Here is a 71802-nt window from a genome sequence, read left to right as displayed (position 1 = left end):
ATTTCTAACTCTGCCTACAAACACTCTACTGTCAGTAAGGGAACTCTAAGGGAGCCAACAAAGCCCCTAGTGAGTGTTGCCTCCTTCAAACAATCAAGATGCCATCACCAAGCAAATATTTAAACCTACTGCAAAACTTCTGAAGACATCTTACAAACAATATAGTTTATATAGATTCATACTATTTGCTCTGGAATAGTGATTTCCAATGGAGGGAACAAAGGACCACATGACCCAAGCAATTATTTAAAATTTCACATAACTATCCCTATTCACCTGAGGATTCAGGCAAGCCCGTCTTATAGGTCTAGGTGTAACAGAATGGCAGCACCTCTTCAGTAGGGTGAAAAACAGCGAGGTAGACTTTTAGTGAAAGGGAGTGATGTAATAGGACCCACCGCCCACTTACCTCCCACCACAGGACAATCATCTCAGATCGAGAACAAACACTCTGGGAAACAGAGGTTGTTTATGTTTTTATGGTTTTCTGGTGGAAATAATGCCCTGAGTCACGTGAAGTTGTGGCTGCAAAATTGAACAGGAGACCAGACATTTTCACATTCAGGACACAAATAATCAGCCCCCGAGTGGTCACAATAACTGTTCTCCCCTTTGCCTGTTCACCCCAAAAGCTGCAGGACTCTCCTGCTTGCAGTGACACCCACCATTTCTCACAAATTCCTGCCAAGTTCACGTCAGCAGCTGGTGGTGTCAAAGTCAACATTTGTACTGCTCTGAAGTCTCTCCATTACTTTATATCCTTCTATTTTCTCTGTTGTCTTCCTAGCTACCCTTGCATTCAGAAGCTGGTTAACGCACTAACATTGACTCTGTAATCAGTCCAGGATATAGGAAGCAGAGATTCAACTGTAACCAGTCCCAGAATACTTGTCATGCCACTCTAGTGTCCCAACAAAATACTCTGGCATCCCTCATCTCACCCAAAGAACCACCGCATTACTTAGAGGTTGTAAAAGTAGAGGGTTTCTCTACTGGGAAACACTGGCTTGTGGTAGAGTCTTGATTTCAGTTTTTGCAACTAGTTACAGGCAAAAAGACATGGTCCGCAAATTTTCTTCAAGCGTTTGGAATTTAAACTTTTATTAGATACAGAGCCGGCGGACTAACCGTAATCTATGAACATATGGTCATATTATAAAATAATGTCCATGTCTGCCTTACAGCCATGTAAGAACTTGAATTACACCTGCATCCTGTAGGCCTTTAGAATTGGATGTGAAGCATCCTGTGTTAAAAACCTCCTATCCAGTCCCAGAACACCTTAAAGACAACATCACATTAATGCCACTGAATACATTAGTATAGAACTTGTATGGTTAAGTTACATCTCCAATTTCCCAGAGCTGGAAAGCAGATGCCTAGAAAGGCTGGAAAAGCCCAACTACCAAAACAGCTCAAAAGTTGAAGCAGACTCCTGCACCTCCCAGGGCGGAAGGCGGAGGGTGGAGGGGGCATTGCCAAACACACTGTCCTCCCCCAGGACGTGGCATGTGGGGAAGCAGGCAGAAGTGGGTGGCTGGGACTCAGAGGTGGAGAGGTGATGAAAGCAGGAGTGGAACTGCTCTGGTCCTAGAACAACAGAGCTGTAAAAAGCTCGGCTTCAGTTCAACCCGCTTACTCTCCCACTTCCCCTCCCACCTACGTGACAGACAGAGCACAGTCAGGCACTTTCTGCCCATGACGGTGACTACTAGCAGGAAAGGGACCAGGATAAAAGCATGTCCTACAAAAGATCAGTCTGATTTTAAAGACTGTGTTATAATCAATGAACAGCAGTGTCAGAGTGGGACACTTGTGAGGCGCTCAAATAAGGAGGAAGAGGCTGAGGATCCATTTCCAGCACTTCCATGTCTTTTATCACTCCTATTTCTGACCTTTCCTTTGCCACGTTTTGTAGCACTGCCATCACTGGCAGGTAAAGGGGCAGCAATGAGACTTGGCCGTTTGGCTGATGGGGCTACATTTCCCAGCACTGGAATGAAAAGGCACTGGAAGAGGAGCAGCTGGAAGATGTGAACCGCGGTCCTGGCCTGTGCCAAACACTAAACAGGTGACCCTGGTTTAGGCTGTTAGTCTCTCTGGGCTTCCGGCTGTTTACTTATAAAAGAAGGTTTTGTCATTGCACAAATATATCCAATATGAAATGTAACGTGAAAGTCAAACATAATGACATCTCACCTGCTTGCCTCAGGGAACTGTACAAGCACTGAACACTATGTGAATGTAAACACAGAGTTAAGAAAACTGTTGAGGTAAAGCACTAAACTGAACATGGAGATAAAGTTTTTCTCCATGGATTTTCTTGGCTTTCTTTTTTAATTGCAACACTGAATTAATAGTTATTAGCTATACTCCACACCACCACCCCTGCGAATAACTAAAGTAGTTTAGCACTGCCTGGATGCCTGCTATTGCCCGATGCTAAGCAGGGTGAGGGTATAAAGGAGGCTGAACAATGGAGTCTTCTCCAGTTACCAGCTCAGTGAGGAGACACATTGGAAACCACCCAGGAATGGTACCAAGTCAGTACTCAAAGCCAAGATAACAGGCTACCGATCATAAACAGTGCAGGAATACAAAGAGGAGCTAGAAGTATTTGGAGTAAATAGGGAAGATTCTATGAAGGGGATAGGGATTCAACTAGTTCTCAGGGCAATTCTAAGCTGTTTTAACTGAGGACTGGAGAGGAAAAGACTGGTGACTCCTGGTTTTTAATAAGGCACAGGTTACCCTCGGAGGCTAAGTCACATAATGATTGGAACACATAAGGTAAGGCCAAAGTGATGAAGGTTCAAGCCTACCTGTCTGAGAACTGGTTGTGGTAAGTCTTTGACTTGACTCTAGATGTTGGAAGGTCAAAATGGTAGGTTGACTGAAAAGGGGAGGTGAGAGAATATCCAAGAATTCTACAGAAGGAAAAATTCATGTATCAGGGATGAAAGCTCTTCATCAGAGTATCAGCAATCAGAATAGACACTTGAAACCAAAAACATACAGTTCCAGAAGCTGACAAAATGTGGAGGGTGGTGAGAGAAAGATGAATCAAAGTCCATTCCAAGCCTTTGGCTATTCAAGACCAGAAGAATGATGATCCCACTGAATAAGTGGAGACGCTGCAAGAAAAAAGATTATGAAATCAGCTTTAGACATGTTGAATCTGACATATGAGCTAAGAGTAGGTGTTCTCTAAGAAGCTCAAAATTCAAAACTGAAGCACAGATCTAGAGTACAGGCTTAAGCTGCAGATGGACAAGACTTGATAAATCTCCTAAAAGAAAACATAGGCAAAACATTATCTGACATAAATCTTAGCAACTTTCTCCTAGGGCAATCTACCCAGGCAATGGAAATAAGAGAAAAAAACAAACAAATGGGACGTAATTAAACTTATAATTTCCTTCACAGCAAAGGCAACCATAAGTAAAAGAAAACATAAACCTATGAATGGGAGAAAATATTTGCAAATGATACGACTAACAAAGGCTTAATTTTCAGAATATATAAACAGCTCATACAACTTAACAACAACAACAACAAAAAAAAACTCAATCCAAAAATAGGCAGAAGACCTAAACCAGCATTTCTCGAATGAAGACACAAATGTCCAATAGATACATGAAAAAATGCTCATTATCACTAATAAACTGAGAAATGCAAATCAAAACTACAATGAGGTATCAGCCCACACCGGTCAGAATGGCCATCACTCAGAATTTCATGAATGATAAATGCTAGAGAGGCAGAAGAGTGTAGGGTACCCTCTTACACTGCTGGTGGGAATCCAGTTTGGTGTACTCATTATGGAAAGCATGGAAATCCCTCAAAAAACTAAAAGTAGACTTACCCTATGACCCAGCAATCCCACTTCTGGGTATATAACTGGAAGGAACTCCAATGTGAAAAGATACCTGCACCCCAGTATTCATAGCACCACTGTATACAATAGCTGAGACATGGAGGCAAGCTAAATGTAGCAACAGATGACTGGATAAAGTAGTTGTGGTATATTTATATACTGGAATACTACTCTACCATGAAAAGGACAAAATAAAACCATTTGCAGCAACATGGATGTATCTGGAGATCGTCATTCTAAGTGAAAGCAACCAGAAACAGAAAAATACCAAATGATACCACTCAGATGTGCAATCTAAAAAAAGAGAGAAAAAGACACTGTGAACACATTTACAAAACAGAAACAGACTTGCAGACTTAGTAAACAATCTTAAGGTTACCAGGGAAAGGGGATGGGAAGGGATAAATCTGGGAGATTTACAAATGTTAGCCACTATATATAAAAATATATTTTAAATAAAGTTTCTTCTGTATAGCACAGAAAACTATGTTCATTATCCAGCAATAACCTATAATGAAAAAGCCGATACAGCCACCAACTGAGGAAGCAAGAGAAGAAAGGATTTAGTTATGCTGGGCTAGAGCCCACTTCTAAAATCCTTCTCAGCCACTGAGGCTGCCCCGAGTAACCTGAACCCTCCTCCCAGGGACAGGCTGACATGACATATGTCCTGCAAACCTGAGGCAGCAGAGGCCGTATCCAGGTCTGGCCCTGGGGGAGATGGGAGCAAGTCCACCTGCTCCCCCTCGGGCAGCACCCCTCCCCGCAGACCCTGCCTCCTGACTGCACCGCTCCTGTATCTCAGGAACCCACTGACTTGAAAACAAGTGGTCCACGAACCTGGGGTAGCGGCAGGGAGATGGGCAGCGACCTGGCAAGCTGGTCGATTTGCCCCCATCTCCCCCACGGCCTGTCCAGGGCTCGGCCTCTGCTGCTCCAGGCACGGACCCCAGGTCAGCCTGCTCCCAGGAGGAGGGCGCGGTGTGGTCAAAGGCAGTGGCTGGTTATGGGGTCCGCCCATGTGTGCCAGTGGATTTGCTTCAAACTCCCCAGCACATGGCCTGAGCTTGGCCTCTGCTGCCCCAGGTTCGTGGAACTCAGGTTACAGGTCAGCCTGCTGCTGGAAGGCGGGTGCTGTGCTGTCAGGGAAAGGCGGCGGCTGCGATGGCGGGATTGGGGCTGCCTTGTGAGAGCGCAGGGGTTGCAACCACTTCCCGCTGCTGCTGCAGCCATTCCAGCACACTGATCGCACCGCGCCCACCTCCCAGGAGCAGCCTGACCTGTAACCTGAGTCACAAGATCCTGGGGATTTAGAGGCCGCCCCCAAGGTCAGGCCGCGGGGAAGATGGGAGCAAATCCAGGGGCTCTCATGGGGCAGACCCCATTCCATCCGAGGCCCCGCGACCGCACCGCACCCGCCTTCCAGGAGCAGGCCATTGTCTGAGGGCCAGTCGGAGATGCTCCAGAGCCTTCCGGTGGCCTCCCACCTCCCGGGGATGTGCCTGCTCTCCTAAACCCGGACAAAAGCGGCGGCAAAAACGCGGGGTTCAGGAACTACTAATAGCGGGATTACCACGAATTACAGCGGCGGCTGGGACCCGCCTCAGTGTCCTAACGGGACGCGCGGCCTGGACTTCACCTCCGCACCCCTCCCTGTACGCCTCCCCAGCCGCACAGCCCAGGTGTCACCCACCGGCTCACCGAGCAGCGCGCCCCCACCAGCTCCCCCTTAACTGCCCAGCAGCGGCAGCCGAACCGAGGGCAAGCGGCGGCCCAGACCCCAGGCCGTGTTCCTCTTCCAGGAGCTGGTCCAGGAACAACCGGCTCCCGCCAGCTTCCACGCGTTCTGGGCGGGTTCCGGCGTCCGCGCATCTGTGCGTCTGCGCGTGCGCGCGCCTCCTCCTCCCGCCTGCAGCGCAAACTGCTCGGGTGGGTCTCCTGCTTTACCGGACCAGGCCACTGGGGCCGGGAGGAGCCAGGTGGGGCCCCTCCTGCTCGTCCCGCCGGGTCTCCATCCCCAGAGCCTTCACCCCGCCACCGACTGGGTCCTGGCACTGAAATAGAACCACGACTGCCCTGAGCCAGGCCACACCCCGCCAGCCCCACTTCCCCTGCTCACCTTCCCCTCCCTGTTACTACCCTCCCACCCCTGGCCAGGCCCAGTCTCCCACCAGAACTTGAAGACAGGGCTCCTTCTCCTCACACCGAGGTCCCTGCCCTGACACTCCAACCTGCTAGGTCCTAACCTATGGCCCCTACACCCACAAGCTTACCCCTCATGCCTCACTACAGGAGGCCCAACATCCTGAAATTGTCACCCTCACCTCTCAGCCAGGTCAGTTCCATTCTAAGTGGGCCCCACACCCCACAACCTGTACCCCCTCACCATGGGATCCCCTTCACTCTGAGCGCACCCCTAACCTGAGCTCATTCCCTCACCCCTCACCCTGTGGTTGGGGTGGGGAAATCCGGGCTCCAGGAATGATGACTACTGCCACCAGTGGGGGATCCAGCCTAGTGGGCACCTTCATATTTAATGTCTGAGGCTACAGGGCGAGGCAGGCTGGGCTGAAGGCGGTTCCAATTCCTGCCCTGGCACCCTGATCCCCGCACTCTGTGTCTCATCTGACCCGATGGGTCAAGGTGATCCCAGGCTGCCAGCCACTGGCCTGTGGGCCTTGGGTGGTTGATGGTCCTGATGGTGGTCTGGACCCCTAGGGCGGAGGCACTGGGCAGGCGGACCTTTGTGGTGGGGGAGTTCAGAGGGTGCACTTGAGCCCAGGGGTAGACAGCAGATGGTGGGCTGTGTGCATGGGGCTGTGTGTGTGGCCTGGCCTCAGCCCAGGTGGGTGCAGGGATATTGTTCATTCACACCAGGCCAGAGGGAAGAGGGACGGGAGATTTTAAAGCGTCAAAGTTAGGAAGCTAAGGCTGGAGAGAAAAGTAAGAAGGTGCACTTGCCTGGCCACCATGGAGCCCGCCGGCGACGCTGGTCCCTTGCATCAGGGGAGACTGGCAGTTGACTGGCCAATGAGACATCCCCTGCTGTGGTATAGTTTACAGGCAATTGAAGGGATTTTGACAGGTAATTTTAATCCAATAATTGTCACTTTCTCTGCGGGAGATCAGGTCCAAAGTCATGGTGAATCTGGCAGGGTTCCTGCCTGAACTCCATCCTGGGACAATAGAGGACCCACCCAGGAATCATACTCTTAGCTCTCACCCAAAGGCACTGTAATAAAGAAGAACAAATCTGACTCCATATTGGATCTGTGCCTTTTCCTTTAACCCTCTGCCATGTTTTCTAGGCTTACTCTTGCTAGCTCTGCACCTTTTGTAAAACAATGTTGCCTTTAGCCTGAAATAAAGAGAAGATCCTATTCTCAAAACTCTGACCTTTAAGGATATTAACACTTTTGCACTCCTATAAAGATAACAAGTTGCAGAATAGAAAAAGTTTGTTTTGTTGCAGGTTTTACAGGAACACCATGATCTGACCCACGTGGACAGCTGCAAAGGATTCCAAAGAACAAAGTAATCCTACACGAACAAGTTTGCAACAACCAACCACAGCCTCTCCCCTATTTACTAGAAAAGGAGCCTAAAGTCTGACTTGGGGAAGATGGTTCTCCAAGATATTAGTCTGCCATTATCTTGGTCTGAAGCTGTCTACGTAGACCAGGTCATAGTGCCTCTGTAAAACCTCTAATAAAACAAAAGTTATTTCCTATTCTGCAACTTGTCATCTTTATATAAGTGCAAAAGTGTTAATATCCTTAAAGATCAGAGCCTTGAAAACAGGCTCTCCTGTATATTTCAGGCTAAAGGCAACATTGTTTTACAAAAGGTGCAGAGCTAGTAAGATTAAGCCTAGAAAAGAGGGCACAGGGTTAAAGCCAAAATGACCGATCTTCTATGGAGTCAGATTTTTTTCTTTTTTATTATACTATATTCTATTTTTGTTTTAAGTTTATAAGAATAAAGTTTAGCCTTTCCCATTTTAAATTGTGCAATTTTAAGGAGCATTAAGTGCATTCACAATGCTGTGAGAACAATACCACTGGTTTAGACAATTGCCTTCTCAAACTAAAAGCTTGTATACAAAGCGCACCCCACATCCTACCTCCCCCAGCCCATGAGAAGCAATAATCCCCTTTCTCTCTCTATTTCTTTCCCTATCCTGGAGGTTCCCTATCAATGAAATCATATAAAATGTGGCTTTTTTTTCTCGCTGCCCATAAATCTTAAGTAGGGACGGGTGAATTTTTTGTTTATTTGTTTTCATGTTAATTAGCATTTTTGTATTTTGAGAGGAAAATCCAGATGGATTAAAGATGAGACGTACCAAATGACGCCCTTTTGGTAACTCTGTGCATAATCTCGTGGTAGGCACTGCTGTTCTAAGTGTGAAACCAGAGCCAGAAGGGAGATGCTTAGCTCTTCTTGTGGCAAAATAAAACCAAACTAAAGCAGAAAACAAAGGCCAAGAAAGACAGCTGGAAAGAAAAAACACAACCTGGAAAAAGCTTTCCTCAAGACCTAAGGTCGGAGTAAAGCTTCACATCGCTGTGGTGCAAAAACATCTTGAAGCCCAGTGTTCTGAAAAGAAACAAAACACACACAGGCAGTTCCAACGAGAGGCAGTGCAGGTGGCCAGTGTGTGCTAGAGATGCTCGACCTGTAAGTTGAGGACATAGGCAGATGGACAGACTGCAGAGATAGCATTGGCCACCATCACACTGGCAGGTCTTTAGCCCGGTGACAACCAGCCCTGGTGACAACGTGAGCAGGCAGAGGCCCCAGGAGGTCCCCTGGAGGGAAGAGCAAATGGACGCTCCTCTCCAGCAGAACAAGGTACAGGATACATCAAAGTGCCACAGGAACATCCCTTCCCTAGCAGTGCTGGTCCTTAGATAAGATCCCACCAAAGTGCACAATTTTCAAAGATAATTTTTCTTTAGTAACATGAATTCAAAATAATCAATATGTCATCAAGGGATTTTCAGAAGTGACCTGCCCTGGGCCCGAAAAATACACAAACATAAATACACACATATACACATAAATATATACACACATACATACAGGAAAAGAGACAGACAGACTGAAACACAGAGAAGCAGGGGGACAGAGAAACAGAGAGAGAGACAAAACAGAGAGAGAGGCACTGAGAAACAGAGACAGAGAGAAGGAACACTGGAGCTGTGAAGGAGTGGAACTCACGCACATTTTCACAAGTCAGTCTGCATGTCAGAACCTGGTCTCAAAGTCCATCCACCCTCCAGAGGAGGGTGTGGGGATCACACAAGGGCGTGGGAACAGAAGGCAAAAAATATGAAGCCATTGTGGGGCAGCCCACCACAGAGGCCGAGATGGGACACTGGGCCTGTATGTCAACATGACAGAATGACCTAGGAGGTTGTATGCCAGAGCGGACGATGTCAGAGTTGTATTTAAATTTAGTCGCACGACTGAGAGCTGGGAAGCAAGCAATAAGGAAAGAGACTTTCTCCAGACCTCAGGGCAGACCCAGGCCTGTGTGGCATTTGCTCTGCGCTCCGCCAGCCCTCTGTGGGGTCCTTCATTTGCTGAGTCTGTTCATGAGCTCCCTGTGATGCCAGCCCGTGGGGGTGACAGTTGCAGTAGGTGTTTCTAGGTCTAGAGACAGGATGGCTTCTCTAGGAAACAGGGGCCAGAATGATCCCCAGTGTGCTGATGGGAGATTGGGGAGACCCTGAGAGGCACATGGCTTTTCCATGTTGATAGCACTGCTGAGTGGGGGGAGCCATGTCTGAACCCAGCTGTGTCTTCAGAGCTGCAGCCTTGGCTGCATCCAGGCCTCTCCAGGGCTATGAGGGGGGCTGAGTTGGTGTCACTGTGTGTGGACATGGCATGGAGTGAGAAATGAGAGATTGGCAGCCCAGAAAGGCCCTTGGGGAGCTATGTGTCAGGAGGAAGCTTGGGTAAGTGGACCCCAGGAAGTGACCTCACTTCCCTGGCAATAGAGCCCAACAGAACTTGGAACCAAAGTCACCAGGCACCCACTCTGTAGAGAAGTCCCTACTCAGCTCACTTGATTGGAGACAGAGGCATGTTCTGCTGCATCCCATTATCCCGAGGCCGCAGATCCCGTAAAGCCCGCAGCGAGGGGCTGTACCAACGCTGCCGGCGCTGGGTCATGTCTCACCCAAGATTCCTCTGGACTTTTGGCCAGAGAGACCCAAAGGTAACACAGGGAGGCCCAGAGCAGGCCCGCCTAGGCCGGGCCACCACTCAGATCCCACCCAGGTATCCCCACGGCCCCGTCCTGGCTGGTGGAGGTGGAGCAGTCATGCTGGGGATGGGTTTCTGCCTCAAGCAAGAGCAGTTCAGAGGCCTGGTGGGCCGGTCACATCCACAGCCCAGGGCAAAGCTGGCTGGCTGGGATGTGGAGAGCCAGGGAAGGGTCCTGCTGCCCAAGGTGGAGCCCATGCATTCTGGGTATGTCTTTTCCCTCCCGGGTGTCTGAGCTGAACAAAGTCTCGGTCTGATCTGGCAGCAGAGGGTCAAGTGGACAGAAGCAGGAGTGTTCCTGGCCGGGCAGGGCTCTGAGACTTCCAGGCCGGGTCAGCTGCTGGTCACTGTCATTGCAGAACTTGATACCATATATTGAACAGCAGCTGATGAATAAGAATACCAACGCCCCCTCCCCAAATGAAGGGCTGTTGTGCCACTCTTCTGAGGGCCAGCGCAGTATCCAGGTGGGTCTGAATAATGAGGGGTCCCCACCACCATGGCCCAGGAATCAGTGGGGCAGGCCTCCGACCCAGACAACACCCAGGGCTCCCCCCAGGGACCTGTCCGGGGCAGACGGGTTACTCAGCACACCCGGCTCTGACCTGGAGCACCGTGCCCACCTCGCTGCAAGTAAGGTGGAGGACCAGGAGCCCCCGAAGCAGAGCCCGAAGGTCAGAAAGGCAGGGCTGGTGCATGTGTGCAGGTGGGGGAGGGGAGAGGGCTGGGCCACACAGGGAGGTGTCCCCAGAGGCTACCGTTGGGACCAGAGCAAAAAATGGCCTCAGACCACCTGTCTGGAAGAATTCAGTCACAGAACACATCGTGTGGGCACTTTCTGAGTGGGAGCTGTCTGGAAAGCTCTGGGAAGGTTTCTGTCTTTAAAGAGGCATATGGAAAAGGAGTCAGGTGGATAAATTTTTCCTCTCACAGCATAAGCTCTTCCACAAGACTTAAAACACTCTCCACATCCAATAGTTACAGAGGAGGCATGGGCAGGGGAAGATGTCAGAGACCAAAAAAAGGACGATCTGGATCCAGCAGGAGACCCCGAGCTCCCTCCTGCCACTCCTGCACCTCATCCTGAACTTGCATCTGCACCTGGACTGCTGGGCAACGGAGAACCAGTTCAGACATCACCACCCCCTGGGGCAGAGCCCCCTCTGCACCCACCCACACCTTCTTCTACAAAATGTACTCCAAAATCCCACCGTCAGTCCCCCCCCCAAACTTGCTGTTCCTTCCGCTGGAGATGTTTTTGTTTGGTTTTCTTTAGTTTCCTTTCTTTGTTTCACATCATTTATGGCATCCTTTATTTTTCTTTTTAGAGTTTCATGTAATAAAATATAGACTTTTCCCCTTTTAAATTGTGCAATTCATGAGCATTATGGGCATTGACAATGTTGTGAGACCATCACTAACATCTAGTTTCACACTATTTCTTTCCTCAAAGTGAAACCATGGATCCAGAGAGCGCACTACCCTCCCTCCTCGCCCAGCCCCTGACAACCCCAAGTCCTCTTTCCTTCTGCGTGTCTTTACCTCTGCTGGGTGTTCCCTTTCAATGAAACTTTATGATAGTTGGCTTTTTGTGCCTTCCCACATGTTTTCAGCAGGGGCTGCTGGTTTTTCAGTTTTCACTTGAAACAGCATTTTTATTATTTTAAGGGGATATACAGGGGGATTAAAGATGTGATGTACAAAATGAAGCCCTTTTAGTAACTCTGTGCATAATCTCAGGGTAGACACTGCTGTTCCCCCTGTGACACCACAGCCAGAAGACATAAGGGAGATGCTTAGCTCTTCCTGTGGCAAAAACAAAACGAAACAAATCAAAAAAATTAGCAAAAGCCCAGAAAAACTGCTTGAAAGACAAACCACAACCTGGAAAAAGCATTGCTCATAACTCAAGTTTGGAGAAAGTTTTCCCATCCCTGTAGTCCAAAAATCTTTCAAAACGCAGTGTTCTAAACAGAAACAGAACAGACATGGTCAGTTCCAATGAGAGGCAATGAAGGTGGCCAGTGTGTGTTAGAGATGCTTGACCTTTCAGGTGAGAACACAGGCAGACGGAAACACTGCAGAGACAACACCGGTCACCATAACACTGGCGGGTCTTTAGTCAGGTGACAACCAGCCCTGGTGACAATGTAAGCAGGCAGAGGCTCCAGCAGATCCCCTGGAGGGAAGAGTGAAGGGACGCTCCTCTTCAGGAGAACAGGGTGCAGGACGCATCAAAGGGCCACAGACGCATCTCTTCCCCAGAAGTTCTGATCCTTACAGTTCATCCCACTAAAATCCTTACACACCTATTCAAAGATGCCTTTTCAAGGGTGTTCATCACAGCACTGGTTGCAACAGTCGGAATTAAAGCAACACTAATGTTGATGGTGAGGGGATTGGGTCCACTCGTTCTGGTTCATGTGGATGAATGAATGCTGTGCAGTTGGAAAAGTGGGTGTCTGGTCTCAACCCAATGTCAAGGGAGGCCTCAGGGTGGAAGTATGCAGACCCACTGTCTGCATCCAGGGTCCCATCTGCATGACCACATATGTGTGAAATCAGTATAGATGTAAACTGATCTGATTGTGAATGTGCGAGAGACAGAGATGGAGAAAGACATACTGAGAGACACAGAGACTGAGACATAAGCACCAAATCATTCATGACAGTCACCTCTGTGGGTGGGAATTACAAATCTCTTCTCTTTTAGGCAGTATTTCAATTTTTCATACTGTGTCTTTATTACTCTACTAATCCTAAAAGGATTAAAATCCTATGTTAATGTGACCCATTCATTGCTCATCTATGGAGTAATTAAAGTACATTAATCCTATTTTTAAAAGAATATAAAGCCTTCTCAGGACTCAGTTCCATGTCAGCTCCGTGGCAGTAGAGGTTCTCCAGGAGGTCGTGTCTCTTCTGAATCAGCATCCAATAGAGGTGAGGAAGAAGTACCAGACATGGACACTGAAGATTACAATAGATGAGAGATTCTGTCAAGAGAAATTAAGACCTACATTCACAGAGAATAATCCCATATTCATGGAGCAGAAGGCTTCATTCTACTAAGATGACAGTAGTCCATGAATAGATGTAAGGATTCAAAGTATGCCTACCCAAATCCCAGGTGGTGTTTTCCAGGAATTGACAATCAATATAAAATTCACGTGGAAAAGCCAGGGGCTCAGAATACATGAGTGAATCTTAAAAAAGAAGAACAAAGTTTGAGGAATGGAAAGTCAGATGGAACCCACGGTTAATACAAAAGCACTTTAGCTGAAGATACCTGAGATTCAATAGATGTAGAAGAAAACCTGTCATGGAAACCAATTTTCTCCTCTCCCTTTGCCCTATTAAGTTAGGTTGATAAAAAAAGCCTTCAAATTTCACCATTTAACATGGTAGTTACTTTTCTGGTTGGCTCCTACGTGTGTATAAATAAACCGTTTCTCTCGTTCATCTCCTCTTTACTTCTGTGGGCTCTTTGGGAGGGACCCTGGATGTTGGGGACCTGCTCTTTTCTAACCTTCTTTAGTGATATCTTTTGTCCATGGTGAAGTGATTAAAAAAAAAAGAAAAGCTCATTGCTTTTGGGCCAGATTTGGAACATGTATACCTTTGGAGACCCCCTGGAGGAACAATGGGGTTCAATACTGCTGGGAGAATTTACTGGTTGTCTTGTCCAAATGCCTAACAAGACGCTATTTGCAAGGTTTTTTTTTTTTTTTAAAGATTCTTACCCTAAAACAAATACCCTATCTAAACCTCTTGGATGATCAAATAGAAAGAAAAAAGGAGAATCATGTCTGGCCTAAGAACACTTCCTTAATAAAATGGAAGGACAGAATCAGATTCAGAGCAAAAATTAAAATCCATTTATACCATCAACCCTCCCACTCTTTTGTACACTGTCCTCATGTAATCTGCCAGATGGCGCCCTGGAGAAGGCCCTTTGCCCGGAACTCGTGCTCATTTTCAGAGCTCGGCCAAGCGGGAGGTTGGTCCCCAGGGCCTGAGAGGGGCTACTTGTGAAATCTTCTCTGCTGAGACCCCGTGGACTGAAGGGAACTGTGTGCTCTGAGTGAGAGAGAGCACACCGAGCCTCTGTGTAGGCATCTCTGAGATTATTCCAAAGGCACACAGCTCTAACTGTGGACACGGGAATTTTTGATAGGCATCTTAGTTGGAAATCTCCTCCTGGATAGAAAGAAGCAGATTCAAGATGTTGCAATTGGATGGGCAGGTCGGCCTCTCGAATTTGTCGATGAGGGACACACGCAATTCTCTGCAGAAGTAGGAACACCCATCCCTGCTCTGCTGACTTCATCTACAGAGAAACAGAGACGCGGCTCTAGGGGGAATTAAACACCCACCAACCCTTCTTACCAACGTCAACGTCCCCACTTTATTCTCCTGTCAGGTCTCTGTACAAAAACTGTGGCTCAGCCCCAAATATCACATACCCATCACCCTGAACCACTCTGTGTCTGTGTCCAATTCGAGCATTAAGGCCTGTGACCGTTATTGTCAAATCGTGTCCCCATTTCAGCCCTTCTCCCACCATCATCCCAGCCCAACCTCGGTGTCTCTCTCCAGGTCAGCAGCACTCTTCCCAGTGCCTTCCCATCAGCTTACCTTGCCCTGCTTCCATTGCTTATTCCCCATATGTTACCCACAGTGGTCTTATTAAAGTATGAATCAGATCAAGTTGTTCTGATTTGCAAAATACTCTCGTGATTTTCTGTTGTATTCAGAAGGATATCCGGAGTCCCTACCAAGGCCCTGTGTGATCCGGTCCCTCACCCGTCTCTGCAGCCTCAGGTCTCACCGTTCTGCTCCAGCCCATCTTCACCGCCCAGATGGTCCCCACTGGGACAGCTGTGTTTGTAACTCCAAGTCTCGTACCTACACTTCTCCCGGCCTGGGAGGCTTTTCTTGTCTGTTACATACGTGGCTTATTCTTTTGCTTCATTCAGGACTTTGTTCAAATTATTTTACCCACAGAAAGGACTTATCTGACCACATTATTTAAAATAGCACACACATATTTTTTATTCAATCATTTTCTCTCCTAATAAGTTTTATGTTTCTTTGTGGCAATTATAAGCACCTGGCAGTTCATAATATATTTATTTGCTTACTGGCTTATTGTCTATCTTTCTTACTAGACTTATATTCATGGAACCACAAATAACTGTTTTAACCAGTAACTTTCATGCCACCTTTAAATGAATTCTTTATAAGGTGAGAATTTCAGAGGTTTCCACGGGTTGCTTAGGGGAAAAAAGAGAAAGAATTCAGGTTGAACTAGGTTATTAAGGACTTGGGAGTTGGTTATTTATTTTATTCATTGTAGTGTGTATCTGTTAATCCCAAACTCCTAATCTAGCAAAAGACTGAGCTGATTACTATGTAAAAAATGTTTTTTTCTTTTAAAGTTGGATTGTTTGAGATCTCTTTTCTTCTTTGTTCTTTTTCTTTTGTTAAAACAGAATTTTCCTTATTATTTTTTTACATTGAGGTACTGGGAATTGAACCCAGCACGTACTCTACCCCTTGAAATATACCCTCCCCTCCAAAGACAATTATTTTTATACTTTGACAATACCATACTGAATTAAGAATTTTTTACTCCATTTTCCCTTCAGAGAGTTTATAACTGAGGGAGAGAGTCAGAGGAAGCCCTGGGCCATCCCTTCATTCTCAGTGGGGTACTACACAGCACAGAAGCTAGGCTGTCGCCAGGCCCAGCTCACCTTTCTGCTCTGAGGGTAGACTCAGGCCACTTCTCTAAACAGAGACGTGTTAGAAGCAGCAGAAAGCCAACTAGCGAGCAACAATGACAAAACTGCCCCACCTGCAGTTGGACAACATCTGATCTGAAATGACCCTCTTAAAGCTCTTATTCCTATTAGTGGATGGTTTTCAAAAATATTCCCAAGGAGATGACTCTCACTCTATTTTTCTGGATTTCTTGGGCATTCTATGACTTTGACTGCAGGCTTGATTTTCTGCACAACTTCTGCAGGGAAGCCAGGCAGAAAACGTGAACAGACCCTGCAGGCCACAGCTGAGGCCTCCGGTCAAAGCATCCTTGTTGTGCAGAGCCTACGTTCATGGGACCATTTTCATTACTGCTGTAATTAGTTCTCATCCAATTGTCCCACTGAAAATGTTTATAGATGGAAGGTGGTCTGACGCAGGTGAGCAGTGGGGATGTGGGATGAAGATGGCAGACAGACTGGAAGGAGAGACGGGATATATTTCCTCAGGCTTCAGTTTGGAAGATTTCTGATTTTCATATGGACATTAAACTGGGTCAGGATGAAGCGCCGTTTACTCTATGACGGGGTGATGTACACGTATCCCTACAACTTCTAAAAAATATGTTGAAGTTGGACGTGACAGCCTAGGGGACAGACAACTTAGAGTGACACCTCCGTTCCAGGCTGCCTATGATCTTGGGCTCACAGAGAGAAAAAGAATACACATATTTTTCCTGTGTAGCTCTATGTGAAATTATTTTGACCCTTGCCGAATGGTGTAAGATCAGAGATCATGTAGTCTGTCTTACGTCGCAAAGGCAACAATTCTTCTTGATGAGTCAGCAGACTGTTTCCGATGGCCCGGGGTCTGTGCCAGACATTAGCTGTCTAGACAAATACCACACAGCCCCCATCCCTCAAGGAGATCACAGTGTGTCATGGAAGAGACAAATTTAAATAGGTTTTCAAAACAATGTGTTAAGATTCACTTGGCATCATGTTTACTGTATGTTCAGAGGGGCTTTTGCACTGCCTGGGGCAGGGTTCTAGAAGGTAGGGAAGGTGTCAGAGAGGAAATGCTTTCTGCACTGACATCTGAAAGATTCCAGCAAATCTGTAGACCAGGAGAGTGCGTGGTGGGGACGGGATTCTCAGCAGCTTGCGTGTCTCGTGCAGAGGTCTGGTCGTGTCTAACAGCACTTTGCAATTAGGGAAGGAAGGTCAGTGAGGCTAGAGGCTGTGAGGAACTAACGGAAGCTGAGGCTGAAAAAAAGCAGCAACTAGGTTATGAGAAGGTGTGACGTTAAATCAGGGAGCTTGGACTTCCTCACTTATGCAGCGGGGAATTCTTTGGGGTTTTAAGGAGGAGAGTGACACAGATTAGCCATTAAAAGTGAGCAAAGTGGATTGTTCACTCTAAAGAACAGCACTGGGGAGACTAGCAAGGCGTGGGAATTAATGCACTGGGGAGTGAGGGGCGTGGACTTAGTTGGGGGATATTAAGGAATAGAATTGTAGTACTGACGGGGGTGAGGGAGTGGAAAAGTAAAGGAAAACTCCCAGATGTATGGCACGGAAAACAGATGGGATAGTGATGCCATTGTTTGAAGAAGTAAACCTACTACTGAGCGAGTGTAAATTCAAACACACAGAGCTTGAGATTTTTATGGGCTAATCAATTGGGAATGTCTACTTGTCAATTATAAGTATATTTCTGGGACTGAACTGAGATGTCCTTGCTGGAAAAGATTTGACAGTTAATCAGTGGACAGAGAGGAGTTGAAGCCACGGGAATAAATGCCACCCACTGACATTTTATCAAAGAAAAGGGAAGGAGGGCACTTCTGGTTCAGAAAATATGGCAGACCGGAAACTTGAAGACCCACTCACTAAAGACACATAAAAAAGTAGGACACAATGCCGCCAATCTTTTATTTATTTATTTATTTTTTTACAGGCACCTTTATTGTGGTATGATTCCTGTAAAGTAAATTACACATATTTCACATGTACTATTTGATGAATTTGGTAGATGTCTACACCCAGAAAACCATCACCACAATCAAGATAGCTAACATTTCCGTAACTCCCCAAGAGGGACACTTTTCCAAATCCCATAATTATCCCTTCCCATCCACTTCTCTCCCTGGTAACCGTAAGTTTGTTTCTCTATGTCTGTGGGTCTGTTTCTCTTTTGTAGTTAAGTTCATTTGTGTCTTTTTTGATTCCACATATAATTGAAATCATATGGCATTTTTCTCTTTTTCTGGCTTACTTCACTTAGAATGACTATTTCTACGTCCATCCATGTTGCTGCAAATGGCATTATTTTGTTCTTTTTAATGGCTGAGCAGTATACCTTTGTATAAATATACTACTATATCTTTATCCAGTCAGCTGTCGATGGACATTTGGGTTGTTGCCATGTCCTGGCTATTATAAATAGTGCTGCAGTAAGCATTGAGGTGCATGTGACTTTTGAATTAGAGTTTTCTTCTGACATATGCCCGGGAGTGGGAAGGCTGGATCATGAGTTAAGTCTATTTTCAGCTTTTAAAGGAAATTCCACACTGTCTTCTCTAGTGAAAATGCAGCCCATTTTGTGAAAGCAGACCATGCTCAGAAAGTAACTGGTATTTCTAGGGGCCAGACATGAAGCGCAGTGAGTGTGGCCTGTTCAAGAATAAGAGGGCAGTCTGCCAGGTCTGGAGGAGAGTGACAAGGGAAGTGTGGTACAGGTAGGATTCAGACCACGTGGGGACATGACAGGCTGGGATAAGGAGCCTGGACTTCCAGTCATCCCTTGGTAATCATGGGGCACTGTTTCCAGGAATCCCCCGATGTCAACATCCATGGATGCTGACGCCTCTTGTATAAAATGGCATAGGACTTGCATGGAACTTATGTGCACCCTCCCATGTACTTTTATATATATATATATATATATATATATATATATATATATATATATATATATATATACACAAACATTTTTTATTGAGTTATAGTCATTTAACAATGTTGCATCAAATTCCAGCTTAGAGTACAATTTTTCAGTTATACATGAATATACACGTACATTCGTTGTCACATTCTCTTTTGCTGTGTCCTCCTGTGCACTTTAAATCATCTCTAGATTACTCACGGTATCTAATACAACATGAAAGCTATGTAAGTAGTTGTCAGTGTATGGCAAATTCAAGTGATGCTTTTTGAAACTTTCTGTTTTTCCACGAATATTTTCAAACCACTGTTAATTGAATCTGCTGGATAGGGAGCCCCTAGATATGGAGAACCCCCAAGCTCTTCCTTTCCACCCCCTAAATTTCCACTGCAAGCACTTAAGGGGTCCAAACATAGAAGAGCACCATCTACCTGCTGGAAACCCTGAGGAATTCCTTCAGCTTATGTAGCACAGGAGAGAATGTATAGGGACAACTAGTCGGAAAGGACGGCCTGCCTGGAGAGGAAGGAGGAAAGACCGCAGTGGAAGCCAGCTCGCACCCTTACTGGAGCTAGCTGATAGCAGTGAGGGACGCCGAGGGACTGGAGGCACGTCACATGGGGGGCGATCCTGGCCACCATGAGCAGGGTTCGCATAGCTGGGACCCAGTTTGCAAGATTAAAATAAAAAGGGGGGAGAGGGGCTGCCTCAGCCCCGGGATCCTGACAACGGCCACAGCGCCGTGACCCCAGCTAATGCAGCTCCCCTAGTAAGCCAGAAAAAGGAAACTCTGAGCCAAGATATTGCAGATTCCACCGCAGCCACACGGATAACTAGATCTCTAAGCTGACAAAATGTAACCACCAGAAACAGGAATCTTTCCTTTTCTCTTCATTTGGACCTTTGGACAGGGAGCCACAAATCTCGGATGGGAACCACCTTTAATCCGATAGAGAGCTCACTTTTTCAGGAATAAGCATGGAGAAAAAGAGTGGGGTGATGGTTTAAAGTGGAAGTCAAAGTGGAAGCCCATCTGAGAAATGGTAAAAACATGCCTCTCAATGAATCCGAGTTATGGCGAAAAGAAGGAGGAAGGTTAAGGAAATCTCTATCCAGCAGACAAGACTAGCCAGTCATAAAAAGACAGCACTTTAAATCAAGAAAACTGTTTTTGGTTTTTGGTGATGAAAAACAATGCCATAATTTAAAACAAGGCTTGGGCCATCAACAACACCCTGAGAGTTGTTGAGGAGGAGAACATAAAGCTGCATATAGACATGAATGGTTTCCAAGTCCACCGCTCGGAAAAACTTAGCCAATCATGTGTCCAGTTGATTTGAAAATCCCGATAAGTAAATAACTCAAAATTGGGAAAGACATGGTATTAAATAGTGATAGTGAGCAATGAAATCCAAGAAGTTTATACCTATATTTTCATTGTTAATATAACAAACTGAAAGCAACTCTCAAAAAGTAGTAACTGGAGGACACTTACACACACACACACACACACAAACGCACACACACACAATCTGGAACAGCAGAGAGGTAAAATATGCTAAATTTATCATTATTGTGGAACAGGATCTAATAATTATTTCATTTTTGATAGTGTTATAGGAATACTGGTCCAATTACATAGAAAGTTATGAACTTAGAGATATTTATAAAAATTTAGAGAGAATTTTCATTAAAAGGCAATATAGCTTCCAAATCATTGAAGAGAAAATTAACAATAAAAAAATTAATCAATCCAGCTAATATGGAGTAACAGAGACCATATTTACCATCCTAAATTAAACCACAAAATGGATACAATATATGAAGCAATGATTTTTAAGAGAGGTGAAACGATCATCCACTAGGACCCTGTCCTGCCACCCCCATAACAAGGCTGCTAGGCCTCCTACTGCCATCACCAATAATGTCCACCAAGAAACGGCATTTCCTTCCTCTGCTCCTACTGCAGAGCCAGTCCTGAGCAGTCCTTTTCCAGATTTTGGCAGACAGCTCCCAGAAGTGCTCTCTTGGGTCTTGGTCCCTTTTGGCCACCAGCAAAGGGATCAAGGATGAGCAGTAAGCCTCCTTACTCATCCAAGACCTAGGAACCTATCTGATTTCTGAGCAGGGCTTCACTCTTGTCTGCTGTCTGGTACTCTCTGCCCGGCTTCCCGAGTCCCCGGATTGGGCAGCCTGCACGCTGGCCACAGCCCATCAAAATCTGTTCCCCCGCCATGAGGCCACGCGTGATCGTGAGCAGGGCTCCAGGCCTCTGGAGCAGCGTGGCTTGGACTGCGTCCTGGCCCTTGGCGCGCGAGTTCCATGCCCTTGGTTGAGTCAGTTAACATCTCTAAGCTAAGTTTCCTCATCAGTAAAATGAAAACATATTAATATGGTAAAAAAAAAAAATCAGAATCGGGGTGGAATAAATTTCTGATGACTGAAGATTTTTTAAATTTTGAATTATACAGCAAAAGACATCATACAAATTTTACTACTTCAGAATTCTAAAGGACAGCTTCTACTGTTAAAACTAATGCATGAACGTACACACAAACACAAGTGCAGACACACTGACTCTGATCCACATACATCCCTACACACACACGTACATGGACTCATGTACCACACACACACATAGCATGCACACAACCACATATATCCCCAGGGGCGCCTGTGCACAGCCACACACACACTCACAGTCATGTACCACAAATTTCCCCAGGTGCGTTCGTGCGCACACACACGTCATAACCACCTTTGGCATTATTCTAAATCAATTTACAATTGAGGGTCTCAGTGTCCATTGTTTTATCCTCTCAGAAGATCCTGACTTCGGAGCGTGAAGCAGGAGCCCTTCGTCGCTGGAGACGGTCTTTGCCACTTACAGTCTCAGTAGAGCCAACATAAATGCTCTGGACCTTTGGAAGTGCAGTTCCAGAGCATACCTGGGAGCTCACATCCTATATATCTAAACATTTTAAGTGCAGTAGGTTCTAAAGTCCTGCCTTTACAAATATATATTTATTATAAGCAGGAAGGCCAGGTTCAAAATTAGAATTCCCAGACACAGGGGAGTCCTGCAAAGAAAGTGAGCGTGTGGGGAGAGCTGATTCCCAGACTCTGATCACTAGCCTGACCCTTTTCTTCCCAATGCTGGGTCCATCCCTTGCCATAAGGGGCCTTGGATGTGCACAGGGGGACACTCAGATTTCACGTCCGGGCTCTGCCTATAACCTCCATGCAAACAGCTGCCCTTTAGTCTCTCTGTGAGTCCTGGGTATCTGAAATCCGGGGAGAGCCAGTGCAGGCACTAGAAATGGGTCAGGGGCTGCTGAGGCAGGGCATTCGGGGTCCTGGGTTTCTAGAGCACGGGGTGGAGCCAATGACCATGTCCCCTTGGTCCTGCTGATGCCACCTGATGGGGGGGGGTGGCCAGAGGAAGTGTCAAGGTCAGGGGGACAGTCTACAGTGCAGGACCGAGGGCAGCGTGTCCCCTTGCAGGGGTCTAAGGCGAGAAGCCCTAAGGAAAGTTCTGAGGAGGCTGTAATGTATCATCATTCCCATTAATTAAAAAAAAAACAAAAGCTTACCACAGGCGTGCGTGGGGAGGGTTTTGTTCTAACAAGGGAATGCACTTGCCAACGTCTGGCCATAGAGGGCTGGTGGGCTTGCCAGGTTGACGAGGAACCGAGAGGCCGTTATTCTCCACTGGGTCTAAACACTGCCTGAATTCCTCCAGGTGACACTTAAATGCAGTGAGACATGGAACCCTCTCAAGTTGTTAAAATATTCATGGTGAGCCATGCAACTCTCTCCTCATTCTTGGCTACGAAAGCACGATAAACACAGGTGGGAATATCATCAGCCTGTTGGTTGGTTCACTGTCCATCTGGTGCCCCCTCTTGTAGGAGGCTTTATCACATCACCCAGGGCTGATCCATCTCACGATCACAGCTGATTTTCTGCAGGTGGCATCACTTGCTGGTGACACGAAGGAGACATGTTAGCCACCTCCCAAACACTGAGGCTTCTCCTGGGAGGAGCCTGCAGACCACCAGTCCAGCCTCTGCACAATGATGCTCCTCAGTGTCACTCCCGGCTTGCTGCCCTGGCCTCTAACTCTGGCCAGAACCTCGCTGGATTGTCGATAAATGTCACCCATGCACCACGTCTAAGCTTCGCGTCCAGATGTGACCATGGTTCTTCTTTTCTTCCCATCGATGGATTGTTTGATCTTTGTGTAATCGTGTCGGCAGGAAGGCCAGTACCGCCCTCTTGAGGTCTCCCAGAACCGCCTCTCTCTGTAACTGTCCTAGCGCCCCAGGGGATCGGGTCTGAAGCCTGGCACTCAGACACGAGGATGACAGCTGGAGAGATAGGAATCCACTCCTGCTGTGGCTTCTACTGAGGCTCGATGTGGCCATAGAAACGGATCCCACAGGCCCTGACTTCACTTGACTCACTGCAGGGATGCTCCCAAACTGCCCCATTCTCCCCAGAGACCGAGGGCTTTCTGCTTGTTCCCGAAGGCCCCACCCCCGAGGGGGCACTGGGTCCAGTGGAGCGTCCAGCCTGGTTCCCCACCAGCCCTTAGGGCTTTTGTGGGGCCTGGAACATCAACTACCCTCCCCTTAGGGGCCCGTTTGTCCTTTCCAGCCAACAGACCTAGGTCATAAGCACTTTAACTCACCTGAGGGTGTTTTCCTCACTTCAGGGGCAGTGAAGACGGGGCTTCTTCACACTCCAAGTGCCCCCGGTCTGGATGCAGACAGTCTGGCTCTCCACCCAGTCCTGCAGTTCCCGGCCACACCTGCTGCTGGTCACTGAGTCTGTGCTGTGTTCTCTTCCAGGACAAGAGGTGCACTCTGCCCCCAACCCCACCCCCACCAGCGGTGGCAGAGGCGGCGGACAGGCAGGTGAGATGGGGCCTGAGACAGTGCCCACAAATCAGTGCCCCAGAGGCCGCTGGTGACTAGAGGGACCACGCGGCAGAAGCCAGCATGGGAAGGGAGGAGGAAGAAGTTCAGGATAAGGAGATGAAAGGGGGAATGGATAGCACCGTGAGTACCTCGACCATGAAAGGGAAGAGAAAAGACAGTGACAGCTGGAGCGGTGTTGGTGTTAAAAGCTGAGGGCTTTTTTTAAAAATTTTATTAATTACCAATATATAATGACAGATTTCTTATTTTATTAAAGATTATGTGCCATGTCATATAACAAGATATAGTATGTTATTATTTATTAAATAATACATAATAGAAGATATACTAGCATATTATGTTCTGTTTATTTATTAGCAGATATTATATAATATATATGTAGGTGTTTATATACATAACATATAATTCATGCATCTATGTAATATATAACCCATAACAAATAATGTAAGATTATCATTAATATATAATATAACAAGATTACATAACAATAATGATGTAATATTACCCATTGTATGTCTTGGTTCATGACACATTCTCATCATAGATGCCTGTCAGAGGTATTTATGTATTAAAATTAATATTAAAAGACACAGTTATGAACATATCACCCAGCATCATAACAGGAATATTGACAGAGACATACTGTGTCCTCTTTCCCTATCCTGTTCTTGGCCTCTTCTCATAGGTAATAACCATCATCCTGACTCCTGGCTTACCCTTCTCTTGTGTTATTTTCACACACACAATATTTAAGATCAGTTAAAACAAATGAACTGCAGGTACATGCAATGAAATGGATGAATCATACACTCTATGTTAAATTGAAAAAGTAAGCCCTAGAAGGTGGCCTATAGTGCGCTATGCTTTTAACTGTGTATATATATGACAACTAAACTCACTAAATTAAGAACAACTACAGCTAGAGTCCAGGTGGGAGAGAGACAGATAAAATTTGAGGTGAGCAGGTTTGCTGCAGGTGAGCGAGATCCTTTCCAGTAACATGTCATTCTCTCTGAAGCAGGAGGCAAGGCCATCTGCTGGGAGTCAGGGAAGAGACAGAGGGAAGCTTCAAGGTGTGCAGAGAGTAGAGAACGTTAACACCACTGAGTGATAAGTGGGGAAATGTGCACACTAGAGAAATCCTGGAGGATTGCCTGGCAGCGGCAACATGGTGGGAATTGATTTGTAGTCTTAGAAACCTGTGCTGGGAGAGCCTGCTGCCTGCAGGCTCAGAACAAGTAGAGCTGGGTGAACCGAGATGGAAGTCGGCCTGGTGAGGAACTGAAAAAGTCAAGGCTCAAGGGGGTTTTGTCTCTCATAAAGAGAGTGCTGACTGTGGATGCAGAGCTGGAAGGTGGGGAAGTGGAAGTAAGAGGAACGAGGACAGGCAGGAAAGCAGAGTTAGTGCATGATGCCCCACTGAGGGTGAAGGAGTGCCAGGGAGGCTGGTGGAGAAGCAGCTTGACGGCTAGAGGTGGGCACTTAAAGGAGAGAGCATGGAACTTGGGTGGAGACACGCCCGGGTATGAGCCCGGGGGTAGGGTGAATGGGGGGTGGCTGGCTCAGGCTGACGGAGAAGAAGACCCTAAATGACCACACTGGGTGGAGGAGGGAGAATGAACTTTGACGTCTTGATGGTAGGAGGCGAGGCAATACAGAGCTGGTGGTCCAGGTGTTCCTGACTGAGGCAGATGAGCAGGGAGGCCAGGGTGGCAGGCACTGATAGGAAAGGATCCGTGTTTTCCAGGTGCTCCCACGAGGGGAGGAGCAATCATCTGAAGGTGGAAAGTGAGCACAAGGAGGCCAACCCAGGCTCCTGGTCAAACTGGGGTTGTGAGGGGGCAAAGTGTCAACTCCAGAGATGGTTACCCCGGAAGCAGGGACCACGGGTGAAGTGAGGGGACACTCAGAGAAGAGAGGGAGAAGAGTCTTCTGGGTGTAGGGGGAAGAGAGCCCCCAGGACAAAGGAGCACAGGGGCACAGTGATGAGGATGGACTGGCTCTATGGTGACACTGAAGGGATGGCTGGATCTTTGTCCTGAGGGCTTAGGTTGGGGGGACTACTGGCCTCATGAGGATCCCCTCTCAGCAGCCTGGACAGACGCTCCCGCTCCTGAGGTCTGTGTGGCCACCACTGTTCCCGGAGGGGCCCTGCCTCCATCTTTTCTTATCAGAATTTCCTGCCCAACCCCCGACTGCTAGCGAGGGAGCCTGGGCCTCGAAACTGCTTCCCGTGGAGTGACACAGGCTCCTCGGAGAAGCAGGCTGATCTTACTTTTCTCCGTAACCCAGAGCCTAGCAAAGCGCCAGCCCATGTGTGGGCCATGTAGGGGCTCGGATACTTACGAAACTAACTCAAAGCAGTAGAATAGCAGAGCCAGAGGAAGTGATCACTGAGCCCACAGAGTTCACTGCCCACACCCCCATTCTACAGATGAGGAATCCGAGACCAAGCGGTGAAGCAGCCTTGGCCAAGGTCACGCTGCTCTTAAATGCTGGCCTGTGTCGGGCATGCCAAGTGATGTGCTGCAGTGAAGGGGCTGAGAGGGGGCTCTGGGGCCAGACATCTTGGGTTCAATTCCCAGCTCTGCCATTTACTAGCCGTGTGATTAATTAATGTCCTTACCTTTAAAGTGGAACTCATAGTGGTGCGAACTCATTGGGTTGTCATGAACACAGCGTTCATGGAACAGCAGGACAGAGTTCTGTAAGGGTTTGCTATTGCTTTGGTTACTATTATTATCACCAATTGAACCCTGAAATGAAGAACAAAGGCAGCAAGAATTTTTATTTTAAAGGATTTTAAAATCCTCTGATGAATGCTTCATTTCATCTATTCAAGTTTGCATTTGACACTTATTAACAACTACACAATGGATGACTTTTGAGGCACTCTTGCTTCATGTCTTTAATTCTCACTAATGACACAGGCTATTTAACAGGCAGCAGTTTCTTTTCCAGGAAGAGGGACAAAAGGTTAAAATGTCTCAGTGCCTCTCGGTCCCCAGTGAGTTGGTTGTGACCTGTCAACCCAGCTTTGGGGAAGTGCCCGCTCCCCCTGGGCTCGCTGAGCTGCCCCGCAGCCTCCGGGGGCGCCGTACCCCCACACGAATCCAGTGTCTTTGTTCCTATCATTGTTTCATATCCCTCAAGGACTGCCCATGCCCCAGGGCCCCATCTGCCCCGCCAGCCTCGCCTGCTGGAATCCAGGACACTATCCTGGTTCTCAACCATCCTCTGTTCATATGACCGCCCCACTACTCTACATTTTGTCCTACAAGTGTGGGCTCCTGTGGCTCGCCACACAGCAGGGGTCTCCCAGTCCTCCACCTTGGGTAACTGCATTGTCCTGCACAGTGCCTAGCGAACCCGTGTGGAGGCAGGAAGAATACAGAACAACAGGTGCTCAGAGGGGCTGCCTTTCCCACTGCAGGGGCCCTAGAGAGTTTTCTCCCGGCTGGTTATTCACAGGCGCTGAAGCTGTGGAATCTCGATCTCACCAATTTAAAGGGCACCATCACTAATTACAAAAGCAATCATTTCTTCAGTAGCAAAAGGAGAAAAGACTTTGTTCCCCACCTCCAACTTTTTTCCTCCACCTTCAGATGTTTCTCATCTCTGGACTAGGGTAGAAAGCAACTCACAGAATATTATTTTTCAATGTTATTTCCCACTCTGAAGATTGCTTTCCCAGAAACGATGAAGGCTAGAATGGACTTAGCTTTCCTGGACTGAGTATTCAGAGGCCTGGGGTGGGAAGGGGAGGGGGGAGGGGAGATAACTCAGCAATATTGAACCTAACAGAGACATTACAATGTTCTATTCTAAACAGAAAGGAAGCAGGGTGCTGTAGAAACAGGAAAACCATAGTTGGAAATGCAATAACGAGTTACAAGAGAATAAACATAAAGATGTAAAAATGAAAAAGGACATCAAAATAAAAAAAGGTGGGAATGGGAGAGGGGAACAAGAAAATATAGATTTTTTTCTTTCTTTTTTTTCTTCATTATTCTTAGGATGTGTTGGAGCCTAAGCGATTATCAGTCTAAAGAAAATAGATATAGTAATGGGTTGATATATTTGAAGAATAAGGTAACCACAAATCAAAAGCATACAATACAGTCACAAAAAAACCAAAAAGAAACAAACTCAAAATGGCTTAAAGACTTAAATATTAGACAAGACACTACAAACTTCTCTCAAGAAAACATAGGCAAAACATTATTTGACATACATCTCAGCAATGGTTTCCTAGGGCAATCTAAGCAACCCAAGCAACAGAAATAAAAGCCAAAATAAATAAATGAGACCTAATTAAACTTATAAACTTTTGCACAGCAATAGAAACCATAAGTAAAACTAAAAGACAACTTATGGAATGGGAGAAAATATTTGCAAAAGATGAGACTGACATTGGCTTAATTTCTAGACTATATAAATTGTTCATACAACTTAATAAGAAAAAAATAAACAACCAAATCCAAAAATGGGCAGAACAGCTAAACAAGCAATTCTCCAATGAAGACACACAAATGGCCAATAGGCATATAAAAAAATGCTCAGTATCGCTCAATTATCAGAGAATTGCAGCTCAAAACTACAATGTTATCATCTCACACCAGTCAGAATGGCCATCATTCAAAAGTCCACAAACCATAAATGCCGGAGATGCTGTGGAGAAAAGGAAACCCTCCTACATTGTTGGTGGGAATGTAGTTTGGTGCAGCCACTGTGGAAAACAGTATGGAGATTCCTCAAAAGACAAAAAAAAAAAAAAAAAAAGACTTATCACCTAGTCCAGCAATCCTGCTCCTGGGCATATATCCAAAGGGAACCTTCATTCCAAAAGATACCTTCACCCCAATGTTCACAGGAGCACTCTTTACAATGGCCAAGACATAGAAGCAAACTAAACGTCCACTGACAGATGACTGGATAAAGATGTGGTATTTAGATATAACAGAATATTACTCAGTCATAACAAAGAAGGAAATAAAGCCATTTACAACAACTTGGATGGAACTGGAGATTATCTCACTAAGTGAAATAAGTCAGACAAAGCCAAATATCATATGATATCATTTATATGTGGAATTTTAAAAAAAATGATACAAATGAACTTATTTATAAAACAAAAACAGACTCACAGACTTGTAAAACAAACTTAGGAGTTTGGGATTAACAGATACAAATTACTATATGTAAAACAGACAAACGACAAGGATTCACTGTAGAACACAGGGAACAGTATTCAGTATCTTGCAACCTATAATGGAAAAGAACCTGAAAAAGAATAGACTATGTATATTTACAACTTAATCACTATGCTGTATACCTGAAACTAACAAAACAGCACAGGGAGTGAGTCCTTCTGGGACAAGGCCTCTGTGGCTGTGGCCTCCTTGTCACCGCTCCATCTCACCAGGAGGCCAGGGTTTTCAGAGGTGAGCGGACATAGAGCTCATACACTTCAAATTGATTTCCCGAAAAAACTATGGAAAAACCAAATTCACCTGCAGTGTGGGAAACATGAGCAGGGCCCCTAAGCAGACCGACAAACCCAAAGTAAGATGGCCCGTTGTTCAGATCGGAACCAGAACAACGACCACCTGGCCCCAGTTAAATTACCACCTCACCTGCAATGAACTGCTCGTACTCAATGTCAGGGATGTTTCTGTTGAGACTTGGGAGGTCAAAGGAGTCGGACCAGGGATCGGGGCTCTGCCAGTGGTAGAGGTGGACCCAAGGGAATAGCACCAGTACCGGCTCCTCCATCTTCAGCAGGGTATTCAGGAGGAAGGCAATGTGGATGCAGACGTTCCTACGGAGGCTGAATCCCTCTGGAGGGTTGACGTCACACAGAAGGTACCTGGCTGGGAGCAAAGGAGAGCGGGTCATCAGGGCCAGGCCTCTGCACAGGAATCCCGGCTTAGATAGAACAGATACAACGGGAATCCCTGCACAGCCCATGGCCTACAATCCAGACACATTCAGCAGCTTCTGGTTTGTAAAGTGGAGGCACTGCCCACCCATCTCCATGTGGCCAATTACTTCAAGTCCGGGAGCAGTTGTGGAAGACATCTTGGCATCCGTCTAACACCAAGCACCTGACTAGCACCTGAGCACCCGTTCTCCAGGGGCTCTCAAACTTCTTGTTCTACAGAACCCTATACACTCTTAACAATTTCTGAGAACTCCAAAAGGCTGCTATTTATGTGAGTTAAATCTATCAATATTTCCTGTGTTAGAAGTTAAATAAGAAGTTAGAAAAAGTGTATGAATTCACTTAAAAATATTAACAATCTACTGTATGTTACCATTAATACTCTTAAACAAAATATAATTCTATTTTTCAAAAGAAAAATCATTAGTGAGAAGAATAGCAGTGATTTTAATTTCTGCAAATCTCTTTTGGACTGGTGAGAGCTGAATTCTCCTATCTGCCTCTGCGTTCCCTGTTTTGTGATATCACAGGCCAGGTTTTCCCTGGAAAACCCCACAGGAACTCGGGAGAGCAAGAGTGTGCAAAAGGCAGGTGACATCCCGGCGTTTCTATGAAAATGGTTTTGCACCTCAGGGGCCTTGGATACACTTTGATAACTGCTGCCCTATCCAAGGCGAGACTCTTCTACACAAGAGCCAGGCAAGGGTCCTGGATTCTGTAATGAGTTACCGCCACCACACCCCTCCCTTTTCTGTGTGTTTCTCACAAACTCCATTACTGCAGATGAGGATGTAATCCTCAGCTGGGGCCTCTAATCCCAGAAGGCTGCTAACTTCAAGAGAGAGGGTCCCATCTACCATCCCTACACCCCGCATAGTTTATTTTGAGTCAAGTCCTAGATAACTACTTATCGGCACAGACCCTTGTGTCTTATTCCTGAGGTTGAATGAAGGAACCAACATCTGGATGGAACTGAAATTTCCCTGCAGATAAACAAGGCTGATAAACCACATCATTCCAACATCTGACTCTGGGGCTCTTCAAAACCCGGGTAAGGACCCGCTTCATCTAAGAGGGGTCCTCCGCCTGCCCGTCCCGGTGGGTTCTGGGAGGCCGCGGCCACCAAGGGCGACCCAGACCCGCGGCCCCAGCCCCAGGGCCTGAGGGGGAGGAAAGCTTGAGTCTGTGCCCAAGCCCTGTCCCGCCCCGCCCCAACACACTCCCCGGCACCACAGCCCTCCCCGGCCACCACCCCAACACCGATCCCACCCCGGTTCATGTCCACCGGCCCCGCCGACGGCGCGGATGTACGTTTACCATCTGTGAGACGCCGCCCCAGACAAGATGTCGGCCGCCTACTGACCAGGCCAGAACTAGTCGCCTGGCCGAGCAAGCCGCCATCCCCAGCAGCAAGCACCGCCATTGTCCCGGGCAGCTGCACACTTCCGGAGCCCGCTGCCCGCCCCAGAAACTCAGGCCGGCCCGCGCGGAGCGCGGCGCCTGTAACCATGGCAACGCCGCAGGGCCATCCTCTAGCGCTTGCGTCGAGTGTCTTCCCGAGTCTAGATGTGCTAGGGCAGAACTTGAGGAGCCAATGGGAGCCAGGGCGCGGCCAGGACGGAGGTGGGGTAGGCTTATGGGGCAGCCGGGCGGGGCCGCTCGGAAGTCCTGACCTGCAGGTGGCGCCGGGCGGAGGCTGGGGCGGTGCTGCCACCAGTGGGCGGGGCAGTGGGGCAGCGGGGCAGCGAGACGGGGACACCCTCACCTGTCCCTGTGTGGGGATAAGCCTGGGCTCCGTGGCCTCCGCTTGCACCGGACGTGGACCCAGGCTACTAGTGGGCAAGATAGAGGACTGAGCCCAGGCACGCACGGCTGGCCAGGTAGGGCACCTGAAGTGCAGATCCGCCAGGCCCGCTGCCGGCCTTGAATACTCGCTGCTAGGCAGTTTCCAAGAAGACGGGATCTGTCATAAGAGGGGAGGTAGGGCTGGGGTGCCAGATGCCGGGTTAGGTGCAGTCTGACAGGAGAGCCATGGTGAGAGGACTCAGAGCGGCCCCTGTGTAGGCGGGGCTAAGAGTTTGGGGTATAGGGTGGGGGTGGTGTGTGCCTTTCTCTGTGGTCTCCTCACTCCAGAGCAAGGGGCTCTGCTCCCCCCACCCCTCACTGCACTCCCTGACTTCCCCTGCACAATCTGGGGTGTGGTCATGTCGGGGCAGGGAAGGCCCAGGCAAGGGGCTCATTCAGGGGCAGGGGCCACTCTGCAGGGATGCTGGACCTGACAGCGATGTGGTGCTTCGGAACTCCCCTGGGCTGGGTTTCTAACCAGTGGGATGGAAGGGCCTTTCCTTCCTGGGGTGCAGTTGGGGGAAATAGATCCATCATGAATGTCAGCCCTGAAAATGGAGGCTGCGCTACATCCATTCCTGGAAAGAAAAATCAGGCCCCTCCAGTCCAGGTGACTCAGAAAGTCATTCAGCAATGTTTGGGGTCCCCAGTTTACGTTTTCAACTAGAGCTGAGCTGCTCAGGAGGCCAGATCTCTGTCCGTGGCTCCAGGAGTAGGCTTTCTGTTGGGCGACAGGATCCTCACAAACACGTGTGTCTTTGTGGGTCACTCCCCTCTGACAAGCTGGGAGGCAGGGTGCAGTTGTGGGAAATCGTGTTTCCATGAGGAGAGGGCCACCAAGTGGTGGGGGCACAGGAGACAGTGAGAAAGAGTCCCGCAGCCTTTCTGGAATCAAAAAACTGGCAAATGTGAAGAAGTGCATAATTTGTTTTATTGAACAGGCTGCTTATGTACGTTTGGAGGGCCAGGTTCAAGGACTCTGCATCCCTCCAGGACAATAGCCTCAAGAGAAGAACAGAGCAGGAGGAGATATGGGGTTTCTCCCAGGAATGAGGCAGAACAGGGATTTCTGCAGATTTGCAAGGAGACCCCGACCACTGAGCACGGGGTTACAACCCCACATGACCCCTGTCGTGTTTGGCTTGGGCTCTGGGTCTGGCCTGATCATGTATTCTTCCAGCTGAGTTCCAGAAACTCAGAGGGTAGATTTAGAGAGGCTGCGTTTGGAACCCGGTGTGGAGACGGAGGGTCGTTTATCCTGAGTCCCTTCAGCCTAATCACTGTAGCTCAGTTCCAACACCACCCAGGCCCCCAGGGTGGCCGTGGAGGGAGAGCAAGCCTGGCAGGTGACCCAGGGGTCCCACTGCTGTTCCCCTCCTTTATCTTTGTTCCCTTTCATCCCGGAAGGTGTGATTGTCTCATGTCATGGTGACAAGCCATCTCTCCTCTGTCAGGTGGGGTCCCCACACCCACTCAGCCTTCTCTCTGCATGGATGATGAAGGACCAGGCTCACTTGAAGTTCTGAGCTTGAGCAGTAAGGTGGAACCAAAGAAACCAATGGAAACAAAGAAACAAATCATTGTGGCAAATCTCCCCACCACAGAGAAGCTGCCCTGAGTGGAAGGGTGGGTGTGGGCATGCCCATTTGTTTCCTGTCTCCCAGTGCTCTTCGCTTTCTTATTGCAGACCTGCATGGTTACAACAAAATGATCTGCAAAACTGAAAATATTTACTCTCTGGCTTTTACAGAAAAGGCTGACCAGCCTCTGGTTCCCGTACCGGTCAAGTGATAGGAGTACCTTTCCAGTTTGGAAACATCTGGGCAGGCCCAGGTTTGCAAAATTCTTTAAGAGTAGTTATGGAGTTTTGCTTCTAAACATTTTTACGGCTGTATACTTAACTGTGGTTGTCCTGTGTAATTCTGAGCCAGGATTTTCTCAAACTGTTTCTCATTTCTTATACCAGACACCCCTAAATTCCAAGGGGAATGGGATGTTAAGGAAGCCATGGAGTTTAGGAAAAAGATACAGATTTCATTTCCATTTAAGCATCGATGTATCTCCATCCTAGGCAGTATCGGTTCTGTGGTATTGATAGGGGAACTAAATAGCAACCAATTTTATAGAAAATAGTGGGTCATTGGGTACACAAGTTCTTCTTTTCAACATTTTTGTAATGTTTGCAGTTTAAGATGACCATTCCTGAGAAACAGGCAGCCTCTTAGAATGAAATAGCATTTTCCCTGAACCATACTCAATTTTTATTTCGTAGACAGCAGGAAGGACATTCACACATTCAAAAATTGGGGACCTCAAAGATAAAATTTAACTTTCTGAGAGCACACTCCCCCCGTCTCCCTCTGTTCTTTACACTGTCCCATTGTCCCTGAAGGCTCTTTCGTATCTTCTGCTCATGACTCCAGTAACTCTTCCTCCTCTTTCCTCAGCTGGTAAGTTTACTTTTCTACTTTAACCAAGCAAACTGAAGCCAACAGAAGAGAACATTCACCAGCAACTCCTAGCACATCCGCTCACCTTCTGATGTCTGTGACCTCACTCTCGCTTCCCCACCTCTTATTACATCAAAAGCCATATCATCCAAAAGTCGCCAGGGGGCCCATCCATCCAATCTTCCCCGGGCTGTCTCTCCCACATCCATCCTCTCTGTCACTACCTCATCTATTTTGTTCTCCTGCTAGTTGGCTCCCATCAGTATATAAAAGTCCATCCTCTTAAAAGAAACAAACAGCACTCCTTGTCCCTAATTCGCCCCCACCAATTGCCACCCCATGTCTTTGCAGCAAATCTTTAATGAGTAGTTTAAACTCACTGTCTAAATATTTTCTTGAGCCATCCGCTTTTGCACCCACTCTGGCTTTTCCCCTGATCCCTCGCTCTATGGAAACTTCTCTGTCAAGGCCATCAGTGACCCCACGTTGCTAAATATAGTGGTCAGTTTTTAGTCTTCATCATGCTTGGCCCTTTGGCAGCATTTGACCCAGCTCTTCCATCCCTCCTCCCCCGTGTTCCTGCTTTACTTGACCTCCAGCCTATCGCTCTGCTTTCGATCTTCTGGCTGGTCTTTTGCCAACGTCTCCTCTTTTTTCCAAACATTTACTGCGAATGTGCCCCGGAGTTGGGTCCTGGGTCTCTCCTCAATCTCTCTGCTATAACTTTGGTGGAAGCAACCAGACTTGGAAATTGACATGCCATCAATTTCTCGATTTGTCCAAACTCCCTGATTTGCCCTTTCCATTTGGAACTCTCTCCCTGATACTCATATTCTTTTTCTTTCATTCATCTTGCTTTCACATTCATACATATGTTCTACTGTGTAAATTACTTTTCCAAATTTTGAATCAGTCCATACATATCATGTAAAATGCTCAGATCTCTATTATTTCCACTAAGATGCTTATTCTACCTTAGAACCTTTCTGCATTTCTGTATTTATGTCAATAAAGTGAATAGTATTTCTACAAGCCTCATAGTTAAACAGTGTGTTTGTTTGGGGCTATTATGTAACATGAAATAATGATACATCAACATAGTCCTTTTTCATTTAATTTTATGTAACACCAAGATGAGGTTTTTGCATGAAGACTGGTTGTATTGAAATTTTACCTACGTTATGGACAGTCAGTTTATGTGAAAGCCCTCATTTCTCCTCTTTTTGATATATTTTCCATTTGGCTATTATAACATATACATTGGCATGAAATAAAATTCCAAAATCATTCACATAATAAAATCAATACATTTAAATTATATTTTTTAATGTTAATAAGAAAGAAAAAGAAACCCAAACTCCTCTACTTATTAGGCATTTCTGTGGCAATATCTAATAGACTCCTTAACCATGACATTGAAGAACTGAGCTGATTCCTACCCCTTTCCACCTGCTCAGCCCCATCTTGTCCCATCCCCTGTGGATGGAGAGGACATCCATCCCATTTTCCAGGTCCAGATATTGGAACCATGTTCTTTCTCTCTCTTTCACTTACACATACACACACACACACACACAGCAAATACAGCTTGTTAGAAAATCCTGGCTACTCTGAATTCATTAACCACCTACTCCCTGTTCCCCACCCTCCTAGGAGCCACCTTAAACCCCTTGTTGGACACCAAATAGCCTCCTTCTTCCATCTTTGCTTTTCTACAATCTCATCCACACAGAGTCAGAGGGAGCCTATAAAAGCATACATTGAGGGGGTGGGTGTAGCTCAGTGATACAGTGCATGCTTAGCATGCATGAGATCCTGGGTTCAAACCACAGCACCTTCACTAAAATAAATAAATTAAACTCCTCCCAAGAAAACCCAAAACAAAAGCATAAATTGGACATCACCCATCCCATCAAAACTCACTAAAAGGGTCACCATTCCATTAGGAGCCAAAGTCGTCCCAAAGTCTTCCAGGACCCGGCCTGCTCTGCCTCTCCGCCCACACTCTCCCCATCACTCTGGGGGCCTCTGGCTCCGGCTCTTCCTTCTTCCTCCGGATCTATTCTGCTTCAAGTTCATTACTCCGTGAGATCTGCCAGGATTGCCTTATTCCCTCCTGCCTGCCTCCCACCCCACCACCATCACCTGAGTTTGCTCATATCACTCTTATTTTTCCCCAAGCTCTTGCTACCCCCATCATGTTGCCTGTTTTCTCTGCTAAAACTCTGAGCCCCCAGTGATGGGGAGTCGTGTCTATTTTGTTGACTAATAAAGCCCAAGAGCCTTGGGAACGGGTATAGTTACTAGATTCCCATAAGTAGTAGGAGCTTATACAGATTTGCTGAATGAATGCAGAGGTCCTGGTCCAATTCGATGGAGCACTTCTGTGTCCTGCTCAAAGATTAACTCTCCTTTCCTCCTGAGAGGGGGTGACCACTTCCTTGGTGATCAAAGGCAAGATCTATTTTCTTTATGCTGTTAACCTTAGGCGGGGAGACTGGGGGATCTTCATTTATATTTTAAAATTTGATTCACTCTGCAGTTTGTCTCCTGTCTATGTATCCTTTTGAGAAACCGTTTATGAGTGATCATTCTTCCATCAGATTGAACAGGATCCAGGGGGAAGTACCAAGCCTGTCCCATCGGCCATCCTGTGTGTCATGTCCTGTGACCCAGTGGATGCTCAGCATGTATGTGAACCAACAGGAGTGAGTGAAGAGATGGGAACATCTCATTATTGTGGTGGCTGCACTCTGTCCGATGCCTTGAGATATGGGGAATGGTTTACAACTGCGGAGGCGAGATGTCAGGTCCTCTGTGCTCTTCCTGAGTGCCCTGGCCTTACCCATTCCCCCAGCCCCCTCTGGGCAGCCAAGCCCAGGAGCTGGGCCACCGGCAAATGTGCTGATCAATAATCCACCTCACCCAAAGTCCGGGGGTAAGAGCGGCCAGCACAACTGGTTGTAGACTCTGAAGTCAGGTCCTTGGAGGAATTCCTCACTGAACAATGTTTTGGACCTTTTATTTTTCTCTATAGCCTCCAGCTGAAGAAACAGATTGCCTTAGGTACATGAAAGGTGAGGACACCTACTATCCCCATGGAGCCCAGTTGGGCCTGGGAGTCTGCTGTTTGTACAGCCGGTGGGCTCGTGTTGCTTTGGGCATCCCTGTGCCTGAATTCCTGCAGTACACTCGGTGGTAAGAACGGGGGTGCCTGGCAGGGAGGGAAGCGGGTTGGGAGACTACACAGCTGGGGAGATGTTAACCTGGGGTGAGCGGGAGCCGGCTGATGCATGGAATCTCGGTGCAAGGAACTCTCCAAACTCAGAGAGGTTCCCACTCCCGCAGGGTCCCTTTGATCAGGGTGCTAGGCTGTCAGCACTGCAGGGTCCCTCTGAGGATCACGGTGCCTTCAGGCAGTGGGAATTAAGGGGTCCAGTGGCAATTAAATTGACTGTGCACCCAAAGCCAACCCCTGTCTGTTTCAGCCTGTTTCCTAATCTGCAAAACTGGAATGATGTTAACCATCCCGCAGGTTTGTTGATGGGCTGGGACACACTAGACAGCCAGGAGCTGGAATTCCTCTGTGCCCTGATTGTTATCCTTCCTTCACACTATTTACTCTCACAAGTTCAGTCTCTCTGTCTCTCTCTCATTCACTTGTAACTTTCTCTCCTGCTCTGGTTTCATTTGATTCCCACCCTCCTCCCAATCCCCAAATGAGTGAAATTAATTTCTGTGTGTCAGTTCCAAATTCCTGGGAAAGATGCTCTGTCCTCTCTGGATTGGTTGTCCAACCCATCAGTTGCAGTCAGAGGAGTGAGTCCCTCTGTGACCAGAGGAGGGGCTCTGCCCAGCCCCCCAGCCACCACTGTGGGAGCACATAGCTCTCCGAGGAGGAGGTACTGGCTGTGACTTGGTGTCACTAAGTGTGAATTTATCTCTCCTCTTGCCCCACCTTCATCCTCCTAAACAAAGATGAAAATTATACACTCCCGAGATTTGTGTCATGGAACACTCAGGGTAGGGGCTAAGAGGGCTGGATTCCCTGCTGAGTGTAAGGGGCTACAGTGATTCCCCAACGAGAGCTTGTAAAGGAAACAGCACCAGCCCCACTGGACACTTAGGGTGCTGAGTCTGCGTGACATTGAGCCAGGCTTCTGACCACAGCTCAGGGGTCTGGTCCGACCGGTTAGTCTTTGAATCCAACCAGGTTTGGATTCCTCAACCCCTCCCTGAGGTTTTACCTGAACCACGAGCTTCTGTATCTCTGAAGACAGATGATGAGGACCCTTCACGTAAGGCATTTGCACAGCCCTGTGCGGGAATTTGTGCTGCACGGTCTGCCCGGCGAGCTGACCAAAGTTCGTATTTTACTGATCTTAGAAATAGTCTGGTTTCCTGATGCACTGTTTCACTGAACAAGCAACAGAAGCCACCTCTGGCTGATAAAAACCAAAAAGGGACTTAATGAAAAGATACTGGGAGGGTGCATGGAGTGGCCCAGACCAGAGCCGACCCTGGGGCCATAGGAGATGTTGGGGAGCCCCAGGCACCAGGCTGCGCAGGGTGCTACCGGGCCCCCTGCTGCCCCAGCAGGGACCCCCCCTCCTCCTGACACTCCACCTCACTGCAGGTTCATGTCCCGGCAGGGCCAGGTCACACTGAAGCCACCAGCACACACCTCAATGGGGGAGTTGGCCCCTTCTCAGCTGAGGGCGTGCCTGGTGTGGGGAGAGGCCCAGTTAGAGGAAGACGGTTCCCCTACTGTTCCGAGTTAATGCGCAAGTCAGTGCCCATCACTCAGGAGAGCCGGGCTGGCCTGACCTCATTGTGGTGACTAGGCCGTCTGAGTTCACGTATTACTTTTTAGGTTGGAAGGCCCAAGAGGGAGAAAAAGTGGAGGTTCTAGTACTTATTTTATATTTCCCATGTACCAGGTGCGGTATGCAAGCCACTTCAGACAAGGCCCATAACAACCACATTAATAGGCCACGGAGAAAGTCGTGCATTCAGGCCTCTGCAGCCCCGAAACGCGTGTCCTCATCAGTTCCTTAGTTACCAGTGGAAGTTGTAGGGATTTATGGGACTGTGTGCTCCTGTGGGGCTGGGATGTGTGTGTTTAAATCCACATCTTCAGAAACTCGGCCAGAACCACAGCCACTGATTGTCTGCATGGAGGCAGAGGTGGGGAGGCTTCCAGCCTCTGGTCCAGCTCGTGTGGACCTCAGAAATTGTTCCTTCTGTCCTGAAAACAACACCAGAGCTGAGGGAGCTGAAAACCCACTGCTGTTCTTAGACCCACAAGAAAACTGAGGGGGAAAGCTGCTCCTAACCCAGAGAGGCAGCCGGGCAGGCTTGGAGAGTCACAGCTCCCAGGGCAGAACCCGCTATTTTAAGAAACTAGGGGGCAGGCAGATTTAACAGGTCCCTGAGGCCAGCTGGAAACAGCGTGGGGAAGTCTGAGTGTGACAACTTCAGGGGGCCAGTCAGAGGGGCCCCCTGCTCTTTTTCATGCATTTTACTTCGAGGACAGTACCCTGTTCTCAGAGTGAAAATCATAGGAAAACTCCTCATGCTTCCTGCCAGGAAAGGATAAAATAACTCTAATGAAATACACCCAGAACATTCTCTTCCATTGTGGGGGGTTGTGTTTTTTTTTTAAATGAGAAATTATTTTACCAGAGCCTAACCAGCCTGGGGGAAGGGAAATCCCTTCTGTCTCACCCAAATTGGGGTGAAGGGAAAGAGACACACTTGTGGAGGTCACAGCTCAGGGCACAGGCTCAATGAGAACTAATCACAGGAGTATAGATGCCCTGCTCTGTTCCACTACCCCAACACCTTACCTCCATGTCAGTAGGGCCTCTGTGTAATAACAGGAATAAAATTAAAAGAATTTAATGTCTCAGGAGTGTCTAGGGAAAACCCAAAGACAGCGGGCGGATGAAAACAAGGACACACAGGCAGCTTTAGCCTCTCACACCAATGGCTGTAGCAAACTACACACAGCCCATCCCAGTAGATAAACAGAAAACCTCACAGAAAAAACTATTTATTTTGGTTCTCTTACCCAGTGCATTCCATGGTGCATCCTCACCTAGAATTGAGTGGAAGCAAGTCCATTTCAGAAGGGACATAACTGAAGAGGAATGGCTTTCCAGACTCTGAAGGGCAGAGAAACACCAGCCTGGGTTAGAGAAAGGTGAGGGGTGGGGTAAGGGGTGGGCTGCCTTCCCCAAATAAGGAACCTTCCTGAGGCCAGCACAGTGGGAGGGAGGGCCATGGGGTGGAAGCAGCCAGACTTCTTCCTGAGAACTGATGGGATGCCTCAAAGGGACCATTCAGGTGCCCATTCAGGTGTCTTGACGGTGGGAGCCAGTTGGTCTGCCTCAGAGCCCAGGACTGAGGTGGGTGCATAGCAGGCAGGTCTTACTTAGCCGGATCCATTTCACTTCTCCGAAGCCCTGTGTAAAACATGAAGCGTGAACGGCCTGGTGAGCACAGCTCTGCCCTCAAGACCGGTTTCTACTCCTCTCTTCCCAGAGAACAGCATCTCTGAGCCCGTCCTGGGTGACCTCACAGAGATCACTCTAGTGGCCCAGGCTAGTGACCGGGAACATGTACCTTCCTGCAGCCAACCCCAGACGTCCACTGATGCATCATATACTGGCAAATATGTGAGTTCATGTGCATTGGTCTAACAGCAGAGACTCTGCCACAGGCCCAAGAGGTGGTGTGTGAGACATAAAGGGGTGCAGGACTGTAAGCAGTGCAAAGGTGTAAGTGGTGGCAGGGGTGCAGGGGCTGTGGAGGGTGAAGGCAGTTCAGGGGTTGTGGGGGTGCAGGCAGTGCAGGGAGTGTCAGGGGTGCAGAGGTACAGGGAGTGTAGGGGTGCAGGGAGGTGCTCAGGCAAGTGCACATCCTCGCAGTCAGCCTGACCACGGGAGGCTAGTGCAATGGTTTGGGGCGGCGGAAGCGGAGGCGGCGGCGGGTGGGAGGCTGCCAGGGCAAGCCGGTCGATTTCTTCTCTTCCCTGCAGCCTGGCCTGGGGGTGCCTTGGCCGCCGGAGATTCGCCAGATGTTGGACTCCAAGTAAGCTTGCTCCTGGGAGGTGGGGCGGTTAGGTCAGCAGGCGGCGGCAGCGGTAGGGGGGCGGAGCGGGGCTGCCCCTGGCGAACTGGTGGAATAGCTGCCTTCTCCCGGCTGCCGGGCCTGGGAGCAGCCTCTGCTGCCCCAGGTCGCCGGACACACCTGTCCCACTCAGCTTGCTGAGTGGGGAGTGGAGGCGGTGCCGTTAATGTGCGGGGACCACGGGGGTAGGGGGGCTGCCGCGGGGGAGCCGGTCAATTCTCTCCGCACTCCCCCGCGGCGGAGCCTGGAGGCGGCCTCTGCTGCCCTAGAGGGGGGACGCCGGTCTCCAGGTGAGCTTGGCCCTGGGAGGTGGGAGCAGCGGCGCCAGGGGGAGGGGGTCCTTTCCAGGGAGCTGCTCCATTTCTTCTCTCCCCCGCGGCCTGGCCTGTGGGCGACCTCTGCCGCCGGAGATTTCCCTGAGGTCCGACTCCAGGTAAGCTTGCTCCTGGGAGATGGGTGCGGTGCGGTCAGGGAGCTGGTAAGGTGGTGGCTGCGGGGATAGGGTGGCTGCCCCGGGGTAGCTTGTGTATTAGCTCCATGTCTGCACCGCATGGCCTGCAAACGGCCTCTGCTGCCCCAGGTCCCGGGACACCCCTGTCCCACTTAGCTAACTGGGGGCGGGAGGCAGGGTAGTCAGTGTGCAGGGGTGGCGGGGTTCGGGGGCCTGCAGCTGGGAAGCTGGCCCATTTGCTCCCATCTTCCCCGCGGCTTGTCCTGGGGGCTGTCTCTGTTGCCCTGGGTTACGGGACACGTGTATCCTAGTCGGCCTGACCCCGGGAGGCTGGCGTGGTACGTTGGGGGTGGTGGCAGCAGCGGTGGGTTTTCCCATGAAGCTGGTCCATTTGCTCCCATTTCCCCTCATGGTTTGCTCTGGGGGCGGTCACTGTTGCCCCAAGTTCACCGGACGTCCATCTCCAGGTCAGCCTGCTCCCTAGAGGCGGCCACCGAGAGGTCAGGGGGCAGGAGCGGTGGCTGATGCGGGGGGATGGGGATGCCTTGGGGAGTTGGTGGATTGGCTTCTGTCTCCCTGATGGCCTGGTGTGGGAGTCGTCTCTCCTGCCCTAGATCACCAGACACACCTGTCCCATTCAGCCTGCTGGGAAGGGTCGCCCTGGGCGGTGCCTTTAAGGTGCGAGGGTGGCAAAGGCGGAGGTAGAGGACCTGCAGCGCGGAGCTTGTCAATTTGCTCCCCTCTTCCCCGCGGCCAATCCTGGGGGTGTCCTCTGCTGCCCAAGAAGCTGGATGCCCGTCTCCAGGTCAGCTTGCTCCTGGGAGGCGGACGCGATGAGGTCGAGGGGCAGGGGCAGCCGGCCGTCGCAGCTTCCTAATGGGGCCACTTCTTCTCCTTTCCCCTGACCTGGCCTGGGGACGGCCTCTCCCGCCCAAGATTCGTCTGACACACCACACCAGGTCAGGTTGCTCCTGGGAGGTGGGCGCGGTGAGATCAGGGGGTGGGGAGGAGAGGGGTGCTGCCTATTGTGAGCTGGAGGATAACCTCCCATCTCTCTGGAGGCCTGACATGGGGGCGGCCTCTGCCGCCCCTCGTTCCCAGGTCACACTTGTCAGGGTCATATTGCCCCGGGGGTGCGTTAAGGTGCGGGGGTGGCGGGATGATGTCGAAGGTATGGAGCCTGCCGCTTGGGAGCTGGTGGTTTAGCTCCCATCTCCCCAGCAGCTTGGCCTGGGGGCAGCCTCTGTTGCCCCAGGTTGCAAAGCACAGTTTCCCTGACAGCTTAGCCACCTGAGGTGGGCAGGATGTGCTGAGGGGGCAGAGGCAGCTGCCAAGGCAGCAACGGAGGGGGCTGTCCCAGGCCAGCTGGTCTATTTGTTCCCATCTCTACCTTTGCTGCCCTAGTTTCTCAGGACGTCCTTCTCCAGTATTTCCTTCTCCTGGGAGGTGGGCGAAGTGCATGCAGCCCAAGGTCTGGGCTCTCCCCTGGGGAGGGGCAGAACTCTATTGTTCTCATTTGTCTTTATTCTTCAGCGAAGGGGTTACTGGACCCAATTCTTAATTCTGAGAATGTGTAGCCTATGTTAAGGAAGAGCTGCTGGACAGTGTGATTTCTAGGTGGGTTTTCACATCAGCTGATGCCCAAGGCAGGCAGGAAAGCTATTACTCAGAGCTCCTTAGTGTGGAGTTGGGGGGTGGCCCTGCTGTCCTCACCATACTTTTTAAAAATGTGTCACTCCCCTTTTTTTCCTAGGTGACATTTTAGGTTATTGGGTCACAGATTCCTGGCACAATCATCCCTGTTCTCAAACATCTTTTAAACTTGGATGAAGTGATAAGTAGGGGAAGAAGATGATTTGCTGAAAGGTAAGAATACTTAAATTTGCATTAAAGCTACATTCTGTCAATCTTTCTCAAATGATTTTTCTCGGATTCAAAATCCACGACCTAATGAATGTTGTACTCCTGTGTAAATCATTGATCTTCAGATCACATTTGTTAAATGGTCAATGAGATTTGTTAAGTAGATTATTCCTGAAAGGAAAAGCTCAGGCTTTTGAGAATTCCTTGTCTGATGTCACCCAGGCAGTCACAGTAGAAGACAGAACTGATATAAAAATCCCTCAGCTGCCTGAACTGCAAAGCTTCTGGGATTACTGATCCCTGAAATGCAGGTGACTCTTGATGATATTCTGGGGCTTGGTTTACATGATCAGATTCTTCCAGTCCTTTAAATGGGTTCCGTGGCCCCAGCCCCGGGAGAGCTGGTCATAAGGTCCATATCGTGAGGGGTGGGATGGGAAGGCAAGGTCTAAGAGCTGGAATCACTGAGATTCCACACTCGCTAAACACAGACTCCAGAGCCTAATTGTTGTCAGGTTCTGTTCTGGATTTGAGAGTGTGTTCAGACATGATTCTTGCCCTTCAGGGGTCACTGCCTGGGTGGAAGTAACCTTTACACAAATCTGGGAAGGATGGCAATTAAGTAGATGGGCTGTTATAGTCCTCAGTATGCCCAGGCTCACTCTTCCAGGCACTCTTGGGACTAACGAGAGTCATGTTATTCACTCATTCACTGATTTATTACCCTTGAATTGATCATTTGTCCCATAGTAAGTGAAACAAGGGATCAGGAACATGAATTTTGTCCCCTCTCCCATCACTGATTGTATCTGTCAGTCGGGCGCCCTGTGTATGCATTGTGAAATGGTGATATTTTTTGCCCAATGGGGCAGCACTGACAGTTCTGAGAATCAGGGGAGTCTCGTGGGTAGGACAGAACCGTGACACACAAGGCAACACGCCACCATGTGAGACAGCATTGTCGATGCTCAGGTGACCCGATGTAGACCGCGGTGCTAAACCTGAGCGTGTTCAGTGATCTTGGCTGCTCTAAAAATACAGACTACAGGTCCCAAACTCTGGAGACGCTGAGGGTCTGCACCTCAGAATTCTGCAGTTTAAGAAGCACTTTAACTAATTCTGATGAAGATGATCTGAGTGTCCCAATGAGAAACACTGGGGTGCGATTCAGCAATACTGAGGATTCTCAGGGAACGATGTCTTTTCAGGTTGGTCCAAGGTCCCTCACTTGAGACTTTTGCCTTGGGTTTAATTGTATGTGTTCAGAAGTGATGTCTCTCATTTCCAGTGCTTGTCAGCATGCTCTGTGCAGGAACTTGCACTCAGTAGATGGCAAAAACTATGATTCTTCAGGTCACCGAGCTAGAGTGTGAGTGATCTTTTATTTTGGTTTTCTTTATAGCAATGCAGAGTCTCCCGAGAAGAGATTCAGTCTGAACAGCTTTGTGTCAGACTTTGGAAGACCGCTGGTGCCCAAGGTGTTCTCTGGCAGGGCAATGATGAATCTAGGTCCCTCTTTCACTGCTACATCAATCATGTGGGCCACTTGGATAAGGCCAAATTTGCTATCCCAACCATAGCCCTTGACAGAGATATTCAGCTCCAGGAAGCCATCAGATGCAGCAGGTGGCCAGAGGAGGAGGCGAACGGGCTCATAAAATGTGACATCCCCAACTTCATCAATACGGACCAGAACTCTTCCTTTGGGGAAGATGATCTCCTGATTTTGGAACCACCAATTGTTCTAGAAGATAAGCCAGTTGCTCAGACCTCACACATAGACTTGAATTGAGAAACGTGCTTTGTCAAGTGTCTTTCTGAAGATGTGAAGTTTGTCTTTGTATGGCAGGAATTCCCCTTTCACAAAATTGTATGTGTTTGTGTCTGAGAGAGAGAAATGGAGACAGACAGAAAGACGGAGACAGAAGAGCACCCCCTCAGAAGAGAGCTAGTTAAGGTGAGTTTTGTGCCTTTAAAAACATTTGGGGTTTTGGGGGGAACAAAGTATTTACATTGTCTCATTCTCCTAGTTGGAAACCTTGGCCCCATACTCAGTGTTAGCGGCCTTGAATGGGGATTGGCAAGGTGCATTTCATCTGGCGCTGCCACATCCATGCTCTGCCTTTAGCACGTTGCTTTGCCTCTCAGGGCTGCCACCCTTTTAACTGTAAGGAGAGGAGTCTGGAGTAGGTGATCCATCCCAGCTCTGCTGTTTTGCAAATTTCTGATTTCATATTCGGATGAGGCTGGGATACACCCAGAGCAGTATAAACCAGGCCCTACCTCCTGTCTCTTGCTGGGGCATCCCTTAGGCCTGTGCCTTCTACCCAACCCTTTACTGAGCCCAGCTTTTGTCAGGAGCCCAAGAGCCTACCGAGATGGCAGGGGACGTCTCTCGTGGTCACGGTGGCCATCATTTCTATTGGTTGTGCTGAAACAGCTCTTCTGAGATCCTCCGGCCACCCTTGCTCCAACCTGAGGACAGCCCTACCGTTTCTTTCCTAGGAGGAGGATCAATCCATGGTGCATTTTATGACAATCCTGTCCCCAGGAATGCACGGAAGGTTATCAGCTGAGTGAGGTGAGGTGCCTCTGTTTCTCTGCGTCCCTGTATCTCTGTCTGCTCACAGTGCCCTGCCTCCGGCTACTGAGCAAGAAAAGTGCTATTCACCATGATGGGTGTTTTGCAGATGTGTAGGTGATGGTCGTGTAGCTCATGTGTGGGCTTTGAGCTGGGATGGTGAAGAGCTTATAAATACCTCATCAACATTTATTCGAGGTGGCCTGGTGCCACACAGACTTGATTAATGAAGGCATCAAGCCTACACACTGGTTTGGAAACAACTTGGTTTTGATCAGTCACACTGCATGCATGACTCGCTGCTAATCTCTGGGTGGTTTTTTCATTTTAGATTTATTCACCCAGTGTCTTGCTTAAGCTGAAAAATACTTTTATTTCACCAGAATATTCTCTGATTCTTTGTTTTCACTCATCCAGTTTTTTAATTCCTTTAAAAATGTTGTGTTTATAATGCCTCCTTATTTCTATCATCTCTAGGTTCCCAGTGGCCTGAGCCATGCAGCAGACTTTATGTAGGAACTGTACCACCAAAAGAAATCCCCTCGCCATAATATCTTTTGAGGAAAATATTATTCTTTAAGACTCTAACACTAAATCGTAGAAGAAAGCATGGAACATTTCTTGTAGTTAATACATGTTCATGCAAAAAGAAATTTGATATTTTCATTGAAAAATGTTGACTTTAATAACTTTTACTAATGTGAATATTATTATTCATTATTTAATTAACCAAATAATACCACAGTTATTTATTATTAAGATTGAAAACTATTTACACAGTCTCTCAATTAGAAGACTGAAGTGTATTTAAAAGATGGAAAAATACCCATGATGACACCATCTTTTTTATTAACTAAATATCAAGAACCGTGCAGGGTTAAGATTTGACCCCCTGCAAGCTGCCAGGTTAGCATGAGGTAGTCTGTGGATGCTGCCAGAACACAGGACACTCCCCCAGGATCAGAGACAAAGGACTTCCTGCCGGCACAGCAGGCAGCCTGGGGTTCATGTTCATGTTGCTTCCTGAGCTCTTTTCCTATTGCTGTTGTAACTAAGGACCACAGACTCAGTGGCTTAAAGTAACACACATCCATTGTCTCACTGTTCTAGGGTGCAGAAATGCAAAGTCAATGTCAGTGGGCTAAAACCAACGTGTGGCCAAGGCTACGTTCCACACTGAGGCTCTTGGGAGGGATTCATCTTACTACCTTTCCAATCTTGCAGAGGTGCTCACAATCCTTGGCCCAGAGCCCTGTGTCACTGTGACTTCTGCTGCCACATCACATCTCTGTCTCTGACCAATCTGCCTCTCTCCTCTAAGGACCTCCGTGATGACGTTTGCTTCCCACAGTGATCTGCCATCCCAAGGTCCTTGACAGTCACACCTGCAGAGTCCCTTTTGCCATGCACAGTGACATTCCTAGGTTCTAGGGATCAGACCGTGGACATATTGGGGGCCATTATTCTACCGAGTTCTTCCCTTTGGCCCCACTGATTCTTGTCCATCCCACATGAAAAATGCATCCACCTCATCCCAACACCCTCCAGAGTCTCATTTACTACACCATCAACTCAAAGTCCAACATGTAGTCTAACTATTATCAGCTCAAAAGCCTAAGTATTTTCATCCTCAACACCTAAGTCAGGCATGATTGAGACCCTGGGTGTGATCTTCTCTGTTCAAATTCCTGCAATGGCTTCTCATTTCACTCAGTGAAGAAGCGAGTGTCCTTATGGTGACCTTAAAGCTTTCCTCCCCCTCCCGAAGCTGAGCTCATCTCCGGTTTTCTCCCTGGCTCACTCGGCTCCAGCCACACTTGCCTCCCTGCTGTCCCTTGGGAATATCAGACATGCACCCACAGGCCTGTTGCCCTGGCCGGTCTCTGTCCAACTCATATGCTGAAGTCCTGAACCCCAGGACTACAGAACATGACCCCACTTGGAAATAGGGTTGTTGCAGATGTCATTGGTTAAGAAGAGGTCATTAAGTTGGGCCCTAATCCAGTATGACTTGTGTCCGGATAAATAGGGGCAATGTGGACAGAGAGACACGTGTACATGGGAGATGACGTGATGAGATGTGGAGAGAAGACGGTCGTCTCCAAGCCAAGGAGAGAGGCCTGGACCAGCCTCTCCCTCCCAGCCCTCAGGAGGAGCCTGCCCTGCTGACACCCTGCCTGCAGACTCCCCGCCCCCAGGGCTGTGAGACAGTGAGCCTCTGTGGTTCATGTCACCCAGTGTGCGGTGCTGTGTTAGAGGGAGCTCAGCAACTAGCACCGCGTTCTCAAGGTCCTCAGTGAGCCCAGCTCTGGCCATCTCATTTTAACCTGGAAACTGCCTTCCCCTTGTCTCTGCCCCAGAAACCCCCTCTCCCTGATCATATTATTTCTATCACCTTCTAGAATACCATATATTTCACATGACTGTCAAGACTGTAGTTTATGTTCTGCTCCTCCTCAGTCCTACAGGGACAAGGATCCTTATTTGTTCACTGACGGACCTCAGGTGGCTTGACCTGTACCCATGGCACAGCAGTCAATACAAATTGGCCGGATGGAAGGAGGGATCGTTCCTTACATTCACAGGTGAGTGAACGAAGATTCCGGGGGACTGAGAGTTTCGCTCAGGCACAGAGCTGGTAAGTGTCAGGCCAAGGTGGGTTTCAGGTACCTATGAACCTGAGGGAGGCTTGAGTGATTCTCTTTCCATTGATTAGTATTTCTCAGGTGTCTCTTTTTCTGGCTCTAACTTTTGACTTCTTTCTGTTATTCTTCTAAGCTTTCAACCAGTTTTAAGTTTTAATTCTGCTTTGTCTCAGGTAAACAAATAAAATCTGTAAATCTTTCAACTCATTATATATTTCATCTAAATACATTGTGATTAGTGATGATGTTTTATTTCTGGCATCTTGTTTTGTGATTTTTATTTGCTTTGCTCTGCTTTTCTCCTGCCTGTTATATACCTTGCAGTCATGGTTAAGAGCATGGCGTCTAGAGACAGCCTATCCGGGCTTGGTTCCCTCCCTTGCTAACCATGTAACCAGTATATGTAATCCCTTTGAGACTCACTTTCTTCATGTACAAAAAGTGGTGCTATCCGCCTCAAAGACTGTGAGCATTAAGTTATAAAATAGATGAAGAACTTAGAATAGTGACCGGCCTATTTTGCGTTCTTCATTTTGACTTCTTTATTTTTATTCTCTTTTTAAACAATTACTTTAGAGATTACTGTTGAATTTTAATGAACACCCTAGATATTGAAGATTAAAATGTTACTTAACCCATTCATTGAATTTTATATACCAAATGATATCTGTGTTTTATTTCCATAAGTTCTGTTTGGTTCTTTAAAAAATTGATCTGTTTTCTTTTTCATGATGTCCTGATTGTTCATTAGTTATATAAGATTCATTTTATCTTTTAATGATTCAGTCATACTTCTTTTATGCTCTCTCTTAGATTGTTTCATAATTTTAAGCTCTGGAATATTAATCATCTTGTGTTTTACGGTTAGATCTTTCTTCCCAGTGGCACTGATTTCCTTCTGTTTTTAGTTGTGTGTCTGTGTGTGTGTAGAGTTGTGGGAGCTTCTCTATAGTGAGTACATATTTTTTCCTAAGATTGTCCCTTACATCTTGGTTTTTAAAGTTTCCCTAGAGAACAATTTTGTGTTGCTTATCCTAAGGCTCCAGGTGATATGATCAACCTTGAATTATTATATTTTTGGTTTGGGAATTCCGGAATCTTCAGTGGAGTATCAATTTGGATTCCACATTCAAATAAAGCAGGGGCGTGGAGATTAGATTTTTTAAGGGAGACTTTGTTTTTCCCTAGAGAACCGGTTGTTACACCCCTTTCCTGTGTGCACATGTGGAGAACTTTGAGTCTCCCTTTCAGTGAAGAGGCAAGTCTTCCAATACGTCTTATGCAGAGGTTTCTATAAAGGAAGACTCTTCTACATCTGGTATGGACCCTGTTTCCTAAATGGACATTGTATCCCTATTTATGTGCAGATGAAAACCCCTTCCCTCCAGGGTGCGGTGGCATCAGCTCACAAGATTACCATTTTGGCGTTAAGTGTCCTCTTTGTATTGTCACCTGGGAACTTCTCTTTCCATAGTTAGCTCTGTGTTACTTTTGTTGTATTTTATCCGGCATTACTGAAAGTTTTACTTAAAAGGGATCCTAATTAGCTCTGTTTACCTGTTTCCAGAGCTGAAAGCTTCAGTTCTAGAGTATCTGTTTGATTTTTCTTAAAAATACATTCCAGTATATTTCTCTGGTGAAAGTCTTGACCCTGCTATATATTCTCCCATCATTTCCTTATTTTCTTGAATGTGTTAAAAGTATTTTATAGCCTTTATTTTTAACTCTGATGCCTACATCACCTGGGGTTTGCATCCTTTGTCTAATATTTCTTATTCTCATTTTATCCATCATATAGTCTTGACATGTTGCATGTCTAGAAATTCTTTATTACATGGAAGATATTGCAAATGAAAAATCCATATCTTATCTTCCGTAAGAGGTTTTCTACCTTCCCGTTAGGCAGACAGAGTGAGGGACTGATCATCTCACTCCAATCAGGCCCTGAGTTGTGTCAGGACAGAAGTGCCGTTTTTCTTAAGACAGCTTTGAGGTATACTTGGCAAAATAATTTTCACACATTTAAAGTGTACAACTTAATACATTTTGACATGTGTATCCCCAAGAAACCATGACCACATTCAAGAGAGTGAACATACCCATCACCCACAAAACTCTTCTCCTGCATTTTGTTGTCCCTCCCTCCCTCCCCATCTATTCCCCTGGAAACCATTGATCTGCTTTCTATCACAACATACTGGTTTGCATTTTCAAGATCGTTGTATGAATGGATTCATGCAGTATCAACTCTATGTTGTCTGACTTCTTTCATTCAGTGTAATTATTTTCAGAGTCATCTGTGTTCCTGTATTAATAGCTTATTTTTCTTATAGCAGAGTATTGCTTAGTGCTGAGTTTTTCCTGAATAGTTTATTGTGAGCAGTGTTTGGATAGAACATCCTTTGTTTCTTCATTTACTTCTTGATGGATGCATGGGTTGTTTACAACTTGAGCTATTATAAATAATATTGAAGTGAATATTTAGTTACAAGTCTTTGTATGGACATATGCTTTTATTTTCTAAAGCATCAGATGAGGAATATCTGGCTTATATGGCAGATTGGTGTTTACCATTTTTAAAGAAACTGTTAAACAGTTTTCCAAAATGGTTGTGCTATTGTAAATTCCTCGTGGTGTGTATCAGTTCTGGTTGCTCTATTTCCTTGCCAGCACTTTGTAAGGTCGGTCTTTCTAATCGTATACATTCTAGTATGTATGTGTACTACTATCTCACTGTGGTTTTTAAAAGCATTTCTCTAATGACTAATGGCATCTTTAATCAGCATCTTTTCATATGCTTATTATCCATCTGGATATCTTTACTGAAGTGTGTTTTCTGGCCTCATTCATTCATTCAGGTGTTTGCATTATTATTGAGTTTTGAAAACTTTTTATTCTGGATCAGACACAAAGAAAGACCTTTACCAGATATATGATTTGCAAATAGCTTCTGTCTATGGCTTGTCTTTTCATTTGCTTTGCAGTGTTTAGAAGAGCTTTGAAGAGTCTTCATTTTTGTAAAGTTCACTCTATCAGTTACTTTTTTTAAAATAGATTATACTTTTGGTGTCATAGCAAAGAAATATTTGCCAAACCCAAGATCATAAAGCTTAAGCCTATGCTTTTTCTCCTAGCTGTTTTATAGTTTTAGATTTCCTATTAAGATCTATGATCCACTTAGAGTTAATTTTTGTATATTTTGTGAAGTGTGGATCAAAGTTCATTTATTTTTTTTGCATATCACTATCTAACAATTCCAGCACTACTTGTAGAAAAGATCCTTTTCTCCACTGCAACCTTTTGAGAATCAATTGTCTATATAAGTGTTCGTTTAGTTCTGAACTTTCTATTCTGCTCCATTATTCTACTTCCCTGTTTTACACCAACACCATACTTTCTGATTACTGTAGCTTTATAAAAAAAGTCTGAAAATCAGATAGTGTAAGTCTTCCAAATTTGTTTTTCTTGTTCAAAGTTGTTTTGGATATTTGGGATCCTTTACATTTTCATGTGAATTTTAGAATCAGTTTTTAAATTCCTTACATCCTCTTCTGCCAAAATTCCACCCATGTCTTTGGCCATCTCCAAAGCCACATTTTCTGAAGAGGTCTCTCTAGATCCTAGGTGAAAGTAATTCCTCTTTCATCTGTGCTTCATTCACATTTCTTAATATTTGATTACATTTATTCATATTTGGCTTTATGCACTTGTCTGATCTTTCCTGCCATATAGTAAACCTCTCAAGATTAGGAATCTTGACTTGGTTCCCTCTGTCTGCTGAGAAAACTAGTTCTATGCTTTGCAGGAGTGAGCCCTGCAGTAAGAGGTATCTGCAGCACACGTCTATCTCATTGTTTGCATATTGTCAAGGAATCCTGCAGATTTGGAATTGTTTATTGATTGTTGTCTCCAAGACGGCTAGGTCTTTTTTATTTCTATTACTACTGCTGCAGTTTCAAAGAACAATGGGCTAATTATTTTACAAATATGAAAACATACTGTAATTGAGTTGTGATGCAAATTATGTGCTGCTGTGTCTTAAAAACCTGCTTAGTGTTCACAGGCCCCTTCACTCATGGAACTTTTGGGAGAATGACATATCCTTAGAGATAACACTGCTGACTTTGGCGACTTGAGCAGCAGTATCTGAACTCACTCCTGCTGTTTTTCCAGTGTCCCCTCTAGCCCTCCTCCAGCCCTCCATGCCCGAACCTGCAGTTCTGCCCTCGAAATGCCTATTACTTCTCAGGAAGATTTCCCTATGAAACATAATCATATCCTTCTTGTGGGGACATTCAGTCCAGTGACCTGACAGCAGGGGAAAATGTTTAGTCTGCTCTTGGTAGAGCCTAAACTCTTCCATACTTATTAGAAGCAAATCCAATGAGGAAACTGTGTTGACATCTAACAAATCAGCATAAATGTCTGATGAGGAAGATCAGCTTCCCCATCCCACTCAGGCGTCATGTTGGTGTGACACTCACCATGGCTAACATTTTCTCCTGTGTGCAATGTAAGTTTCAAGACATTATGCATGGCTTTTTGTTTTTCTTCATTGGTCTTTCCACATTTACTGTGTCTGGTGAGATTATATGAATCCTGCTTATTTTCAGCCCAGCACTTACCCTTTTTAAAGGATCACGTGTTTAAAAGGCTAGTGGACAATTTGTTAGAAGATAGAAATCCTTAGATTTTGGTCCTAGAGTTGAATCTTGGTTAGGGGTGAATGAAAATTCCCATTAAAATTTTAAATTCAGTGTTACAAAGTTTTAAAAATAGTTAAATATTAGCCAATTCCATTAAACACTTTAGCAGTTATTTACTTTTAATCCTGCTTCTGGGGCAATTTTGCAATGATTCCCTCCCTTTGTTGATTCCCTCTTTGTCAGAATCCTTGAGAGGCCCCTGTCATCACTGTCAGTATCATCATCATCATCATCATGGAACTGATTCCTCTGGAAAGTTCTAGGAAAATAAACAGATGTGTGGGGTTATGTGTAGGTCAATGTGTGCATATACAATAAGAACAGTTATCAGACATTAGATGCAAGATATCCATTTTATTTAGAGAAGAATGTGGTCATGAAATCCTGATGTGGTGAATGAAGGAGCAGTGGGAACAGGATAGTCAGTGGAAAGGAGGAGGAAGTGAGCGAAGCGGGGAGCATAGATCCTTGGTTAGCCGATCATCAAATTGGTGTGAATGAGGGGAGTGTGTTGGCAGAATCATGTTCCTCCCCTGCCACAGGTTAGCCAACAGTGACATGTTTCTGTACATGGCAAAAGGGATGACAGATATATTAGGAGAAATATCTTAGAGGATTTCGGTATTCTAAATTCTCTATTAGCCTTTTAAACCCATGATACATTATTAAAGTTTAGTGGAGGGCCACAAATAAAAAGGATTCATATAATCTCACCACACATACTGAAGGTAGAAAGACTAAGGAAGAAAAACAAAAAGTCATTCATAAGTGCCTTGAACCTTAAATTGCTCATGGGATGAAATGTCACACAAGGTGAGTGTCACAGCCACATACATAATGCCTGAATGGGAGGGGAGAAGGGGATCCTGAGATGAGACAATAGGGTGAGTAGCCTGGATTGTCCAGGTGGGCCCAATGTAATCACAGGGGTCTTTAAAATTGAGGACGTAGCCCAGCTGAGTTTAAAATCAGAGGGAGGTGTAGCCATGGAGCAGTGTTCAGAAAGGCTGCTGGCCATGAAAATGGAGGAAGTCGTGGGACACAAGCTAAGGAAGGTGGGTGACCTCTGGAAACTGGAAAAAAAAAACAAAAACGAGGAAACATTCTCTTCTAGATCCTCTAGAAGGAAGGAACTCTGCTGGCAATTTGAATTTAGCTCAATGAGAACTGTGTTGGATCTCTGACCTCCACAGCCATAAGCTGATAAATCTGTGCTGGTTTAAGCTGTTAAGCTTATGGAAGTTTGTTACAGTGGTAATAGAAAAATAACATAGTGAGCGGTAGTGTAAGGGATTAAAGTTCTAGGCTGGGGTGTGGAGAGGATTCTGACATTTACACCTAAAAAACAACCAGGTGCAGTGGAAAGGTGTTTTAAGGAAGACCTACCTGGCAGGGCTGTTAATAGGACTGTTTGGTGTGAGGAGAGCATTGGAGTAGAGGAATCAAATAAATCTCTACCAGAAAAATAAGGAATAAAATATAACAGTGCTTCAGTGTTAGTGGATGCAGGAATGGAAATGGGCAGAGAGATATAAACATTACTTTGAAATTAGCTACAGGTTTGATGATAGCATGTTGGGGAGAGTTAGCCGATGTGTGGACTGAATGTTTGCATCCCCTCAAAATCCGTATGTCAAAACCCCATCTCCCAGGGTGATGGTATTGGGAGGCGGGGCCTTTGGGAAGTGATTACTAGGATAAAATAAGGTCATGAGAGTAGAGCCCTCATGAATGGGATTAGTGCCCTTATAAAGGGCCCCAGATTGCTTGCTTCTCTCTGGCCCATGAAGATAGTGGGAAGACAGCCATCTTCAAGTCATGAAGGCTATCATCTCCCAGATGCATTGACCTCAGCCTCCAAAACTTAAGGAACATGCTGGTTGTTTAAGCCACCTGGCCCATGGTAATTTGTTACAGCATCCCAGACTGACGAAGACAGTGGAGAATGCCTCTGAGTTTGACACTGATTGCCTGGAGAATGCTGAAACCCAGGGAAGTGGGCAGCACAGACGTTTACTCATTTAATCCTGGCAACACTGTACGAGATAGAGTCTACATATTCCTCGCTATTTAAAAGGGAAGGAAAAAGAGGCACAAATAACAACAACAACAACAACAACAACAACAATTTTTCCAAGATTCACACAGAACCCCTGGAGGCAGAGTGAGAATTTATACTCAGGCAGGCTGACCCGAGAGCCCCTGCTCATAACTACTAAGTCAGATCACCTTGCTTATGTGGATCAATTTTTTTCAAGTGTGATATGAGGGTACTGTGTCCAGTAACTTATAATTTCAAAATAACTCACTGTAAGGGAAACATTAGTCACAGGCATTGCAAACCACAGTAAGCTACACATACAAAAATAACTCGTTAGGGCAAGATAACCAATAATGTTTTTAAATATTATACTTTCTGTACCTTTGCAATAAAATGTGTAATTATAATTCTGTCTGCCTACAGAATAACTTCATAATCCTGAATGTGGCTGGTGGCTCCCATGGTGGACAGCACGGGCCTAGAAAATTTAAGTGACTTGTCCAGCCTCGCCCAGGAAGCTAGTGGTGGGATCAGAGATATAGGTTGTGACTTTTCCTTCCTATCCAACAAGTCCCTCATGGAGGCTTAGAAGCTTCTCCTTTGGTGCCCAGCTGTCTATTCGTACTTATGACATCTTGTCAGGTGTCCCAGCCTGCTCCTGAACATAAGCCAGTAACAACATCTGCTCTTTTCTGGCCAGGTAATACATTCTAGCAGCTTCCATTGACTTCTTGGCATCAGTTCTTACCTGGAAGGGTAGTGGCTAGAGATGCAAATGTGTCCACATGACAGGGTTTTCATAAACATAGCAGGAGTTGTCAAGAGAAGAAAACGTCAGGAAGACAAGTGGAAGCAGGTCATTTAATATACCAAATGGGTACTTTCAATGAATGTTTGTGTTTCCGAGTCCAGACTTGTTCTGCTCGTGCATTACAGGCCAATAAATCGGGAGACCAGGTTTTGGGGGCAAGAAACAGCGACTTTAATTTGTAAACCCAGCAGAGAAGATGGAAGTCTAATGTCCTGGAAAACCATTCCCCAAAGTCAGAATTCAGGCTCTTTTTATATTAAAAAGGGGAAGCAGGAATGCTTGGTTGCTGCAAACTTGGTTTATGAATTCTTTGTTGTTAGAGCCTTTTGTTCTTGCAGCTCTTAGCCTGGGTCAGATCCGTGTAAACCTCCAACAAACAAATGTTATTTTCTATTCTGTAACATGTTACCTTATATGAATGGAAAAGTGTTAATATCCTTTAAAGTCAGAGCCTTGAGAATAGGGTCTCCTGTATATTTCAGGATCTAGGCAACATTGTTTTACAAAAGGTGCAGAACAAACAAGACTAAACCTAGGAAACAGGGCACAGGGTTAAACTCAAAAGAACAGATATAACATGGAGTCAGATTTGTTCTTTCCTATTTCAGTAGTGCCATGGAGAAGGCACTTTGGGCAGCTTGTTGTAGGGTCCTGGAGGCTTTCTCTCTCAGCCTCTGGGCGCCTCTATTGCAAACCCTTCATAGCTGTTTGGCCTGCTGGAAAACCACTCCGACTGTTTTGCCCGTAAGATGCGTTCTGTTTATAACTCATCTCTACTCCTTGGAAAACAACTCAATAAAAACTCAGTTGGTTTTCCACCAGCCATGGGCAGGGGTGAGGAATAGCACTTTATTATTTTATAAAAAAAAAAATAAAAGAAATCTTAAAACAGCACTGGGCACATAGGAGAGAGTCAATAAATGCTTCCTGGCTTAAATCAAAATTGATGGCTCAGTGATTCCATGGCTGCTGTATTTGCTGAGCTTGCTACTCCTTTGCTCCATTACACATTTTTTAACTGAAAAAGAAATACATGCATGTGGTTAAAAAAATTCAAACAGAGCACAAAAATACACAAGTGAAAGAAGTTTTCCCTCATCCTCTCTTCTTTCAGCCCTCCCTGGAGATGCCACTGTTTATTATCATTTGTTTGCTTTTCCAGATAGGCTATGCACATTCCCACCTATGTATGTAAATTCCTTTAAACTTTTACTTATTTTTAACTTAAAGGGGTTTAAATCCTCAAGTGGCTTCTGCCTGGGTAATAGAACAGAATAAATCTGACTCCATACTAGATCTTTTCCTTTGAATTTAACCCTGTGCTCTGTCTCCTAGGCTTCATCTTGCTTGTGAAACAGTGTTGCCTAGAGCCTGAAATATACAGAAGAGCCTAATCTGAAGGCTCTGACCTTTAAGGATATTTAACACTTTTCCATCCATATAAAGATAACAAATTGCAGAAAAGAAAATAACGTTTGTTTTGCTGGAGGTTTACAGAGATTTGACTCAGGCAGATAGCTGCAAGAACAAAGGATTCTAACAAAAAAGAATTCCTACACCAAGAAGTTTGCTACAACAAAGCACGTAGGAAAGGAGCCTGAATTCTGACTTGGGGAGATGGTTTTCCAGGACATTTGTTTGCCATCAAGGTCTACAGAAACTTGCTATTCCATGCCCCAACACCTGGTCTCTGAAATTATTGGCCTGTCCTGCACTGAGGAGAATGAATTTGGACTCGGTAACACTCCTATCTACCTAGCAAGCTGGGCACTGGATCTGAGGACAGCTCTCCCACACCCAGGGACCTACTGTGAGCCCTTGATGGTTCCACTAGGGTGGGGTGTGGTTTATTCAGGAGGGATGGGCACTATGCACCAACACTCAGGCAGTCTGCTCTGTCTGGGGCTCTGATCTTGTACCTCCCGCTCCCCACCAGCCCAAAACCTGGAACAGTGGAGCTAACACAGAGATCGTGCCTGCCTGTTTCCCAGCGTGTAAAAGGGGAATATGAACTCTTCCCAAGGTAGTTCTGAGCGACAACACCTTCGGGTGCTTGGTTCCCAAAGCAACAGGGAACCCAGCTCCGCGTGGGATCAACGGGTGTGATCCCGTAGGGGTTCTGCAGAGGCCTCGGCTGGAGGGCTGGACCAGGGAGGTAAAACTTGAGCTGCGGACCTTGAAGTGTTAGTGAAGGGTACAGAGGCAGGACTGAATTCTGTTTCAGGATGCCACCAGAGGTAAACCTTTTTCTCTACATCTCTGCTACTCCCCTCCCCTCTCCAGATCCCTCCCTTCTCTCTGCACTTCCTGTCCATCTGTCTCCCTCCACTTTTCTCCTCCTCCCCTCCTCCTCCCATCTTCTCCCTCCCTCACTTCCGCAGCTTCTCTCACAGAAACCTGAGGATCGCTGGCCCTCCTGCGCATGCGCAGTCAGTGCCAGGTGGACCGCGGTTTGGAAGCTCCATCTCCGAGCCGGGGATCTGCCCCAAAATCTTCTCAGCTATGTCGCCCGGTAAGCCTTTAGCTCCTGCCCCGGGGCCGGGGCCTCCGGCTGTGGAAGTGCAAGGTGGGGGGCTCACGGGAAAGGTTCAGGCGGCTGCAGGAGGGCGGTCCACGTGTCACAGCCCGCGAGGGCATGATTCAGCGTGTGTTCAGCTATATTGCTCGGGCCAGGCCCCTCTGCCCGCGCCACCTGCACCGGCGCCCCGGCCACAGCTGCTCAGGGCCAGGTGTGCACCTGCCGCCTCTCGCCCCAGCTGGTCTCCCCTCAGTCTGCGGCTGGAGTCCTCTTCCCCTCTCCCGCCCGCGAGTCCTCTCTTCCCGGGCTTCCTCTCCTCAGCCGCCGGCCCGTCCCCGTCCCTGGGCGGGCTGTGTCCCGGAACGGCGGGGTCTGCGGACCCGGACGGGGCAGCTGGGACTGGGGCTGGCCTCCGAGCGGAGCTGCAGCCCACGTCCCCAATCCCCCGCTTTCCCTGCCCCGTGACCCCTGGGCTGCCCTCCTCTCCCTTTCCCGCTCCCTCAGGACCAGCTCGGTGGCGTGGGCGCTGCTCCCCAGGCTGAGAGCCTCCGGCCGGCCGTAAAGCCCAGCTTGTCCTGGTGAAGTCTGCAAAAGGGAGCGTCAGTGCTGAGGGAGCTTCAGTCACCTCCCTCAGTGTTTCTGCCCCAGGTAAGTTCCTTGAACACTTTCAGGTGTCATGATGGCGGTGCTTGATGATGTCACGTGGTTTTATACTGAGAGGGATTACAGTGTTGAAAGCAGGACTTGGTTCAGTTAAAAATGAGCTGAAGGCATGAGTATGTGACATCCTCCAGGCTTCCCTCTCCCAGGCTGAAACGTGTGACCGTTGATTTTAGAAAGATAGTTACAGTCCCTAACTAGCCCAGCCCAGCTTGGGTGTGTTAACAGGAACAGCACCACCAGATGCGTTGGAGACCTAGGGACATTGCAGTCCTAAAGAGCTCCTGGCACACAGTTTGGTTTGTTTTGGTTTTTTCTTTTTCTTAAATTGTGCGGCAGACTAGTTGTATAGAGGGGAAAATAATTGTCAAGAGATTATTTTTCATATAACAGCTTTATTGTGATATTGTTCACACACCGTGAAGTCCATCCATTTAAATGGTACAATTCAGCAGCTTTTAGCATATTCACAGTGCTGCAACCATTATTATTCCAGAACGTTTTCGTCACTTCAGAAAGAACAGTGGAAATCAATGACCTATTCACCCTTACCCAGTGGTGGTTCTAAAGAAGTTTCTTGGCTGTTCCTGACCATAAATTAACTTGCTATATTCCATGAAATATCTGGTAGTAATTCTAATCAGAATTGCATTGAATCTGTCTATCAAAACAGGAAGAATTAATGTCTTTACGGCATAAACTTCTTCTAACCATGAATATATCTGAGACCCTACATTTTCATCTGTCCAGAGCCTGGCCCATGGGAAGTCCTCACTAATTTTGGGGCTTGTGAATGATGAGATTCTATACATTGTTAGTTGCAAATGTAGCCTTTCACAGAAGAGAAAAGTAACCTCAGTGAAGCCAAGTGACTCTCTGATAGTCAGAAAGGGTGACAGTCAGTGCTGGAGTGATACAGTGGACTTGCTGCTTGCAGCCAGAATTTTCCACCACCTACAGCTACGGGGATTACAGTGTTCTTTTACTTTTTTAAAGACTTGCTTTTATTTTTCTAATAATTTTTTATTGAAGTGTAGTTAACTTACAATGTTAGTTTCAGGTGTACAGCAGAGATTCAGTTATAAACATATTCATATGTATATAAATACATTTTAGATTGTTTTTAGTACAACTCATTACAAGAACTTGAATATAGTTCCCTGTGCTATATAGCAGGTCCTTGTCATTTATTTTATATTTATTAATGTGTATCTGTTAATCCCCCTTTTCCTGCCTGCTAACCACAGTTGGCTTTCTATGCCCATGAGTCCATTTCTAGCAGCACCATGTTTCCTAGTTAATATATGCTGCTTGGCTGCTTTCAGTTTCAGTAATTCCATCTTATCTGTGGGCGTTTTTCTTCTGGTGGACCTGTATGTGGTTTGCACACGTGGTAATAGAGATCTGTATTTTGGAGAACTCCAGGCCTCGTGTAGTCCCTGGTAGAGAGCGCCCACTGAGCTGATGCTTGAACTGGGAAAAAAGCATAGTAAATGTTGGTATTTCCACTATAGTTGAGACTTCCAGGTTTCTATAACCTCTCTAGCCAACCTTAATGTTGGCTGCACCCATACTGGGTAATTTGGTGGTACTCCATGGTATGGTGATGTAGAGACAGGGCTTTGTATGCTCCTTCTCTTTCCTTTTTCTAACACTCGTTCTCCTGGGCCTCCCAGATCCTCCCACAACAGTGCCCAGGGCTGGCTTGGTGCTGCACTCAGGCAATATTTGTTAACAAGGCCCTTTCCTCATCTCTTCTGAGCCTCCGTTTCCTTCTCTGCACAATGAGACCGTAGACTAGATAAGTCCTTTTCAGTTTCTTTTAAAGCCATGTTTCCTTTGAGAAACAGAAAATGCAAATCTCTCCTCTCATTCCAACCCTTTAGATTTTGATAGGTCCTCCAAAGAGTGACATAGTTCTTTGTGGAAAGCTGATGTGATTGTGATTCCAGGTGGCACAGGAAAGACTCTTCAGAGATTTATTGCAGGGAAAGGGCAGGAAAGGAGCAGTATGTCACACTTTCTGGTGTGAGCAATGGAGCAGGGGATTGGGTTTAAATACGGTGTCTGATGTGGCCTCTCTCTAATCTTGCACAATGTGATAAACCTCTCTCCCTCAGTTTTTTCATGTATGAAGTTGGGGTGATAGTATTTTAGGGTTTTTGTGAAACATTATACACATAATCCATTTGTTTCTTGGTAGAAACAAGAGCTGCTAGGGAGTCAGTGATTTCTTTAAAAAAAAAAAAAATCTTGTCCATAGCACTCTGTCTGTGTGTATTTTGAAGTTCCTGGAAGGTGAGTGTTGAAACTAAAGTCCATCATGGGACAGGTGGCCCATAGTCCTCTGTGCCCCAGATTGCCCCCTCCTCCCCAGTCCTCTTCCTCTCAGTCCAGAATGACGTTCCCTAGTAGATTTATACAGAGTTCTTGTGGAAATAGCTTTTCATTTTATTGTTTCACCAAGAAGGGCTGCCATCATGATCTCTGTGGTCAGGTTTTGCTGACCTGAAGGCTATGCAATTGGGGGTTTCTATTTAATAAAAAGAAAAAAGATTACAAATACAAACTTAGACCTAGGGTGGTGACAGGGGCTCTTGGAAGTGGGGGCCATTAGCTTTGTTAGCTTCAGGTGCAGTGGCCTTTGGCCAAGAGGACCCATCCTAGTGCTCTGAAATTGGAGGGACCAGTGGGTTCAGTGGGAAATTTGAGTGTATCTCATGGTCTAGGGATTGTCCTATTTGTGCTGTGTGTTCCTTATTTGAGACAGTGAGCTCATTTAACCTCAATAGCCTCTTTAAAAATTAGACTTTTAATTTTGTGATGTAACTTAGATTCCCATGTAGTTGTAAGAGATAATATGGAGAGGGCCTATGGACAATTTGCCCAATTTTCCTTAACGGTTCAATCTTGCAAATTTCGGGTACAATTCATTACTGACTCACTAACCCTTTGAGGTTTATGTTATTGCCCTCATTTCTATTCATGATTAAACTGGGGCTTAGAGAATCACACAGGCCTGCCCAGGTCACACACATGGTTAGTGTAGAGTCGGGTGAAACGTGGGCTTGGGATTTCCAGGCAGTACCATTATGATGGTCTGTGGCAGGGAGCAGCATTCACTTTGCTTGTTTATTCATTCAACAAACATTTATTGAATAAACTCTGTGTGTCAGATGCTTTAATAGGGTTATCAGATTCTTCAGCAGTACTGAAAATCAGGTAATGTTTTCTGTTTTTTAATCTGAGAAAATTAGCTCTGAGAGGTTATAACCCCCCGAAAGGTAATATAGCTGATAAAGGAGGGATAGTAAATTTCTACAGTCCCCCCTTTTTATGCAGGTTGTAACCTAGGCATTTAACATTTGCAAACTTCAGTAATCCAGATAATTTCTTCTAAGGCAATGATTTTTTTTTTAATTGAAGTATAGTCAAGTTTACAATGTTGTGTCAATTTCAAGCTGTTTTTTGAATTTTGAATTAAAAAATATTTTTTGAGGAGGGTAATTAGGTTTTTTTATTTGTTTCATTTTTTAAAATGAGGTACTGGGGATTAAACACAGGACCTCATACTTGATAAGCACCTGCTCTACCACTGAACTGTATCCTCCTCCCCAAGGCAAGTTTTCTTATTCATTATTCTGCAGCTTAGGAGTTCAAATAAATTGGATAGAAATCCAGATATTTTGATCCCACTGTGGTTCTTTTCTTTATATTCTGCTTAAAGGGGTGTGGAAAGCAGTTCCTTTGTTCATTTCTTTATTCAGCAGTTTTGAGCACTGTCTTTGCATTAGGGTTTGGCTAGGTGCTTGGAACAGAAAACAAGAAATGACCCTGCTCTGCAGGGGCAGGAAGCCTAGACCAAAAGCTGGGTAATGTGATCCGACCTACAGTAGCCATGTGCAGGCACTGAGGACAAACTGTACCCCCGTCTTTGCTTGGGCTTCCCTTGCCTTCTGGCTGATACACACCAGCTCACCGCAATCCAGAGGGGCCCACAGCCCACAGCAGAGTAAGTATATCGATCTCCTCTCCCCTCTCGGCAGGGGCTGCAACATGAGCACCCCTGACTACGTGCAGTGCGCTGAGAACGACCAGATTCTCCCCGTGGTGGTCCAAGCCATTGGGATCATCTCAGAGGAGAATTTCTTTTGCATCTATAAGCGAATCACCTTGGTGAGCCAGATCAGCCCCTGTGGCTCCCATTGGGCCCTCTGTATCCACTACAGGCACCACTATGCACCCGAGAATGGGTGGGGAATCTTCCAGACCCACAGCAAGGTAGTGGGCCTTGTCACCATTGCCGACTGCCTCTCGGCCAAGGCCTTCGAGAAGCTCCACGTGCAGAGGAGCTGTATGGCACATCGTTAATGACTCTCAGTTCTTTGTGCTGCATAGGTAGGTAGCCGAGCAGAAGCGCACCGACGTGGCCTTCAATCTACGAGGACTGCAGGCTGGTGGAGAAGAGGATCGAGGACTTCACTGTCTCTCTCTTCATCATGCTCAAGTCCAAGTGGCTGGATAGGGCCCCCAACAAGTCTGGGGATAAGATCCCCCTCCTCTGCACCTTGTTTGAGAAGGAGGACTTCATGGGATTGGACACAGACAGCAGGTAAGTCTACTTGGAGGCCCGGCCACCCTCGATGTGTGCCAGATTGCTTCCCTATATCCAGGAAGGGATCATCAAGGAAGAGGGCTGTCTTGTAGCCAAGAGTGGATAGAGGTGCAGCCCGCTGGTTTACAGACATTTAAAAGTGAATCCGCCTTTGTTTCAGAGAGATCCTTTTAGGGATATTGGGGACACTTACTCCAGCTTTTCAGCCAGGACCCCTGGTGGGACCCCTGGAGTTGCTGTCCAATAGAGTAGCCACAGCCTCTGATGCTAGGAGAGCTGGGGAGGAGGCTGGTCTGAGCTGACATGTGCTGTAGGTCAAATGAACATCAGATGCTGAGACATCTAATAAAAGGAATGTAATCTACCTTGTTCCTTTCTATATTGATTACATGTCAAATTGATAGTATTTTACATACAGTAGAATAAGTAAGATCTGTTCTTAAAATCACTTTCTAGTATTTGTTTTTTGTTTGTTTCTTTGTTTACTTTTTAAATGTGGCAACTGGGAAACTTTCTTTACATGGATCTCATTTCATTTCTGTTGGGCAGCCTGTCCTGCGACAGTCTCATCCCTTTGCTTAGATAAGAGATTCTGAATCCCGAGATGCAGAACGAGGCTCTGGTTGAGCTGGGGGTGGACCCGGTGTCTCCTGACTCCTAGGCCCAGTACCTGCACGGCTCAGGTCCTCTCTTCATGCCCGACAGCCACCATGCCAGGTTAGGTCATCAGAAACACCGCCAGGGATTTACGAATGAACTCCTTACACAGGAAAAGGCGTGTCACGGAGTATGGGACAGAGCAGGGAAAGGTTCATCCTCACTTTGTCCCTGTGATTAGGTCAAAGGCCTCACTTTGCCTCGAAAGTGCAGATGAGCTCTTATGGGCTGCCTACCCACCACCCCCACTTTCTGCTCTGTTTCCCCGTGTGTCCACTGTGCCGTCCCTCGGGCAGAAGAGGTTGAGATGCCTTTGCCGAGAGGTGGTCCCCCTTTGCTGGGGAAAGTGAGGGAAGTTGTGTACCCCCGGCCTACGGCCTCGGGCCTTGAGTCTGGAGAGCACTTATGGCGGTCTCACAGGTGACGGTTGGAGAACCTAGCACGTGCAGCCGGGTCCGCTGTGGAGGCGGTGATCTGTGATTCTTGAACTTGCCCAAGATCAGATCCTACTTTCTGGTTGTTGGTCAGTTGGAGGAGAAGGTGCCAGAGAATTGAAAAAAAGAATGTCCAGACCAGCCCTGTGAGTGAGAGGCACAGGGGACCTGAGTCCCACCTGCGTGGGGATGCCTGGCGAACTCTGAATGAATTTTCAGTTCCTCCCCGGATATTCCTCTATGGCTTAAGGAAGGGGCAAGGCATGTCGTGGCAATGATCTGTACTTGTCCTCACACGGCCCTGCGATCTACATGTCCACACTCCCCTTCTGCTCCTTGGAGATGAGGTGGCAGGTTTAGGAGCCTGGGCACTGCTGAAGGCACAGCTGCCAGCACCGGGCTTCTCCCAGACTGGCTCCGTTCACCTCACCTGTCACCTCCTGCTGAGCCCCCAGGCATTAGTCCAGGTAGGTGCATCAGTGCAACGTAAGAAGGGACCAACTTCTCCCCCTGGACAGACTGTTCAGTGAGCAGTGGAAGCCTGGAGCCATGCCCCAGCCCCATGGCCAGTGCTTCCTCTTTTGTCATAGGAGGCACTGGTGACATTTTTGCTCAGCAACTGCTTTGTTCTGAGTCTGTAGACCCACCAGAGAATGCCAGCTTGTTTTTGCCTTTTCAAGTCTGTCCTTGGGATTTGGCAGAGTAGATGGATGTGTGCTTAGCCCATAGCGGTTGACACTGTCACCATTGTTTACCCAGAATCTCGTGTACCAGGCATGGTTCTCGGCATCAAAATACAGCAGCGCATTAAACCTCCCTCCTGGTGGGTCTGTCTGTTGTGGTACAAAAAGCACTCTGAACGTCAGTGAGATAACGCGGCCAGTGAGCTCGGGTCAAGCACGTTCTTCTCCAGTCACTTTACTCCATTGTTCCTTTTACTATTCTACAGTCATTAATTTATAAAACAACGCTTTAGTGCAGGAGCAGAGCCTAATCCTCTAATGCTACTCTTGGTGGGAGTGAGTAAAACTGTCCAGCCTGAAATGTGACCACAATTTGTAGCTCAAAAGCTGTCTAGACGCATGTAGGTGGAGTTTTGGTTTGGGGCTCTGAACACGTTGGTGTCCCCTGGCAGCGCTGCTCCACACAGGCCCCTGCCTTCCCGGGAGCAGGAGGTGAGGATGGGTCTCACTGTCCCTGCGTCCCTGGCCTCACACACTCACGTAAATTCTTGTACAGGTTGTCAAATTCATTTTTGTTCTTGTGTGTTTCTAATTTTCGCTTGTTCCTCTTTTCCTTTTTCTTTATTCCTTTTTCTCTTGTACTGCCCTTTGAGTATGTTGTTGCATCTGAAAAGGTGGGCTGTGCACACCCTGCATTGGAAATAGCTGGATCGCCCTCCATGCTCTCTCCATCGCTTTAAAAACCAAAAACTTAACAGCTGCCTTGATCCATGTATTATCCTAGACAGCTTTTAATTTTCTAATTTTTTGGAATATTTGCTTTGTTAACACATCACCCACTGGTGTTTGATACCTGTTAAAATCCTTGCTTTGAGGAACCTGTTTAGTCCTCCTCATATTTGGTGACGAATGCGCACTTATTAAATTTGTTCGTTTGTTTTGAAGAAGTGAGATGGGAATTGATTTAGGCGGCTGCTGAAGGATTCTTTTCATGGAGTATTTAAACTTCTAAAGTCAAAGTCTGCAGCACCTTGCTCGATATCTGCTTTTACACAAAAGTGCTCAGCACGCGGTTCCTGGCTGTCGCTGTGTGACGTGCGTGATAGCCCTTCTTGGCCGGTGGTCACTGGTGAGGAAGTGGCATGCTCGGGGGTGAGCAGCTGCAGGGTACGCTGTTGGAGGAAGCAGTCACTTTTTTTTTTTTGCATTCAAATTCCCCTATGTCATTTACTTTACTTTGCCTTCATAAAGGGGCAGTATCGGGTCCAAAATCCATGCCACTCTTTTGTTCCCTGTACGAGGCTGGTTTTTCTGAGTATCAGGACAACATGGCCTTCTCCGAAGAGGCTGGCTTACCTGGATCTGGTGGACACAGTGACCTCTAAAGGGGACCGTATGTTCCACTCTGCTTCATCCAGTGGGCATTCAGAACTGGGTCTGTGGTTTGCCTCAGCAGCCGTGGAGGCCTCCCTGCACTGGCCTTTACTTTTAACCCACGTTGGCAGTAAATGGCTGATTCAGTGTCTCTTGCAGCTGACGTCCACCACTGACGGCCATGTCGTTACTTTTCGGTAGTGAGACCCCAATAGTCAGCCTTGAAGGAAGATGTTTGGCCGACCAAACCTTGCATTCTCACCCCTACCATGGTTCATCTCACCCAGTGGAAGGGTTTGGCCACCACCATAATGCTGACCTTGAGGCTTTGTTTCTCCTTTCATGCTCTGGTCCAAATGTCGACACTGCGTTTTTCACTGACTTGGTCTTTCTTGAAACAGGCCAGAATTTATGAAAGAGTCCACCACATTCTGGGTGGGGAACAGAACAGAAATAAATGTCGCAAATAGAAGGAGTCTAGGCTGTCCGGGTTGGCAAATGCAGGCTGGGATCTGTGATGGCTGGGCTGTGCCCTGGACACAGGCCTTTCCCGTGGCTCCTAAGAGCCCAGGGGTCGGAGTGAGAACACCCTTGCCTGGGTTCCTCCATTCTCTTCTGCTCACTGGCAGGTGTGTCTGCTAATTAGGAGCTCCCCCAGACCTCGGGTCCTTCAAAGCTCAGACCATGGACGAACCTTGAGTCCCTTCTCCTGGGCCTCCTGTGTGAGAATACAGTGCCTTCTGAGGTGACCAGCGGCAGGAGATGCCTCCTCCTCCAGGGAGCACCATTTGGAGGACTGTGACTCACTGCACCATGCTGTGAGCTTATGGGGTGACGGCCATGGTCCCTGCAGAACCAGACTTGAGATGGGCTTAGCAATGGAAATAACAGGACTGATTCCAGGGCAGGGCTGGTGGGAGGGAACAGGGGATATTGAATGTGACCTCAAACACCTAGGTGGGTGATGGTTCTGTTAGTTAAATTGGGAGCCTGTGAGGTACCTGCCAAGAATTGAATTACAGAGTAAATGGTGGACATGAGGCATTTTTAAGATGCCATTTGTCATCCAAGTTAGGACTTCAAAGAGGCACTCGGGTCTATGAGCCTGGGGCTCAGGTGAAGGTGCCGGACTAGAGACACACGTTGGGATTTGTCCTTCTTAGCTGGAGTTCACAGCCTTACATGTGGGTTAGCTCTTCTCAAGAGGTGCAGACTGAGGCTGAGGGAGGGCAGGGCTGTGCCTCGGTTGGAGGAAAGCCCAGATAATGCAGCTTTGGTGTGTCAGTCAGTGGCATTTGGGATTTTCAGAGCAATGCCATTCATCCTTAAAGGGCCGGGTGGTGGGCAGGGCCAGCCAGGATGAAATATAAAGGGAGGGTCGTGGCCACGTGTGCGTCTTGGGAAGATGCAGAGGCTTCAGGGTCCGGGAGGGGAGACTCCTCAGAAGCTGGAGTTGGATTGGGGAGTGGGGAGAAGGTAGTCACACTTACCTGTGACGGTGGGAAAGAATCCTAGTGAGTCCCGACCCTACCGGACTCTCTTTCCCATGAACAGAAGGCAATTAGACAGAGGATCTGAGATGAAAAGGGATGGGTGCTGTGAGGGGAGCCAACCTGGAGAATGGTGCTTGGACAGTTCTGGAATAGTCTTCCTGCAAAATAGAGTTAAAAAAACACAGACTCTAAAGAATATTGACAGTAACTGAGGAGGAGGCAGTTTTTCTGGCCTCCTAAGGGTAAGTCATGTATACGGGGATACACAGAAGAATCGGGCAGTCTCTTGCGGGGGCTTGATCCTTACCAGAGGCAACAGTGCAAGTTTAAAGGGGGAGAAGGGCAGCGGAGGTAAACTAGCCAGGCCTTGTGTCAGGTACCAGTTGGCCGCCCTAATTGCGTGTTCCATTCACATCCATCCCTCCCATGTGGGCGGTGGCAGCCCCCTTTTGCGGATTGACAAGACTTCTCAGAGGGGTTAAGGTATCGGTCCATTTAACGGCTAGTAAATGCTGTAGCAGGATTCAAGCTGGGCCTTGTCAGACTTAAAGGGCATGTTTTATCTACTAATTCCGGTACCTCCCTGTTGTACCTGGAATGGTGAAGTGGGTCAGTTTTGGAGCCTTTCAGAAAAAGTGCGATTTAAGTGCCTCAGGACTGTTTCACAAAGCTCAGTGTTCTTTGATTGTTCGGAAACAAAGCAGTGCTTTACGCCCCACCGATGTAAGGTCTTACTCCTTTGACGATGACGTGGTTGCAAATGACATACAGGTGCAAAACCAGACTTAGCAGCTTCTGAAGGGAAACTCTCCAGTTCTTCCTTGATCCGCTGTCTTCTGCGGGATGTAACTCTGCTGCAGCGTAAGCCTGAGTTTTCCGTATGGATTGAGGGTTTGATAACCAATGTTAACATAAAACGATCAGATGGAGAAAATCGACGTTGGCAATTTATTTTTGGGTATCATTAGACAAGATGCACTATCGGTTAATGGCCCATATAACGTATGAAATTGAGTACAGAACATTGCATTTCTTACTTTCTACTTAGAACTGTGTTCCATTGTAAGGTTGTCTGCTTTGAAAATTCAGCTCAGCCACTAGGGCGCCTGTCAGTGTGTTGGTGTGATTGCATTTACACAGTGAATGTAATCTGGGCTTCCTCAACCCCAAACACTCCAGTGCAGAATCATGGGCTGTAGCAATCACTTAGTTATACAAATACTTCTGAAACTATGATTCAAAAAAAAAAAAAAAAAAAAGGAGAGAGAGATTGCCTTTATCATAGTTCCTTTGGAATTAAACTGCAAACTGTTGTTGAGCAGTTCTGGCTTGCTTTATATATGAATATATACATTTCTTTGCATGTAACTTGGTTTTTGGACTAGAACACCAAGCTCTTGTTTTCCATGAGCCACAAAAATCGTAGCCAAATGACACACGTATGAAACATTTTATTCCTTTTTTCTGAGAAAGGATACTTAAATTTTGAACTTAGTCTCTGATTTTGGTTTTAGCTCTTCCCTACCCTCTTGTCATCTCACTCCTATTTCCCACGTGGCCTCCAAGATGTCATGGTCTCAAAGGAGTTGGTGGACAAACACCATTTGTTCGCCATGCACTGCTGCTCTAGATGAAGCCCAGCCAAGAACTAAAGGACATTATCAGAGAGGACTTCCTAGAAGAAATGGGCTCTACATACAGTTCTGAGGACAGAGTAAGAGTCAGCCAGGAGAAGGAGTCAAGAAGGTGGCTCAGGTGGCAGGTGAAGCCCGGGCAGAGACATGGAGGCTTGTGGGGTGGGGACCCGGGGAAAGTGCCCTCTGTGGTCCAGGGTGAATGGTGCCCTTACTGGGGAGGACAATGGAGAGGACCTGGGAGGAGGGCTTTGGAGGAGCTTGGGTTTTACTAAAACTGACCAAGGAGGCAGTGAAGGGTGTCAGCAGTAAGTGACTCTCAGGAAAGGTACTTCTGGTTTTGCTTCTGATATTCTACAGAAAGAAGGGCAGGGATGGGCGAGAGCAGGTAAGTCTCTCCCTTTGAGACCCATCCCGTCATTCATTTATTCATAACATGCGCAGTTCTGAGTGTCTAGGGGAGAGTGAGCCCACATTAATAAGCAAAATTTATTAGCTTCTTGGGAGCTTAGAAGTGTCAGAAGTTGACTTAGCCTAGAATGTTCTAGGAACAGAGGAACAAAGTGCCGAGGTTGGAGGGAGGGAAGACTTCCTTGAGAAATAGTCAAGATGAGCCTGGAGGCAAGTGGAAAGTAGGAGCAATTCAGGGGTCCCCTGAGGTCACTGGGGACCATGGTGCTGAGGTGAGGCTTGGCGAGCAGGGTCAGGGTCAGGGTCAGGGGTGGGGCTAGAACTCTACCAGGGAGCCTCTGAAGTGTTTGAAGTGGGGTTGATGTAATCAAATTTGTGCTTTGGGAAGGCTGCCCTGGCTATGTGTGTGTGTGTGTGTGTGTAGCGGGGAAGAGGGGGAGGGTGCCACCAACTGGGGGGGGCATTAGAAGACCATTCTCAGGCTGGGAGGCGACCAGTGGGAGAGGGACGTCGGGGTTGCTTGGGGAAGTCAGGGGCAGTATGGATGCCGGATTTCCTTTTGGGGAGGGCTTGTTAGCGGGGCCGCCCTAGCGGCACCTTGTGGCTGGAAGGAAACAGATGGAGGTCGCCAGGTGGACTTTCCACTTCTCTCCTTCCCTGCCTTGCCTGATGATCTTAGCTCAGCCAACATTTGGAACAGAAGAGGTAAGTTCTAGGGTAGCCCAGTACTTTGTTCCGCTCGTTCGAGTGAGATATGATAGGACATAAGTTTGTGTTCAGATCTGCATGTTCACTTAGCTAGAAACGTCCCGTCTTTTGGATTTCCATAGGGGTTTTTATTCTTGATAAAGATTGCTTTCTTGGTGAGAGGAAATTTAATACAGCTGTTGTTTTTCTCAAAAAGAAATCATATCTTTTAAGAAATTTAGCATTCAAAAGAATCAGAATATTTAAAAATGATAAAGTAAGGTTTTGGTGTAGTTTCTTTGGTTTCTGAGTTAATGTGGAGTTAGAGCCTTTGCATTACTTAATAGCACATCCTTGTCA

The 71802-nt window shown here is 47.1% G+C and overlaps 3 long non-coding RNA genes across 3 annotated transcripts; 2 read left to right on the top strand and 1 right to left on the bottom strand.

Annotated features, from left to right (window-relative positions):
* Nucleotides 1–24670: 24670 nt before the first annotated feature.
* LOC135319940 (uncharacterized) lies at nucleotides 24671–29566 on the bottom strand. The gene is made up of 3 exons (XR_010379015.1): nucleotides 29442–29566; nucleotides 26432–26561; nucleotides 24671–24842 (listed from the first exon to the last, which is right to left on the bottom strand). It is a non-coding gene; the product is annotated as an uncharacterized LOC135319940 (long non-coding RNA).
* Nucleotides 29567–35747: 6181 nt separating this feature from the next.
* LOC135319939 (uncharacterized) lies at nucleotides 35748–37756 on the top strand. Its single transcript, XR_010379014.1, has 3 exons — nucleotides 35748–36734; nucleotides 37082–37242; nucleotides 37533–37756. It is a non-coding gene; the product is annotated as an uncharacterized LOC135319939 (long non-coding RNA).
* A 10261-nt stretch (nucleotides 37757–48017) lies between these two features.
* Nucleotides 48018–59386, top strand: LOC135319991 (uncharacterized). Its single transcript, XR_010379132.1, has 3 exons — nucleotides 48018–48658; nucleotides 58560–58788; nucleotides 59299–59386. It is a non-coding gene; the product is annotated as an uncharacterized LOC135319991 (long non-coding RNA).
* Nucleotides 59387–71802: the final 12416 nt, after the last annotated feature.

Source organism: Camelus dromedarius, chromosome 35, assembly GCF_036321535.1.
Source record: "Camelus dromedarius isolate mCamDro1 chromosome 35, mCamDro1.pat, whole genome shotgun sequence".
Lineage (NCBI taxonomy): Eukaryota > Metazoa > Chordata > Mammalia > Artiodactyla > Camelidae > Camelus > Camelus dromedarius.
The sequence above is the reverse complement of the archived record's forward strand: the minus strand, read 5'-3'. Positions and strand labels throughout refer to the sequence as shown.